At 37.3% G+C, this 72,089-nt stretch overlaps 2 protein-coding genes across 3 annotated transcripts; one reads left to right on the top strand and one right to left on the bottom strand.

Annotated features, from left to right (window-relative positions):
• Nucleotides 1-1,189: 1,189 nt before the first annotated feature.
• Nucleotides 1,190-3,372, bottom strand: LOC113351559. Its single transcript, XM_026595519.1, has 5 exons — nt 3,218-3,372; nt 2,575-3,093; nt 2,092-2,415; nt 1,913-2,012; nt 1,190-1,831 (listed from the first exon to the last, which is right to left on the bottom strand). The coding sequence occupies exons 1-5, from the start codon at nt 3,370-3,372 to the stop codon at nt 1,190-1,192; spliced, it is 1,740 nt and encodes a 579-aa protein (XP_026451304.1).
• Nucleotides 3,373-30,138: 26,766 nt separating this feature from the next.
• Nucleotides 30,139-36,758, top strand: LOC113348303 (non-lysosomal glucosylceramidase-like). 2 transcript variants are annotated; one of them, XM_026592017.1, is made up of 20 exons: nt 30,139-30,294; nt 31,264-31,343; nt 31,587-31,697; nt 31,788-31,844; nt 31,991-32,061; nt 32,280-32,379; nt 32,639-32,709; nt 32,866-32,966; nt 33,080-33,183; nt 33,273-33,326; nt 33,437-33,492; nt 33,621-33,659; nt 33,838-33,982; nt 34,218-34,399; nt 34,502-34,569; nt 34,655-34,727; nt 34,802-34,863; nt 34,949-35,873; nt 35,949-36,239; nt 36,317-36,758. In XM_026592017.1, exons 2-20 carry the CDS (start codon nt 31,287-31,289, stop codon nt 36,603-36,605), a joined length of 2,856 nt encoding a protein of 951 aa, XP_026447802.1. In that variant the 5' UTR covers nt 30,139-30,294; nt 31,264-31,286; the 3' UTR covers nt 36,606-36,758. The 2 variants fall into 2 exon arrangements, with proteins under 2 accessions (XP_026447802.1, XP_026447803.1); XM_026592018.1 differs by lacking the exons at nt 30,139-30,294; nt 31,264-31,343; nt 31,587-31,697; nt 31,788-31,844 and having other exon boundaries at nt 32,057-32,190; nt 32,285-32,379.
• Nucleotides 36,759-72,089: the final 35,331 nt, after the last annotated feature.

Genomic DNA, 72,089 nt, shown 5'->3' with positions numbered 1-72,089 from the left:
CTTATCAATTCACAAAAGCTTGTATATTTTTAGCCAATATATTTAATGAAAAAATTTAGATCTACAACCAATATTTTTTATTTACCTCTTTCCAAAAGAAAAAAACAAAAATATTACATCAAATTGATTTTGGAGCCAGCCACTCCAAAACTACGATTGCAGTAGGAATGCATTTCTTTTGCTCTTTATATAACAAGACAAAACAATCCCATAATCAAATTCTTGATGTTTTAGATGCAGAGTTCGTGTCCTACAATTCGAGTGTCAAACTTATAGAGGCATCTGATGGCATAAAAATGACTTCGTCAAAGCTCAGGGACAATGTAAAGTGTTGAATAGCCACAACGAACCTGCAACAGGAAAATATGGTTCTGAGTTCAAAAAAAACAAGGAAGAAAGAACGAGGGCACAACAATTAATACAAGGTGTCAGCCCAACTCAACATAAATTGTGGTCAAGACTTCTTACAAAGAGGACTTTCACAAGATATGGGAAAAACCCTGTCAAGTATGGTATTCAAAACGGTTGAGGGTTAAATTAGAACAAGGAAAATGAGATTAAAATTCACTATTCTTCACAGGCTACACAATACAAACTCCTCACACAAGCAAGTGAACCGCTCCATGCAATTCACTTAGGAAAAAGCATCAGTCCGCCCCCAAATGCTTTCACCATAAAATTGAGAACCATAAGACCTTTAGCACCATCATTTTAAATGTTTTTTTTGTGGTTAATGAACTGGAGTTTCCATCATATATCTACAGGGTTACGAATCTAATTTGGGTACTTGGAATTTAATTTCACCATATGCTTTGAGTAATGTTATGAAGTGTATAAAAGATTTCTCAAATACAAGTACAACATGTAGTTATAGTGCATGTGCCCATAAATATATTAAAGCAATAGGACAAAAACATACCAACTCTCATTCTCTTGGATATCTATTTAAAAGTGACCAGAGTAGCAAGTTGTAAAGTACAGTAGTAGCAATTTCAATTGAAGTTCCATATGAGACACGGATAAAATGATGTTATTCATTTTACAAAGAATAAAGCACGCAAACATACAGAAAGCATGCTAAGGAACAGGATTAAACATAAGTTCCATCTTTATCGTTCTTTCAATATCATGTCACTAACCGAATAACCACAGATTAAAGGAAATAAAGTGATGTACCTGCGGGAGTGTGTCATTTTGGCTTGCGTATAAGTAAACCTCGGCAGTCAGTTCGGAAGTAATCATTTCGGGATTCTTTACCCAAGTCTTGTGGATCTACAGACGGCAAGATATTATCATTCCCAGAAAAGATTACTGTACTGAATTCCTCATCGTTGCCATCGTCATCTCTATAATTTTTGGGAGGTGTCACAAAAACAATAGAATTTTTCTTATCTAACTGGTCTTTGACATAAAATACCTGCTTAGCTTGTGAGGCTAAAATAAAAGGATCATTTTTGTATCCCAACATAGTAAGGTCAACAATCTTGTAGCCAAGAGCATCTCTTTTGACCCCACGTTTATTATCAACCCAATTGCACTTGAACAGATGAACTTTTCTTTCACAGTAATCTAACTCCCATATCTCTTGCAAGACACCATAATAAGAGGCTTTACCATATGTAACATCATCATCTCTAGATATGTGCATGTCATTTGCTGCAACGCTAACCCCACTATTCTGGTGAATTCTACCATCACGGGATCTTGTGCGGAATAGATATCCATTGATGCGATATACAGTGTATTTCGTTACCTCGTAGTGCGGGCCGTGTGATATCCATCTTAAGTTCTCTGAGATACTTTCTCTGTCGTCTGCCAACTCTTTTTCAACCTGAAATTCATTATTAGGATGAACCTTGAGTTTAAAGGAATATAACACATCAAACAAGACACTTTTTCTATGACCTATTACCTCATTTTTTAACCAAGCGCCAAAAGTGTTAGAGTGCTCTTTCTCTAGCCATGCTCGCTTTTTAGTAGAATAGTTAGTTTCCAAATATAGCTTGTGTCGGCTGGTATGTACAATAACCAAATGTTATTATACTTTGTACAAAAAAAAAAACAGGAAAAAAAAAACAAATTAATACTTACTCTATGTAAGGCTCAATTTCAGGCGTGTTCTGCATTACATAGAAATGTGCTTGTCTCAACTGTTCAGGGGTAACTATACACGGCTCTTCAGCTGATAACGGTTCTCCCTCCTGAGATGTATTATGCCTATCTAGTGGAATACCAATTGTCCTGATGCTTTTATGGTACTCACAATATATCTCAATCGTCTCTTCTGCAACATTCTCTTCGGCAATGCATCCACAAGGTTGATTCTTGTTTCGCACATGCCCCTTTATAACCTTCATACACCTTTCGAAAGGATACATCCATCGAAAGCAAACCGGACCGCATAACTTCACTTCCCTGGTAAGATGTACAGTTAAATGAATCATGATGTCAAAGAAGGATGGAAGAAAATACTTCTCTAGTAAGCATAACGTCACACAGAGATCCTCTTGCAATTTATCTAGCTCTTCCACCATGATTTCTTTGGCAGATATTGATCTGAAAAAGAAACAAAACCTGATAATAGCATATCTCACAGGTGTAGGCATAATTGATCGAATAGCGACGGGCAAAAATTGTTGCATAAGCATATGGTAATCATGTGATTTGAGTCCGATCAGCTTACGCTCTTTTAGGTTCACAAGGGTGGAAAAATCCGAACAATACCCTTCTGGAACTCTTAACTCGGATAGTGTCTCCAAGAATATGTCTTTTTCTTCCGTAGTTAATGTATAACATGCTGCGGGAAGTATCGTTCCTTTGTCATCTGTCTTAGGGTGTAACTCCGATTTTAACCCCAAACGCACCAAATCCTTTCTGGCGTTTAATCCATCTTTTGTATTCCCGTTGTGCAGCAACGTTCCAACAAGACTTTGTCCCACATTCTTTTCGACATGCATGAAATCAATACAATGTTGGACATCATTATAGCGCCAATATCTAAGTAGTCGCTGCCATATGTTGTACTTGCTCCAGTAAGTGGTTTCCCTGCCTTCCTCTTCCTCACCTGACCTATCGACTTCTTTTGATATTTTTCTGATGCGCTCAATTTTCGTTTTTCCGATGCGCTTCATCTTTCCACCTTTTCCAGGTGTAGCCTGCACGTCTTCCCCTTGGATTCGTCCCCTTCTTTCCCCATGAATTCTTGATAACATTTTACCTCCTCATATATTTCTTCCCCATTGCGGTCATTGGTTCTGGAGCAGTCTCCCACTCTTTGTTTTCGCGCACAAATGCCCCCTTCTGCCTTCTGAACGGATGCTCATAGGGTAAAAATCTTCTATAACCAACATAAACACTTCTTGTTTGAGTCATGAACCTAATACTGTGCGTTTTTTTTCGAACAACCACACAACCATGATATCCAGCGAGCGACAACCACATAGGTACCAAGAGCAGGATAATCGTTTATCGTCCACAAAACAACTGCACGTAGAGTAAACATTTCTTGGCATATGCATCCCATAGTTCTCTTTCCCTTCTCAAATAAGATTGAAACTCGTTAACAAGAGGTTCTAAAAGACTCGATGTGTTTCCTGGCGCACCATCTATAAGTAATGACAACATGATGAATTTCTTCATACAAACAGCCCCGGTGGAAGGTGTTAAATCACAACCAAAACTGGCCATACATGTGATGTTTGGTGCCTGTGTTACATCAACTCCATCAGCCGAAACAGCTAACCGCAGATTTCTTGGATCACCTTTAATTTCTGGGAAATTGTTATATATCTCTCTCCAAGCAGTGAGTCTGCCGGATGATGACGTAAAACACCGTCTTTGTTTCTAGTGGTATCGTGCCATATCAAATTTTTGTTGTGTGCTTCGATTGAAACAGCCGCTGAAATCTTGGGATGATGTCGAAGTACCACAATACCTTTGCTGGAACATTCTCGTAAACTTTACCATCCCTGTCAACTTTCCATCTGGGTGCTTTACAAGTAGGACACACTTTTTCGTCCTTGTACTCATTCCAATAAAGAATGCAGTTGTTGATACATGCATGTATTTGTGTACCCTGAACCCATTGATTTCAATATTTTTTTTGCCTGATATGTACTCCTCGCCATTAAATTACCTTCTTTGGGAAGCATGTCCTTTAACAAGGGTAACAATTCATTAAAAACATGTCTGATGCACGTGCTTACACTTCCTTAACAACTGCACAATTGCAGACAACTTTGTGAAGTTGGTACATCCTTCGTATAAGGGCTTTTCAGAATTTTCAAGTAACTTTTTAAACTTTATAGGGTCATCTGCGAACTTCTCTGCAGCCTGCATCATATCTATAGTGTCTGGAGCATCAGTGGGAGTTCCCATTCCAAAATCTTCGTCTGGAGCATCAGTGGGAGTTCCCATTTCAAATTCAGCGTGCATACCATTGTTGACGTTAACTGGCTTACTACTAGTTATTGCCTCATCCTTTTGCCCATGCTTATTCCAAATAGTATACGTTTGATCGATTCCATTTACGAATAAATGATCTTCTACGTCGCAAACGGAGCATTGGTTTAAAAGGAAAGAAGTACCTAAACTAGCCTGCAAGTGCACAGGGAAGTTGAAGCAAGAAAAAGTAAATAAGGGTTTTGTCCACAGGGACTTGGAGGATTTGCTAAAGTTCTCTAAGTTTCAAAAGTTAACTGAATTCAAAGGAGCTAGTGACAAAAGTTGATGAAAAGGATTGAGTTACTAGGGTTATTAAGTCCACCTCTAACTTACACCATGTATTCACTAGATTATGCTATTCTTGCCTTATAAGATGCAAGGATTAAGATTCCATTCTTGGTTCTGTACATCTAAGGAGTTTCTCCTATAGAAAGATCAAATCAACTAAAGTATGACTCCAAAGAACTAATTGTCTTGGTTAAGACACAACTAGTCTAAGGATTAAGAGTGGTCTGGTTGAACATGAGTTGTAGTTTTATCAACATGCTATAAGTCTAACTACAATGTATTCATAACATACCATGTATTCATAACATACAATGTGAAAGTAGAATGATGATTTACTAACTTTGATTCTTTCCTAAACTTTATCAATCAAGAACAACATAATCATAGTGTATACATAACAGTAAGTTAGGGCTTCCTCAAATCCCTAGCAGATGAAACTAGAAATATACATGACCATTATCATCATCTTCACAGATGTAGACATACTCAAAATATCATCATAACAACAAACACAGTCTAGGTGAAATATATCAATTCTCAAATTAATATTGCAAGAAGTAAAATTTATAACTCAAAGCATGTTGTTCACTGGCTAGCCCAGAGATGCCGAATTTTACAACCCCTAACACCCTTTTATTACAAACAAAAAAATTCAAAATCCCCCAAATCAGTAAAATTAGGGTTTCACCAAATACGAAATTCACTCACCTAACTCTCTGATTTCTGCTTCTATTTCGTCGACCCATGCTTCCTCAACGTCTTCTACTCCTTCCCATGCTTCAATTACATCCATCTCATCAACTTATTTCACCAACTCCACAGCTAGGGATTAGAGGTGTGAAAATGGGTGGTGAAATTAGTCGTGAGAGGGATATAGGACGTGATGTAGGGGATGGGTTTAGTTGGTAGGAGCCATGATGGCTTTGGTGGTGGATGTGTGGTGGTGGCAGAAGGTGGTGTGGCAGTGGCAGGGCGTGGTGGTGATGGAGTTGCAGACGGAGGTGAGGGGAAAGAGAATGGATTCGATGGTTTTGGAAGAAGGGTGTGTTTGGCGATGGGTATAGGGTGCTCGATGCTTGGGTGTTAGGCGGGTTCAGCGAGGTTTGATGATCTGCGACAAGGAGCGATGGATGGGAAGATGGTAGGTGGATCCAACGGCGATACGGAGGTAAGCGTGGAGCGACCGTCGGATGAAGGGATGTAGCAAAACGGACGACCTAAGATGGAGATGGGCGTTGCGATATAAAGCGGGGGCTTCGGAGTTTGATGTGCGATGATGGAGCGACCGTAGGATGCTGAAATGCTTCGATCTGACGGCTGAAATCCGAGACGGGCTTGGATAGTGGAAATGTGTTTGAGTAAGGGTTTTGGGCCTTGGGTATGCCAAGCCATATCTTCTTTAAGGACAATTCTTCTTCTTCAAGCCCACTTCTAGCCTTTTGGTCTTGTGCACAACATTCTTCGCGGCTTCCTTGTGTAATTCCTCCCGGCTTTTCACTACTTTTCTGCTCTTTTCCGCTCCGCTATTCATCCAAACTTTATTTATTACCTAAAAATGCAAAATTAATTAATAAAAATATTTATTCTTGAAAACAAAGAAAATACAGAATATGGGATAAAATGTAGAATTAATGCACAAAAGATGAGTTAAATGCCAAGAAAAATATATAGAAATATGCACTTTTTAGGCACTCATCAAATACCCCCAAACCTGAATTTTACTTGTCCTCAAGTAAAACAAAACTAAGGAAATCCTACCTATCACTGTCGCTGGTCTCTCGAATGCATTTAGCGTATGCACTAAGCCTTTTAAACCACTAAGTGTCCCTAGTGGACGAGTGAAGTCTCGTGAAGGTTTGCTTAGAACGTACCTACAAAGTTCTAGGTCAAAATATAAGCTCAGATTCCATCAAATGTGACATGTGCAAAACAGTTTAAGCTCACAGCAAAATGGAGATGTCAATCTAGCTATGTAAGGCACAATCCTAGCACTGATAACAAATAAAGACATGTGATAAGAGTGTAAAGTGTATCTACACATGTGTAAAGAAAGATCTGATGTTATGACTACTAATCACCAAGAGATAGTTTCTCAGGCTAAGAACCGAGGTCGAAATCTAGCTAGCTGTCCGGACTTTACGAGAATTGTGAATGAGTTGGGAGGTATTTCACAATTACTCGCGTTGTACATCAATGGCTTGCACCCTCCTTGCTTTACAATGAAACAAAAGATGATTCTTTACATGACTCTTATTTACATTGACTACTCTTTTATTTTTGGAACAAGAGAGGATGGAATTGATAAATACTTGATTTTTTTTTTTTTTATTATTTTTTTTTCTGAATATATACATCGTTTTTTTTTTTTTTTTTTTTTTTTCACAAGAACTTGAAATTGATTTTTACATAAGGTAGCTCTTTGATACATAACAAAAAGAAACAAAAAATTACATGACACTTTGCAAGAGGTAGCCCTTTTTGATGCACCCAGTTAAATTCGATGGTTGTCTTTCTTAATGTAACCTCCACCTTCTATCCCAACCAACCAAAGAACAAGCTAGTCAAGTTTCGTTCAGTATTCTAAAGTGATTGGCAATCGTAACTTCCTATCAAACACCTTGAAGATCGAGGCCATACATGTATTGGTAGATCGTGCGCGTGCAAATTTCTTATCACTATGTGAATTGTGCTAGAATCAGGGTGCCTAAATATCTAGTCTAAGACTCCTAATAATTACATATTTGCACAAGAGTCAACATTTCAAGGTAAATGAGCTCCATTTTTATGTTTTTTTTTTTTTTTTTTTCAATTTTTAATTTTTTTTTGATTTTTTTTTTTTTCATTTTTTTTTTGGAATTTTTCAATTTTTTCAAAAAAGAAGGAGTTTTGTTTTCAATTATGGCATATTATCATGGTATCTACTTTTCACCCCCAAACCTAAACTAAACATTGTCCTCAATGTTTCAAAATATGGAAAGAATTATAACACAATATATGAAGAGGAACATGCTGAGTAGAGTAAAAGGAGAGAGAATACCCGATTGTACGGCGAAAGCTCCGTTATTTCAAGGCAAAAATCCATCATATTAGGAGTCACAATGGATGAGCACAAAATATATACACAAGAAAATAAAATATTCGACTAACATATTATCTACAAGAAAATTTTGGTTTTTAATGGGATTGGACTTTTTGGGAAAAATTTGGTTTTGTTGGGAGACATTTGGTTTTGATGGGAAAAAGACAAATTTTGGTTTTTAGGGAAAGATTTGGAAAACTTTTTGGTTATTTAGGGAAAAAGTGGACCAGTTTAGTCCACATAGACTGGGTCCTCCAGGTTGGTTGTTTCAATGTCGGGTGGGAATGGCTCAAGGAATGGCTTTAATCTCTGCCCGTTGACTTTGAAAACGTTCTTGTTGGAAACATCCTCCAGCTCTACAGCTCCATGAGGAAAAACTGTGCGTACTAGGTACGGACCCTTCCATCTGGAACGCATTTTTCCTGGAAAAAGATGTAATCGGGAGTCATACAGCAAGACTTTCTGACCAGGAGTGAAGGATTTGCGTAGAATACGCTTGTCATGAAATATCTTCATCTTCTGCTTGTACAACCTGGCACTGTCATAAGCCTCATTTCTCAATTCTTCCAACTCGTTGAGTTGAAGTTTCCGTTGTGCACCCGCCTTGTCGAGAGAAAAGTTAAGTTTCTTGATAGCCCAGTAAGCTCGATGTTCTAATTCCACAGGAAGATGACATGGCTTTCCATACACTAGACGATAAGGGGACATGCCAATTGGTGTCTTATAAGCTGTTCTATAGGCCCACAAAGCATCATTCAATCTCAATGACCAATCTTTCCTTGACGGGTTGACCGTCTTCTCCAGAATGTGCTTAATTTCCCTATTAGAAACTTCTACTTGTCCGCTGTCTGAGGGTGGTACGGAGTTGCAACCTTGTGGGTTATGCCATACTTGCGTACTAAAGACTCAAAGTACTTGTTACAGAAATGTGAACCACCGTCACTGATTATAGCTCTAGGGGTACCAAAACGTGAAAATATGTTCTCCTTCAGAAATGAGAGTACCACCTTGTGGTCATTGTCTTGGTTGCAACAGCTTCAACCCACTTCGAAACGTAATCAACAACAACTAGGATGTATAATTTGCCTTCAGAAATAGGAAATGGACCCATAAAGTCAATCCCCCACACATCAAATAGCTCAACGATCAAAATCGGATTCAACGGCATCATGTTTCTCCTCGAGATACTTCCTAGTTTCTGACAGCGCTCACAAGCAATACAATACTCATGGCAGTCTCTAAACAGCGATGGCCAGTAAAACCCACACTGCAGGATCTTTGCAGCGGTCTTCTTGGCACTGAAATGCCCTCCACATGCTTGGTCATGACAGAAAGATATCACATCTTTCTGTTCCATGTCGGGTACACATCTCCTAATGATTTGGTCTCGGCAGTACTTAAACAAATATGGGTCGTCCCAAAGGAAATGTTTAACTTCAGCCAAGAACTTGGAGCGGTCTTGTCTCGACCAATGTGAGGGCATTCTACCTGTAGCAAGGTAGTTAACAATGTCGGCAAACCAAGGAAGGTTTGACACAGACATCAATTGTTCATCAGGGAATGATTCTCTAATCAGCTCAGATTCATCAATAGACTCACTAGTTAATCGGGACAAGTGATCAGCAACCACATTCTCACAACCTTTCTTATCACGGATTTCGATGTCGAATTCCTGTAATAAGAGTATCCATCGAATAAGGCGAGCTTTAGCATCCTTCTTAGAAAGAAGATACTTCAAAGCCGCATGGTCAGTGTATATGATGATCTTAGATCCTATCAAATAAGATCTAAACTTGTCTAATGCAAATACCACGGCAAGTAACTCCTTCTCGGTAGTCGAATAGTTGAGTTGAGCATCATTAAGAGTTTTACTAGCATAGTATATCACATATGGTAGTCTATCAACACGCTGTCCTAAAACAGCGCCAACGGCATAATCAGAGGCATCACACATGAGTTCGAACGGTAGTTCCCAGTTGGGTGGTTGGACAATAGGAGCTGAGGTGAGGAGAGTCTTGAGTTCTTCCCATGCCTTCACACAAGCAGCATCGAAGTTAAAGACAACATCTTTGACAAGTAGATTACACAAAGGTCTTGAGATTTGGCTAAAGTTTTTGATGAATCGCCGGTAGAACCGCGTGACCTAAAAATGATCGAATCCCTTCACAGAGTGGGGTTGGTAAATGTTGAATGAGGTCGACTTTAGCTTTATCTACTTCAATTCCTTTTTCCGAACGATGTGTCCTAGAACTATGCCGGAGTTTACCATGAAGTGGCATTTTTCCCAGTTTAAAATCAGATTCTTTTGCTTACATCTAGATAGCACAAGGACTAGATGGTCCAAACATTCTCAAAAGAAGAACCAAACACAGAGAAATCATCCATAAAGATCTCGAGAAAACTATCTATCATGTCTGAAAAAATGCTCATCATGCAACGCTGGAAAGTAGCAGGTGCATTACACAGCCCGAAGGGCATACGTCTAAAAGCAAATGTCCCAAATGGACACGTGAATGTAGTTTTTTCCTGATCTTCCGGTGCAATGTGAATTTGGTTATAACCGGAAAAGCCATCTAGAAAACAGTAGTGACTGTGTCCAGACACACGTTCTAGCATTTGGTCTATGAAGGGAAGGGGGAAGTGATCTTTTCTTGTTACTGTGTTCAACTTCCTGTAGTCGATACATACTCGCCATCCTGTGGTTGTACGTGAAGGGACTAACTCATTCTTTTCGTTCCGAACTACAGTAATGCCTGACTTCTTAGGCACAACTTGAATGGGACTAACCCATTTACTATCTGAAATCGGATATATGATACCCGCATCAAGTAGCTTCAAGATCTCACTCTTAACAACGTCTCTCATGTTAGGATTAAGTCTCCTTTGCATTTCCCTAGATGGTTTGGCATTCTCTTCAAGATTAATGTGATGCATGCAAATGGTGGGACTTATCCCTTTGAGATCTGAGATGGTCCATCCTAAGGCTTCTTTCTGCTCCTCAAGTACTCCTAAAAGCTTGTTTTCCTGTTCTATGTTTAATCGTGAAGAAATGATAACAGGTAAAGTATCAGAAGGACCTAGAAATGCATACTTCAAAGTATCAGGTAATGGTTTCAATTCCTGTTTGGCCTTAGGAGACTCATCCGAAGATATAACAGACTTCTCAGAAAGTGGGAGTTGTTCCACTGTAGTCTGCCATTTAGTGATGTCCATTTGAGGTACAGATTCGAGCAAAGATTGGACTTCACCAATGTATTCATCATCATACAACTCCAAGTTAACATCTTCCAAACATGCTTGCAAGGGATCTTTTGACATAATGCCAGTCAATGAATCTTGTATCAAACTCTCAATCATATTGACCTCATGTACATCCTCATCATCAAGATTCACATGTGTTGACTAACATTAAACACATTCAGCTCTACAGTCATGTTTCCAAAAGACAGCTTCAACACTCCATTACGACAATTGATGATCGCATTAGACGTCGCCAAGAAAGGACGTCCTAAAATGACAGGAATGTGACTATCCGGGTTTTGTACAGGTTGAGTGTCTAAGACAATAAAGTCTACAGGAAAATAGAATTTTTCAACCTTAATCAAAACGTCTTCTCCACTCCACGAGGAACTTTGACGGATCGGTCCGCCAATTGGAGAGTTAGGGTGTAGGCTTCAACTCTCCAAGACCTAACTGCACATAAACAGAATATGGCAGGAGGTTCACACTTGCACCTAGATCTAATAAAGCTCTATTGACCGTGTTTTTCCGATAGTGCAAGAGATTGTTGGACAACCTGGGTCCTTAAACTTGGGTGAGTTTTGTTTAGAATGATGGAACCCTGTTTCAGCTAAAGAAAGCACGTTTTGCACATTAAGCTTGCGCTTTTGAGTACACAAGTCTTTGAGGGAATTTGGCATATGCAGCAGGGATTTGCTTGATTGCCTCAGAAAAGGAATGTTGATGTTGACTCTTTTGAACAGTTCTAACATTTCATTGTAATGGGTGCTTTTCTGTTGATGAACTAACCTCTGAGGATATGGAGCAACATGAGCATTTAGAGGGATATTCACAACAGTGGGATTGTCGGCTTCGCTAATGTGCTCAGGCTCCTTTTCTAAGTTGGAGGTGTTCTTTGGTGGTGCAGGCAATGATATGTTTGGCTCAGATTCATTTGATTGTGGTATGACTACATTGTTCTCAACAATCTTACCACTTCGGAGAGTGGTGATGGAATGGACTTGATCGGGTGAGGTTTCATTGCAAGATGATGTGCCTGCTTGAAATATCCTCTTTGGATTTTGTTGGGGCTGGCTAGGAAGTTTACCCTTTTCTCTTGTATTCAGTGCATCGCAAATTTGACCCATCTGTAGTTCTAGAGCGGAGACTCGTTGATCAGTTGCTTTCTCATTCTTCATCAGATGTTGGGTCAACTGATTGATACTCTCTTCAATGCTAGACAATTTCTTGTCAGCAGTGTATTGAGGGTACGACTGCTGTTGAGGATTTTTAGGGTATTGATAGCCTTGATTTTTTTGATAGATTTGAGTGGGTTGAGATGGTCCTCCTTGAATGGGTCCTTTAGACCATGAAAAATTGGGGTGGTTCCTCCATCCTGGGTTGTAGGTCTGTGAATAAGGGTTATGCTCTTGTTTTTGAAACATAGCATGTGCCTGTTCTAGCCTAGATTCTTGGAATGCATGCATTTCCGGACAATCACTGACCTGATGGTCAGAACCGTTACATATATCACAGATAGCCATTTCGACATGTTCACAGAAAGCAGTGGTAGAAGGTTTTACGTTTTTCTGAAGTTCTAATGCTTCTATTCTTCTTGCTAGTGCTGCCATTTTTGCATTTCCCTCAAAATTAGACTCAATTCTATGGACCTTATCTACAGGTGTAGTCTTTCTAGGTTCACGAATGGACTCCCATTGTTGAGTTTTTTCAGCAACTTCAATTAGGAAAGCCCAAGAGTCATCAGCACTTTTATCTGTGAAGAGTCCATTGCACATAGACTCTACAATTGTTCGGGTGGAGACATCTAAACCTTCATACAAAATTTGCACAAGTCTCCATTTCTCAAAACCATGATGGGGACACTTAAGCAACAATTCATTGAATCTCTCAAGATATCTAGCTAAGGTTTCACCTTCTAATTGTACAAAGCTGTTCAGATTTTGACGAATTGTCGCAGTCTTGTGATTAGGAAAAAACTTTTTGAAAAACTCTTTTGTGAGGTTGTCCCATGTCCTAATTGACTGTGGATGTAAAGCATACAGCCATGACTTGGCCTTTTCCTTCAAATAGAAAGGAAATAGTCTCAATTTTAGGGTTTCGTCAGACATCTGAGTGAAACGTATAGTTCCACAAATCTCCTCGAATTCTCTCACGTGATGGTAAGGGTTTTCATTTTCAATTCCTCTAAACACGGGAAGCATTTGTATTGTGCTCGATTTTAGCTCATAATGACCAGCAGCTTCTGGTAAAACAATGCACGAGGGTTGACTTGTCCTTGTGGGATACATGTAATCCTTGAGACTACGGGGTTCTTCCATTATCTCAGGTTGGTCCGGTGTGTTTTCCTCAGAAGATGTGGGTATGTCAATTGGGTCTATTGGATTGACTCTAATTAGTCGGTTTGATTGGTCTCTAAAGGTCACAACCATATCCTAACAAGATCATTGATCGATGAAATAACATCTAACAAGCCCATAGTCAATGAAAAAAAAACATGACCTAGAATTTTGGTTTTGTTGGGTTTTGGTTTCACAATGGGTTTTGGAAAATTTTTGGATTAATTGGGACAAAGCCCAACCAACTAAAAAGGCTTTTGGTTCTTGGGTTCTTTGGAGAATTTTGGTGAGAAAAATCTTAACTCACGGCCCAACAGAATTTCGTTGCCTCTAAGCTCAACAGAATTGTTTTTGTAAGGTTAGGAGCCCAATGGATGGGATATAAACCTAAAGTCCAAATTAAAGTGCAAGCCCACAAAAGAAAAGAAAAAAAATAACAAACAAATAATTACAAGCCCATAAAAGAAAGAGAAAAAAGAAAGAGAAAAATAAAAATTATTACAAGCCCAAATAGAAAATAAAGAAAAAGAAAAACTAAAATTATTACAAGCCCAAATATAAATACTTAAATACAAGCCCAAAGAAATTTAATGAGGCCCAGTTGGGTTAGCTCATGGGTTAGGCTTACTTGATTTTTGGAGGGAAGCCCAAATTTGGGCTTTTTATCCCTTTTTGTTGCACTAGCCCAGTAGGGCTTGGATCTTCCTTAGCAACTTTAGCAGAATTGCAACAGCAACAGCAACAGCAGCTTCACAGCAGCAACAACAGCAGCTTCACAGCAGCAGCAACAGCAGCTTCACAGCAGCAGCAACAGCAGCTTCACAGCAGCAACAGCAACAGCAGCTTCTCAGCAGTCAGTGCAAGGTAGTGCAAGGCAATGCACTTAGTGAAGCAAGAACAAGATCAATGCAAGAGCAGGAGCAAACAAGGAAGTTGCAGGTCAGGACAAGTAAGATTAACAAGAAAGAAAACAGAAAGAAAACAAGAAAGAAAACAAGCAAACCGCTACCGAGTCCCCGGCAGCGGCGCCAAAAACTTGGTGTAAAAGGAAAGAAGTACCTAAACTAGCCTGCAAGTGCACAGGGAAGTTGAAGCAAGAAAAAGTAAATAAGGGTTTTGTCCACAGGGACTTGGAGGATTTGCTAAAGTTCTCTAAGTTTCAAAAGTTAACTGAATTCAAAGGAGCTAGTGACAAAAGTTGATGAAAAGGATTGAGTTACTAGGGTTATTAAGTCCACCTCTAACTTACACCATGTATTCACTAGATTATGCTATTCTTGCCTTATAAGATGCAAGGATTAAGATTCCATTCTTGGTTCTGTACATCTAAGGAGTTTCTCCTATAGAAAGATCAAATCAACTAAAGTATGACTCCAAAGAACTAATTGTCTTGGTTAAGACACAACTAGTCTAAGGATTAAGAGTGGTCTGGTTGAACATGAGTTGTAGTTTTATCAACATGCTATAAGTCTAACTACAATGTATTCATAACATACCATGTATTCATAACATACAATGTGAAAGTAGAATGATGATTTACTAACTTTGATTCTTTCCTAAACTTGTTTATCAATCAAGAACAACATAATCATAGTGTAATACATAACAGTAAGTTAGGGTTTCCTCAAATCCCTAGCAGATGAAACTAGAACATATACATGACCATTATCATCATCTTCACAGATGTAGACATACTCAAAAATATCATCATAACAACAAACACAGTCTAGGTGAAAATATATCAATTCTCAAATTAATATTGCAAGAAGTAAAATTTATAACTCAAAGCATGTTGTTCACTGGCTAGCCCAGAGATGCCGAATTTTACAACCCCTAACACCCTTTTATAGTTACAACAAAAAAATTCAAAATCCCCCAAATCAGTAAAATTAGGGTTTCACCAAATACGAAATTCACTCACCTAACTCTCTGATTTCTGCTTCTATTTCGTCGACCCATGCTTCCTCAACGTCTTCTACTCCTTCCCATGCTTCAATTACATCCATCTCATCAACTTATTTCACCAACTCCACAGCTAGGGATTAGAGGTGTGAAAATGGGTGAAATTAGTCGCTGAGAGGGATATAGGACGTGATGTAGGGGATGGGTTTAGTTGGTAGGAGCCATGATGGCTTTGGTGGTGGATGTGGTGGTGGCAGAAGGTGGTTGTGGCAGTGGCAGGGCGTGGTGGTGATGGAGTTGCAGACGGAGGTGAGGGGAAAGAGAATGGATTCGATGGTTTTGGAAGAAGGGTGTGTTTGGCGATGGGTATAGGGTGCTCGATGCTTGGGTGTTAGGCGGGTTCAGCGAGGTTTGATGATCTGCGACAAGGAGCGATGGATGGGAAGATGGTAGGTGGATCCAACGGCGATACGGAGGTAAGCGTGGAGCGACCGTCGGATGAAGGGATGTAGCAAAACGGACGACCTAAGATGGAGATGGGCGTTGCGATGTAAAGCGGGGGCTTCGGAGTTTGATATGCGATGATGGAGCGACCGTAGGATGCTGAAATGCTTCGATCTGACGGCTGAAATCCGAGACGGGCTTGGATAGTGGAAATGTGTTTGAGTAAGGGTTTTGGGCCTTGGGTATGCCAAGCCATATCTTCTTTAAGGACAATTCTTCTTCTTCAAGCCCACTTCTAGCCTTTTGGTCTTGTGCACAACATTCTTCGCGGCTTCCTTGTGTAATTCCTCCCGGCTTTTCACTACTTTTCTGCTCTTTTCCGCTCCGCTATTCATCCAAACTTTATTTATTACCTAAAAATGCAAAATTAATTAATAAAAATATTTATTCTTGAAAACAAAGAAAATACAGAATATGGGATAAAATGTAGAATTAATGCACAAAAGATGAGTTAAATGCCAAGAAAAATATATAGAAATATGCACTTTTTAGCACTCATCAAGCATGCACAGAGATTTAAACAATTTGTACACGGACACAACATAAGAAATTCATCATATGTCTCACCCTCCTCCTTGAGATGGTTGACAGCATACCGCAGAAACGCCGCAACTCCTTCTCTATAACGTTTCTTCGTTCTATCAGTACTCATCCAGGATTTATCCATTCTGAAACGCAAAGAGACCAGTAGATCCATCAGTTGCACTCCAATGAAAGCAAAAACTGATAAATCAATTCAGAAATACAAGCTTAGCATTAACTAATAAATATGTTTCATTTCAAAATAATAGTTATCCCCTAACTTGACAATTTAGACATACAAGTCTTGAAATTACCAATAAATTCAGCACCATTTGAAACATAAAAAATTTATATGGACAAACATGGTAATAACAAATGAAACAGGCAATATGCAATTTCCCTCATACAAACCGATAATCATGCCACACAAACCCATAATCAGACATCCAGTATTAACTCAGGAAAATTGGTCTAGTACTTTCAGTATATGGAGTCATTTCAAGTTTTGGAATAACACATACTGAAGGGTCTGTATGTCAGCCGCAGTTGGGAGATTTCGCGAGAATGAATTGCAGCAGCTCTAGGGTCAGTGTGTTTGTTAAATTAGAGTAAACACTGATCTGTGCTCTAATTGATTAACTTAGAAATCAAAATGTCATTTCAAATAAGTACTCTAATTGATTAACTTAGAAATATCAGATCATAAGTAGTATGTCCCTAGTTCTATAATTGACATAGTTGGCAACTTTTATATCTCTGGGAGCTCAAATCTTCTTCTTTAGACAGATGTGAAGTCACATCTATCGAGAAAGAGCTCTAATGTTCATGAAGAATGATTGCACAATGACAATGAGAAAAAAAATACGAAGTACTTAACACTGGTGCATAGTACATCAAGGCTTGAAAAACATACCTATAAGTAACTTTGAGTCAGTTTTAGTGATTCTTTAAAAAAATGCCTTCCTTTTATGGCTTTTCTCTCCTCGTCTCAAAGTGCTGATTTAGTAGAAATTAGATCCAGAAACAACAAATCCCAGGCAACTGTTGCAAAAAGTTAAGAATTTTATCATTGCAAATTTTCAAATTCTTCCAAAGGTCTTAACTGAAAATGCTCGAAACTGCACGATAGTATTATACATAAAGCAAATCACTAAATCTGTCTCTCCTGGAACTGGAAACTCAATGCTTTCACTGAAGAATAATGACACCCCTGAAACAGATTGAAAACAAATACATGTACCTACAATACATCACCCATTTAGCTACAGATTAAAAAACAAATAGGATAACATCAACCATTTAGTTTTATGAAACATCACCAGATTGAATGAAACATCACCCATTCAGCTACAATACATCACCCATTTAGCTACCCATTTTACTAGTCCCTCAAATAGGATAACATCACCAGATAAGTTCTATGAAACATGCTCACAGATTCAACATGATGTACTGAACAACAAAGCAGTAGTGAGCACAGATTCTATATGTTGCAGAAAAAAGAATAGACACAAACTTTAGTGCAGCGAAAAAGAATTTTAGTGCACAAACTTCAGACACAAACTTTACTCAACAGATTCTATATGTTGCAGGAGTTAACAACATTTCAGGCAAACATGGGGTATATCATTCAAGACAGAGCATGAAAAGTTCAGAGGTTTAACTAAATTACAATGAGGTTACAGCTCAACAAGCTATCATGATAATTATCAGAGATAATAACTTTAAGGTTTGAGAATGATACCTCCAGTATAAACTGGGTTTAGGCACTACCACAGATTGTGATGCTCCTTCTTACCCCCTCCTTGGTTTGTATTTCAGCCTCACAAGTACCTGGTTGCTCAAAAGAGATTGTCAGGACTAACAAATTCAGAGAGCATCAATGTTGACTAACATCAAGGGAACCAGATGAAGCTAACACAGAGTGCAATGGGTTACAGCAAAATTCAAAAAGCTAACATAGTAACACTTATTACTACGCAAAAATCATCTAGTATAATGAGAATTTCAGCAATCTAAGAATGAATGCTACAACATACCTAAGATGGGAGTAAATCAGACTGATTTTAGGGTTGAATCTATAGATATTCTAAAACATCAAGGGGCAATAATCCCGCCCAAAAGTTATTTCTTTTGATTTCAACCCCAAAATAAAAAGGTTAGGGTTCAAATCAAAAAATAATTGACTGGGATTATTACCGCTAGATGTTCTCAATATTCTTGATTTCATCAGATTTTCATCCTATGGAGGTGCAGAAATATTTCCAAAATTGAAGACTAAATCTAATCCCCTTATTTTCTGCAAGAATATCAATTGGAGAATTTTTTTTCCTTAAGATAGAGAGATATGGATGAAGTGATTTAGAGATTTTAGGGATGAACTGATAGGCGTACATGCCTGTTTGAGAAGATACCCATTTTACATTGTTAACATCAAAACCGAGCATGTGTTTGTCTTTTTTTTTTAATAGGGTTTACCGACACAAGTAAAGAAAATGCAAAAAAAATTTGTTAAATTAGTTTGTGAATATAGTTAATTTATCAAAAAAAAAAAGTAAAGTTAAATTATTTCCCCACACAAATTTAATTAAAATTAAATTATAGTTAATTATAAATTATTCGATTAAAATTAAATTATAAATTATTCGATTAAAATTAAATTAGTACTCGAACTCGTTCCGAATCGATCAATATTTCAGGTGAAGTGTCGAGTCTTGATTATGTAATAACTAAATTATGATTATGTAATAACTAAATTTTTCCGTGTCTCGATTCCAAAGGAAGAAGTTCCGTTTTCATCAGTTTTACTCGAACTCGTTTCGAATCGATCAATATTTCAGGTGAAGTGTCGAGTCTTGATTATGTAACTAAATTTTGATCATGTAATAACTAAATTTTGATTATGTAATAACTAAATTATGATTATGTAATAACTAAATTTTTCCGTGTCTCGATTCCAAAGGACGAAGTTCCATTTTCATCAGTTTTACTCGAACTCGTTCCGAATCGATCAATATTTCAGGTGAAGTGTCGAGTCTTGATTATGTAACTAAATTTTGATCATGTAATAACTAAATTTTGATCATGTAATAACTAATAACTAAATTATGATTATGTAATAACTAAATCTTTCCGTGTCTCGATTCCAAAGGACGAAGTTCCATTTTCATCAATTTTACTCGAACTCGTTCCGAATCGATCAATATTTCAGGTGAAGTGTCGAGTCTTGATTATGTAACTAAATTTTGATCATGTTATAACTAAATTTTGATTATGTAATAACTAAATTATGATTATGTAATAACTAAATTTTGTCGTGTCTCGATTCCAAAGGACGAAGTTCCGTTTTCATCAGTTTTACTCGAACTCGTTCCGAATCGATCAATATTTCAGGTGAAGTGTCGAGTCTTGATTATGTAACTAAATTTTGATCATGTAATAACTAAATTTTGATTATGTAATAACTAAATTATGATTATGTAATAACTAAATTTTGTCGTGTCTCGATTCCAAAGGACGAAGTTCCGTTTTCATCAGTTTTACTCGAACTCGTTCCGAATCGATCAATATTTCAGGTGAAGTGTCGAGTCTTGATTATGTAACTAAATTTTGATCATGTTATAACTAAATTTTGATTATGTAATAACTAAATTATGATTATGTAATAACTAAATTTTTCCGTGTCTCGATTCCAAAGGACGAAGTTCCGTTTTCATCAGTTTTACTCGAACTCGTTTCGAATCGATCAATATTTCAGGTGAAGTGTCGAGTCTTGATTATGTAACTAAATTTTGATCATGTAATAACTAAATTTTGATTATGTAATAACTAAATTATGATTATGTAATAACTAAATTTTTCCGTGTCTCGATTCCAAAGGACGAAGTTCCATTTTCATCAGTTTTACTCGAACTCGTTCCGAATCGATCAATATTTCAGGTGAAGTGTCGAGTCTTGATTATGTAACTAAATTTTGATCATGTAATAACTAAATTTTGATTATGTAATATAACTAAATTATGATTATGTAATAACTAAATTTTCGTGTCTCGATTCCAAAGGACGAAGTTCCGTTTTCATCAGTTTTACTCGAACTCGTTCCGAATCGATCAATATTTTAGGTGAAGTGTCGAGTCTTGATTATGTAACTAAATTTTGATCATGTTATAACTAAATTTTGATTATGTAATAACTAAATTATGATTATGTAATAACTAAATTTTGTCGTGTCTCGATTCCAAAGGACGAAGTTCCGTTTTCATCAATTTTACTCGAACTCGTTTCGAATCGATCAATATTTCAGGTGAAGTGTCGAGTCTTGATTATGTAACTAAATTTTGATCATGTAATAACTAAATTTTGATTATGTAATAAATAAATTATGATTATGATTATGTAATAACTAAATTTTTCCGTGTCTCGATTCCAAAGGACGAAGTTCCATTTTCATCAGTTTTACTCGAACTCGTTCCGAATCGATCAATATTTCAGGTGAAGTGTCGAGTCTTGATTATGTAACTAAATTTTGATCATGTTATAACTAAATTTTGATTATGTAATAACTAAATTATGATTATGTAATAACTAAATTTTGTCGTGTCTCGATTCCAAAGGACGAAGTTCCGTTTTCATCAGTTTTACTCGAACTCGTTCCGAATCGATCAATATTTCAGGTGAAGTGTCGAGTCTTGATTATGTAACTAAATTTTGATCATGTTATAACTAAATTTTGATTATGTAATAACTAAATTATGATTATGTAATAACTAAATTTTGTCGTGTCTCGATTCCAAAGGACGAAGTTCCGTTTTCATCAGTTTTACTCGAACTCATTTCGAATCGATCAATATTTCAGGTGAAGTGTCGAGTCTTGATTATGTAACTAAATTTTGATCATGTAATAACTAAATTTTGATTATGTAATAACTAAATTATGATTATGTAATAACTAAATTTTGTCGTGTCTCGATTCCAAAGGACGAAGTTCCGTTTTCATCAGTTTTACTCGAACTCGTTCCAAATCGATCAATATTTCAGGTGAAGTGTCGAGTCTTGATTATGTAACTAAATTTTGATCATGTTATAACTAAATTTTGATTATGTAATAACTAAATTATGATTATGTAATAACTAAATTTTTCCGTGTCTCGATTCCAAAGGAAGAAGTTCCGTTTTCATCAGTTTTACTCGAACTCGTTTCGAATCGATCAATATTTCAGGTGAAGTGTCGAGTCTTGATTATGTAACTAAATTTTGATCATGTAATAACTAAATTTTGATTATGTAATAACTAAATTATGATTATGTAATAACTAAATTTTTCCGTGTCTCGATTCCAAAGGACGAAGTTCCATTTTCATCAGTTTTACTCGAACTCGTTCCGAATCGATCAATATTTCAGGTGAAGTGTCGAATCTTGATTATGTAACTAAATTTTGATCATGTAATAACTAAATTTTGATTATGTAATAACTAAATTATGATTATGTAATAACTAAATTTTTTTGTGTCTCGATTCCAAAGGACGAAGTTCCATTTTCATCAATTTTACTCGAACTCGTTCCGAATCGATCAATATTTCAGGTGAAGTGTCGATCCTTGATTATGTAACTAAATTTTGATCATGTAATAACTAAATTTTGATTATGTAATAACTAAATTTTGTCGTGTCTCGATTCCAAAGGACGAAGTTCCATTTTCATCAATTTTACTCGAATTCGTTCCGAATCGATCAATATTTCAGGTGAAGTGTCGATCCTTGATTATGTAACTAAATTTTGATCATGTAATAACTAAATTTTGATTATGTAATAACTAAATTATGATTATGTAATAACTAAATTTTGTCGTGTCTCGTTTCCAAAGGACGAAGTTCCGTTTTCATCAGTTTTACTCGAACTCGTTTCGAATCGATCAATATTTCAGGTGAAGTGTCGAGTCTTGATTATGTAACTAAATTTTGATCATGTAATAACTAAATTTTGATTATGTAATAACTAAATTATGATTATGTAATAACTAAATTTTTCCGTGTCTCGATTCCAAAGGACGAAGTTCCATTTTCATCAGTTTTACTCGAACTCGTTCCGAATCGATCAATATTTCAGGTGAAGTGTCGATCCTTGATTATGTAACTAAATTTTTATCATGTAATAACTAAATTTTGATTATGTAATAACTAAATTATGATTATGTAATAACTAAATTTTGTCGTGTCTCGATTCTAAAGGACGAAGTTCCGTTTTCATCAGTTTTACTCGAACTCGTTCCGAATCGATCAATATTTCAGGTGAAGTGTCGAGTCTTGATTATGTAACTAAATTTTGATCATGTTATAACTAAATTTTGATCATGTTATAACTAAATTTTGATTATGTAATAACTAAATTATGATTATGTAATAACTAAATTTTTCCGTGTCTCGATTCCAAAGGACGAAGTTCCATTTTCATCAGTTTTACTCGAACTCGTTCCGAATCGATCAATATTTCAGGTGAAGTGTCGATCCTTGATTATGTAACTAAATTTTGATCATGTAATAACTAAATTTTGATTATGTAATAACTAAATTATGATTATGTAATAACTAAATTTTTTTGTGTCTCGATTCCAAAGGACGAAGTTCCATTTTCATCACTTTTACTCGAACTCGTTCCGAATCGATCAATATTTCAAGTGAAGTGTCGATCCTTGATTATGTAACTAAATTTTTATCATGTAATAACTAAATTTTGATTATGTAGTAACTAAATTATGATTATGTAATAACTAAATTTTTTCGTGTCTCGATTCCAAAGGACGAAGTTCCATTTTCATCAATTTTACTCGAACTCGTTCCGAATCGATCAATATTTCAGGTGAAGTGTCGATCCTTGATTATGTAACTAAATTTTGATCATGTAATAACTAAATTTTGATTATGTAATAACTAAATTATGATTATGTAATAACTAAATTTTGTCGTGTCTCGATTCCAAAGGACGAAGTTCCGTTTTCATGGCTAAATCTTTTCGGCGGGATTGTTCAATCTGTGCGACTTTATAAAGGGACGTATGATGTTGAGGAATTGCATGGCTAAATCTTATAAAGGTATATCCTGTTCTCAATCTTTCTTTCGTCTAAAAAGCTTAGTTATTCAAACCCTAATTGATTCAAACATTAATTTTTGAATCAGACCCAATTGATTCAAAGGTTAAGTTTTGACTCAAACCCTAATTCTTAATTTTTGATTCATTGAAAGCATGGTTTATGCACTTGTTTATTTCTTATTAAGAAGAAAAATGGTGTGCATGCATGTTTAAGCTTTTCCTCTGTTATGCTTAGGATCTTTATGCAGATTGTATTCTAAGTTGCATAGTGGCTGGATAACAACTCAGTCTTCTATGGTTATGGAAATGCTATTCTTTTATGTTTTTTTCTTTCTTTTCCGATGAATCTGATTAATGTTTTTCACACTGCAAACAATAGTTTAAGCTTCTGTGGTTCTCCCTGAAACCACTCGACATCACATTCTTATCTCATTTAGCTGGCCACATTCTCTGTCGTGTATACTCCCGTGTCATTGACGTTTTGTATAATGGGATTATAATTATGTCAGAGCTAGGTCAATTGAATGTTATTCCTTGGTTTTTTTATCTGTCTATTCTGATGAATGTTTTTCACACTGCAAACCAATAGTTTAAACTTCTGTGGTTCTCCCTGAAACCACTAGAAATCACATTTTTATCTCATTTTCATCAACTTTAGCTGGTCAGTAAGCTTCCATCTGTCGTGTATACTCCCGAGTCATTGACATTTTGTATAATGGGATTATAATTATGTCGGAGATCGGCATCCGTCGTTTGTTTTTAGGGAACTTGGTAGGTTTACATAATTGTGTATGTTTGAACTGGAGTCTTGCTTGAGTTCTTTCAATGCTCTAGTAAAAACCTCAACGATTAATAATTTTTTAATTGTTATATCTTTTAACAATTCTGAGACGGCATCCTGCTCTTGCATCTAATCATACTAATCAAGACCATGTTAGTACTGACATAATCAAGACCATGTTAATTGACTGTTATTTAATTTTTGCTTGTGTCTAGCTTAATAACTTTTGACTTTTGATTGAAAAGAATTCAGACCTTATTTGATTGAATCATATACATGTATATGCAGTTTCCTATATGACTACACAAGAGAATTCGAGTTGGGAGCCAGAGTATGATGATGATGAGTATGCTGAAAATGAGACTGCAGCCCTGGAGGCTCAAGACTTGCAGAATTTAGAAGAGTCAGAGGATGAAGACGAAGATTCCGATGGTAGTCGCACCGGTTCCGATGGTGATAGCTCCAGTTCTGATGATGAATCGACTGAAAGTCCTGAACAGCCTGGTAATGCTATACTAGCTTGTCTGTTTTTGTTTGCTTTGGACTTAAAAAATATGAGTACACTCTTACACCATGTTTACTCTTATTTTGGGTTTTTGAACTATAAAAAGACACAGGAGCTCCAAACAATACAGTAGAGTCTAAGGAGAATAATGTTCGAGGTTTAACAAGATTGAAGAAGCTAAAGAAAAATTTTGACGGCGAGAAGCATGTGATAGAATTTGATAATTTTGGTCGATTTAAGGGGAAATATAAAGCTGAAATTGCTAGTTACATGGGTGTATTGGTACGTCGAGACGTTGGTCTAAGGCACTTGAAGTGGAAGGAAGTGAATTCAGTGATGAGGGATAAGTTATGGCACGAACTATTGGTATGTATATGCTGATCTATATTTATTTTTAATACTATATTTGTTATTAATTTGTTACCTGCCGTTAACATCTCCATATTTTGGCAGCGGTTTTATGAAATTGAGGAGACTATGAGAAGACAAATTATGAAATATTTTGGGGAACATTTGCGCAACTTCAGAAGAAAGTTGTATGTAAAGTTCATAGTGCCCAATTTGGGTAAACCTGCTAAACTAAATACTGTTCCTAAACAATATCGTGTCATTGTGAACCAAGAACAATGGGACAAGTTCGTAAAGTGGAGGTTGTCTGATAAATGCAAGGTTGTATATTGCACGTTTTAGTTTGGAAATATTGATATTAATTTCATTAATTAGTCTAACTTTTTTATGAATGAAATTCTTTAAATCTGTATGCTCAGGAGTTGTCCATTAGGGGAGCTAAGGCGCGTAAGAACCACAAATATAACCACAGGACGGGAAGAGCAGGGTATGCAGGGCTGTTGGAGAAATTAGTAAGTCCAGTTTGTTATAAAAAATTATTATTATTTCCAGTTTAAATTATAGTATTATCTATCTAATTTTTCTTCTTGTGTATTTTATAATTACTAGATTAATGAGAAAGAGATCCTTGAAGATGAAAATCCTTCACGGTCTTTACTATGGAGGAAGGCACATCAAAACAAAAATGGAGAATACGATGACGATGATGTTAGGGAAAAAGCAGATCAGCTTGTAAGACGACAGAAACTATCTAGCTATTTGTTTTGTGCTTGAGTAAATGTGAAAATAATTTTGCTTTAATTGATTATCACTTCTAATCCCTTAATTCTTTTTTTGTGCAGGAGGATTTTGATAAGCAGCTGGAAGATGGAACTTTGAGAAAAAAACCAGGCAATGATTCTATCACCCTTGTGTTTGGGGAAGAACATGCTGGGCGTGTAAGATGTATAGGCAAGGGAGTGACTCCAACAACGTACTGGCACCTGCCACGGAAAGGAGCATCCAAGGAGCACATTGAACTGAAGAAACAACTGGAAGATGAAAGACGCGCGAACCAAATGGAGAGAGATAGGAAGGATGCAGAAATGAAGGAAATGAAGGCAGCAATGAAGGCACAAGAAGAAATGATGAGCAGCTTAATGTCTCTGCTAAAATCTCAAGGCATATTGAAAAAGAAAATCAAAAGCAAAAAGGCACGGGTATGTTTAACATCATCCAAGTAATTTTGATTAAGTATGTATTTCCTAATAATTCTGCAGTATCTAATATGTCAACTGCACTATATAGAAATCTCCTATTAGAGAGAAGTCTCTTATGCTTGAATCCCCTGTTACAAGCATTTCTCCGACTGAAAGGAATGAATCTAATACAAATAGAAATGACCCTGAATCTGAACATGTATCTCAGTCTACGGGATCGAAAGATAGTTCTGAACTCCAAATGGTATGTTTCTTTTGCAAGTATTTAAAATATATAGTGCTTTGAGAGTTCCATTTTTTGTTGATGTTAATATAGCGTATATTTTTGTAGTCTGGAAAATACAAACAAAAGTCTCCTGCATCTGAGCATCTACCCCTTAGTTCACCAGACAATTCTCAATCGAAAGAGAAAACTGAACTTTCAACGGTATGTCCTTTTCACAGGCATTTAAGCATTTTGAGATTTGAATCTGTTGATGTCAATATAACATTTATGTTTTGCAGATTGGTAAATGAAAACTGGCTCATGCTTCACTAAGAAATATCATTGCATGGGGTTCGGTTCTTCCATCAGTGCCAGGTCAGAAGGTTCATGGAGATCCACTCCGGGATGATTGTGTCAGAGTGACGGTTGAAAAGTCGATATTAAAGAATCATTGTTTGCCAGTCCCATCTACTCATCTCAAAACAGTAGAGGATGCTGAAACATCTATAGTAGCTTGGCCTAAAGAGTTTGTGATCTCTTGCTCTAGTGTAAGTTGCTTTATTATACATGTTTATTACCTTCTGCATCCTGACCATATAACTGTTAACATGGTTTTTTCCCTTAATTATACATCCACTGGCTTGCTGCAGGGCCATCCACTTTCAGACCCCGGTGAACATGATTCTGACCCAAACGATGAATATGATTCTGACCCAAACACTAAGAAGACAAAGAAGAAGAAACCTTCATATATGAAGAGCGGGGAACTAAAGTCTCGGAGATCCAGCAAGAGACTCAAGACTGCAGCCTAATTATTAATAGAAATAGTCGTGGACTATAGGATTTGGATGTTTAAACTTTTAAGTCTCTCTTTGAAAGTTTGTTTTCTCAAGGTTACTGCACAATTATCATATTGAGATGTTTATTATATTGTGAAATGAAATTATTTTGGTACAATTCTAATTGTAGTCTTCATTAATTTTTTATGGATGGTTATTTAGGTGATTTTTGAATAGCTACATTGAAAACACTTGATGTGTCCAAAAGGTGAACAATAGCTACATTCAAAACACTTGATGTGTCCAAAAGGTGAACAATAGCTACATTCAAAAAACTTGATGTGTCCAAAAGGTGAACAATAGCTACATTGAAAACACTTGATGTGTTTAAAAGTTGAACAATAGCTACATTCAAAAAACTTGATGTGTCCAAAAGGTGAACAATAGCAACATTGAAAACACTTGATGTGTCCAAAAGGTGAACAATAGCTACATTCAACACACTTGATGTGTCTTTCGAAAAAATTTAGCCACGGTGCTACAAATTTTTAGTAGCCATAACTTATTAATTGGCCATGTAAAATGTTTATCATGTGTCCAAAAATATGGATGGCCATGGTACCATAGATTAAACGTGACTACAAATCATGTATTAGCCATGTTAAATTATTTTCCGTGTGTCCAAATGATAGAGATGACCATGGTTGAGAAAAATTAGTGTGACCGCAACTCATGAATTGGCCATGATAAAATGAATTTTGCGTGTCCAATTGATGACAAAGGCCACGACTATAATAAAATTTACGTGACTTTAAGGTAAACTTTAGCCACATATAATTAAATTGTGTGTCTATAAGGATCCTATGGCCACGGTGATAGTGAAAATGCTTAACTACCAAAAAAATATTGAGTACCATATAGACACGGTTTTTAGAGTTATGGCCATGGTTAATCATATTTTATAGCCACTCAAAGTTTATGCAGCCATAGGGATACCTTTTTGTCTCGGCACCTGATGCCACATTTTTGGAGTGAAAAAAATCCATGACCAAAAACCTATGGACACGGTGATTAAGTGTGGCCAATGTGAAGATTTGTACTAGTGCCCATATTGCACCAAAACTTTCAATTCAGTGACAAAGCCAAGAAACCGAACCGAGATGGGCTAAAAACAAAAAAAGAAAGAAAAAACATATTGGATTAAGATCACACTAAAGATAATTAAAAATAATAGTAGTACATCGTACTCCACTAGTTAGTTTCTTTTCTCAGATGAATTCAAAGAAATGAATAAGAAAAAGAAGAATGGTGCACGTACCAAGGAGGATACAACAATGACTATATATTGAGCTTACAACATCCTATGTACCAGTAATTCTACTAGTTCCATAGAATCCCAAACCCTTTTATTGTTTTAGCTTAAACGAGAGAGAAGTACTTATACGTTGTTGGTGGTTTTTTAGTCTTCAGTTGAGGATATGGGAGAAATTTAATGGGTTCTCGGATCTCAAAAACAAAAACTCTTCTACATTCTTCTGCATTAATTCCATTTCATTGACCCCATTTTTCTATTTTTTTTTAATTGAAAGAGAAGATATTATTAGAAAGAAGAATATACAGAAAAACTACCAATAGTAGTAGCTGAAAAAAGAAAAAGAATTGACCCCATTTTTCTATCCTTCTCTGACTAAACACTTCCTCCGAGTAACCATTTCGTATTCCAATCTGGTAGAGTAACTACGAATTGGATGCCTTTAGACTTTCAACTTTTACACCCAGCCACAAGTAGAAATGTCCATGCTAGTAGTACATTGTCCGGAAAACAAGTATTCACAGGATAACAGTCAACGCCAATAGTGAGGTCAAATACCACCTTTATTTTTCATTTTTCTTTCGGTTTAAGTAGACAAAACACCACCCATACTGACCATGGTAAACATCATCGGCTTGCTGGTATTATTTGAAGACATGGTGGGTGTCGATTGATATTGATCAGATATATATCTCTATAGAACTGACTATATTAGATATTGGTACCGGATATTCAATGCTGCCAACAATAAGACACACACCTAACCCCGGTTGTAAATTATTACAGGTGATTGATGAACAGCTAGCATAATATGTCTTGCAGTTACATTCTCAAATTGACACCAAATTATCGGTATCGAATTGTATTCTTGTGTTTACTGTTCGGAATGGTGTGATGTGAACCATGGGGTATCTCTCATAGTGCCTTACCTCACCGTTTATCTATGTTGCATTTTACTCCTTCTTTAGAGCAAGGCTTATGGTGGAATCCCAATTATTCCAAGTATGAAAAATTATGGAATGTCAGGTCTAGTGGCTTCCAAGTTGGGGTATTCTACATAAAATCCAAGCAAGGTTTCACGGTTTCGTGGAATCCATCTGAACGTGAATAAGAATAGCGTCTAACGCAATTAAGAATTGAGTTAGAAAAACACAATTAAAAATTGCGTTTTTATTTTATCCGTAAATTTAAAATGAGTTGTTGAAATCTAACGGCTGAAAAAAAAGCTTGTTCTTGACAACAAATGGGAAGTGTACATCATCCAAATAATAAGCACTAGAACATTAGATCTTTTTTAAAATGGTCATGGCCCAATGCCGAAATTATTGATATAATGCTCATGCATATTTTAATGAATAAGTTAATATAAAAGGCAAGGATACAAAATGTCATCCATGACCAAATATGCATCATCAAAATGGCAAACAGTATTGTGAATTTCATTTTATTTTTTCTATTTTGGAGTATTTGACACTTGCTCTTTTGTATTACATGGCCAAAGAAGGAAAAAAAAACTTGCGAAGATAAAGAACAAAAATATATATATATATAATATAATATTTTTTTTGCTGCCAAATTAATTAAATAAGTAATAATTGTACTGCTTCGAAATAAATGATGAAAGAGGCACATGACTCCAACAGTTCAACCTTTCAGGCTTCCAGGTCTATTTAAAAACAAATCCATGGAGGGGGAGGAGGAAGGATAGAACTCAATAATTTGAACTTCTTTTTGCATATCGGGAGAGTGTATTTGTGCTACAGGTCAGGGTTCTGCAAATCTTTCTTCCTTTTTTCGTTGATTCTTGTATTGATTTTGTGCATCCTGCTATCGTATCAAAGTTACACAACTTGTCATCTGGCAAAGTTTTTGCATTTATATGTAGTTATGCTCTAATTCTTGTTAGTTATTATGGATTGGGAAGTTAGTTGTGCTGAGATTACATGTTTTAATTTCCTTCAGAAAATAACAATGTTTTGAATCACACATGTATTTTTCTAGGTATAATGAGATAAGATATTTTGAGTTCAGGATTCAGGTCATATCTGGAAGTCAATTATTGAATTTCTGTTTTTAGAAAGATTAATAATTGATAGTATTTTAGATCAAATAAGGTCAAATATAGTCAAAGACATCAGTCAACTCAATAGTCAATTCCCTCACATGAGTCACATTCTTCAGCTCAGACTCAATCAAGTGGAATTTTAACTCAGAAAATGAATATCTACAAGTTGGAAACATGGAATATGCTGTGTTCCAAGAGAATAGTAAATTTCAGAAGATATATAAAGAATTTGAATATAACTGTTGGTGGATACACTATATAGTAATAGTAAATACAGTAACACATTCGATGCTTCATCTCGTGGAAGGGAGAATCTGAAAAGATTTGTTCAGGAATAGTAGAAAAATGGGGAAACTACAATGTCTTTAAACAATCTGCAGTCCTTGTTATCCCGATCAATTTGGCATGCTCTTGTTCTATTCAGAGGAAATAGTCTCGTGGGTATGGGAATCTAATAGTAGTAGTTATTATGCGTGAAAGGTGGGTATAAATAACAATGAGACCAACTTACAAATGCGCATTCAAGTTCCAATTAAACTAAGAGAAGGTAGACTGTTTTAAAAATTATAGATGGTTTGCTATTACTCAAAGATACTTGTATGCTAACCGTATGTTTGCTAACCATGAATTAGTTACTTACGTAACATTATATTTTCTAAAATTTCAGCTAACAAGGTTGTTAGAAGAGAGATGAATGGTGTTTATGAAGCAGAAGCAGATCATTCATCTGGCTTTCATGTTGACGAGGTAAATTTCAAATGGCCAGTTCATTCCTTTCCTAAGCATACTGAGATTAAGTAGCTTCATGAAAGCTCGTATTTCAATTCATCGTGTTACTCTTCATAAGAAGCAGCTTTATAAGAAATTACTTAAAAGCTACTAACATATTTTACTTGTCATGCTTTGTGGAATACACTTGCATTAACTTCTTTGCGTTTAGTCTTCATACTTTAAAGTAAATTAACTTCGATGCACTTTTACTCTTTCCAGGTTAAAGTTGATCCTGCACAACCTGCCTCTACGACTTGGCAGCGAAAATTGGACAGTGAGGGAAATGTTTTAACCTCATTTGCGCTAACAATTGATGAGATTATTCAGAAGGTCTGCTCTCAATCTTGAATGATAATTTGTGTTCTTTTCGGAAATGAGTTTTTATCTCTATCTCTAAATTTGGTATATGGTTTTCATAAGGGTCCAGCCATGTTCCGGTTCATACACTATGCCAAACAAGAATCTGCTAAAGGACGGGTGATTCTTTTCTTGTATCCCTCAGATGTTTTTGTTTTGCTTGACTCTAATCATTTCACTCAGATGTTTCATCTGATTGTAACTTAATCGCCCTAACAAATTACTAGTATTGAATACAATTTCTTGTTTTTGTGCCAACTGTTTAGTCAGCCATAATGGATTTTGGCCATAAGCGCCTTGTTACATCTTGTCACGGTGTTCCGCTAGGTGGTATTGGGTAGGTATCAATCTCCATGTCAACAATTTTTCAGTTTCTTCTACTACCATCATCATTGAGGAGGCATGTTTTCTGGGTCCTCCAAATCTTTTGACAATCGACCACTTTTTGGTGACAAAATGTGAAGTGGTCTGTATCAACTACAACATTTTTAAATACTGTATATTGTTTTCAGCTTGATCATTCTTTTCGGTATGGCTGAATCAACATTCCTTCAGTGCAGGAAGCATTGGAAGAAGTTACAAGGGGGAGTTTCAACGCTTCCAAATGTTCCCTATGAAATGTGTAGATAAACCTGTTTTGGCAAACCAATTCTCTGTAAGTATGAACAAATTCCCTATACTGCATACAAATGAACTCCGCTACAACTTATTAAGAAAATGTGTAGTTTTTTTGTTTTTTTTGTTTTTTTTTTTCATTTTGACAAGGAAGAAAATGTGTAGTTCTTGAGTGGTTGAACTTAGAAATGGTATATATGCTGTTACAGCTGAATAGATGATACTTAATCAGTACCTGTCACTTGTTCTCTTCCAAGTTGTGTGGTAGTTCCTTAGTTGTCTGCCATTTTCCCATGCAGGTTTTCGTATCTCGTACAAACAGTAAAAAATATTCTACTGTATTATCCCCAAGGAGCCCAGAATTGCTTAAGTAAGCCCTCTTTCTATTTCATCATTTTCCTTGGATCCTGAACAAAATTAAAAGATATAATTTGTATCGTTAGAAATGAATGTGAGCATTCAATTACATTGGTATTTTAATGCAATAGAAACAAGCTTTATCTTAGTGAAATAACATGGATTGTAGAGATGGTACCAATTCTGGCATCGGATCTTGGGATTGGAACTTAAGTGGAAAGAATTCTACATATCATGCTTTGTTTCCAAGGGCATGGACTGTATATAATGGTATTCTCCATATTTCAGCAGATACTTACAGAATCTTATCAATTTACCGTAGATATGCATTTTTTTTCCTCTTCAGTTCACGAAACATTTTATCATTTCCTTTCTCCATATAGGCGAACCTGATTCAGAGCTTAAGATAGTTTCTCGCCAAATTTCACCATTTATTCCTCACAATTACAAAGAGAGTAGCTTACCTGTTGCAGCATTCACATTCACGGTATGAGAGTATGAGACTCGATTTTCTCTTTCTGATACCTAATTTTTTAACTCAAAATAACTGGAGCAATTTCTCAACATTTTGTCTAGGTATTTAATTCTGGAGACACAGCTGCAGATACTAGTTTGCTGTTTACATGGGCTGTAAGTGTCCATTCCAGAAAACCTATTTTCCTAAAGCCAGCTATACAGGCCTGAATGTTTACCATTGGAAGAGTTGCAATTTACTCTTAACTGTTTTTGTACACATGCAGAACTCTGTGGGTGGAGACTCTGGGTTTTCTGGTGGTCATTCCAATTCAAAGATGCCGTACGACCATGCTTCTCGACTATTTTACTATTCAACATCTATTGTTTTTAATTTTCGGTTTCAGTTTTTGACATGGGATCACTGGATTTCGTAAGATTATAACATAATAAGCTAATTACTTTTAACAGGACGAGAAATGGAGTGCGTGGAGTACTTCTACATCACAAGTAAGCTCCTTATTTTTTACTCCCATAGTCCCATTTGTTGTAACTTTCATTTATTTGGGCCTACAAGGAGATTTTTCTGATTATTGTGAAGACAACCTTTTCACCACTTACATAATCATATCAACAATCAGAATGTCCTGTACCTATTAAACAGTCTAATGGTATGTGTACATTTCAGGACTGAAAATGGTCATCCTCCTGTTACATTCGCCATAGCAGCACAAGAAACAGCTGATATCAAGGTTTCAGAGTGTCCTTGCTTCGTGATATCTGGGAATTCTAAGGGACTCACAGCGAAGGATATGTGGAGTGCAGTTAAAAAGGTTGGCTGCAAATTATTATGTCGTTATTATACATGATAGACACTTAAATCTAGCAGGTAATTCATCAACATCATATTGTAAATGCCAATTTCAGATGCATAGATGTTTCTGACAGTTCTGTACCTAGCAAACTAAAAACATCACCTTAAAATGTGGTCCAAGTAATTTCATTTTTTTTTCCAATTCCTTTCTACACACTTTAAAGTTTGACATCCATATTTTTGTACTTTACCAGCATGGATCGTTTGACCATCTCGCTCTGGATGAGACATCAATGCATTCAGAACTAGGATCTTCTATTGGAGCTGCATTAACAGTTTCTTTGACCGTTCCGTCTAAGAGTACCCGTACAGTCACATTTTCACTAGCATGGGCATGCCCTGAAGTAAAATTTCCAAGTGGGAGTACGTACCACAGGTGTGTCCAACCCCCCCCCCCCCCCCCCCCCCCCCTCTTGAGGAAGTAAAAGTAACACTACAATGCTAAGTTTTGCTTTCTAACAAAAGTTTTTATGAACAGGCGATACACGAAGTACTATGGAACTCATGGGAACGCAGCATCAAATATTGCACATGATGCTATTCTCGGTAATGATTCCACCTCATTCTTGTTTTTAGTCAAAGGAATCAGTTTTCAACTCCCTAATTTCTTTCATAATCTTTTGCGAAATAGAACATGGCCATTGGGAATCACAGATAGAAAAATGGCAGAGACCCATTCTTGAAGATAAGCGGCTTCCTGAATGGTGAGTTCCTCACCTCCCCTCACATACCAGCTTCCTTGTCTACGAAAAGATTACACATTTCAAGGAATATACAGGTACCCAGTGACTCTTTTCAATGAGCTTTACTACCTTAACGCCGGTGGAACAATTTGGACAGGTATGCAGGGATCCTGTAATCTATTTGTTGACATTTTGTTGAGCAAAGTGAATATTTTAAGTTGCTATCTGATTTCCTATTACAGATGGATCACTCCCCACACGGAATTTAGCAACTAATGGAGAAAGAAAGCTTTCCTCTGATGGCTCTAGATCAGATGCTAATAGCCCAATCATCAATTCTCAAGACAATATTGCAGTTGATATCCTTGAAAGGATGAAATCCATATTTGGGGAACTGCAATCACCAGTTGCATCAAATTCTGCTTTCGGCCCGTCTTTGCTTCAAGAAGGAGAAGAAAATATTGGCCAATTCCTTTATCTTGAAGGGATTGAATATCACATGTGGAACACTTACGATGTCCATTTCTACTCGTCATTTGCATTACTCACTCTCTTTCCCAAACTTGAACTCAGCATACAAAGAGACTTTGCTGCAGCTGTTATGATGCATGATCCTGGTAGAATGAAAATCATGGATCACGGACAGTGGGTACAAAGAAAGGTTGTTGGTGCTGTTCCACATGATATTGGGCTGAATGATCCATGGTTTGAAGTAAATGGCTACAACATTTACAATACAGATAGATGGAAAGATTTGAATCCTAAATTTGTTCTCCAAGTCTACAGGGATGTGATTGCAACAGGAGATAAGTCGTTTGCACGAGCTGTTTGGCCTGCAGTGTACATGGCAATGGCGTATATGGACCAGTTTGATAAGGATAGAGATGGAATGATAGAGAATGAGGGCTTTCCTGATCAGACTTATGACTTATGGTCGGTTAAAGGTGTGAGTGCTTACACTGGAGGGCTGTGGGTTGCCGCATTGCAAGCTGCTTCAGCCATGGCACATGAAGTTGGTGACAAGGCTTCAGAGGAACATTTCTGGCTCAAATTTCAGAAGGCAAAAGACGTGTATGACCAATTGTGGAACGGTTCTTACTTCAATTATGACAACAGTGGAGGTCGCTCAAGTTCTTCCATTCAAGCCGAGCAGTTGGCTGGACAATGGTAAGATTTTACTATGTCCATTACATTTTCTGTATGGGATCTTGATTCCAGATAATGACCATATTTGCGATACAGGTATGTTCGATCTTGCCAACTGTTGCCAATTGTTGACGAGGACAAAGCGAAAAGCGCACTTAAGAAGGTTTATGATTTCAATGTTTTAAAGGTCAGGGATGGGGAGCGCGGAGCCGTGAATGGTATGCGACCAGATGGGACGGTTGACATGACAGCGATCCAGTCAAAAGAAATATGGATTGGAGTAACATACGCTGTAGCTGCATCTATGATTCACGAAGGCCTTGATGAAATGGCATTTAAGACTGCAAGTGGAGTTTATGAAGCTTCTTGGTCACAAGAAGGGCTTGGGTAAGATATAAAACTCTTCCTTTCACATATGCTCCTAATCTACTGGCTTGCTAATTTGTTTGCTGTCTTACCAATAGGTGCTCATTTCAAACTCCGGAAGCATGGACAACTGATGACAAGTACAGATCACTGACTTACATGCGCCCTTTAGCAATATGGGCAATGCAGGAGGCATTATCCCGGCCAAAACTAATCAAAAAGGCGAAGAACGCTGAAGACCCAGCAAAAAGAGATCATCGACTCCTTTCCAATAGCAGCCACGATGACGGATTTGAAAGAGTTGCTAAGCTACTTAAGTTGCCGAATGAGAAAGATTCAAGAAGCTATTTCCAGATCATTTTTGATAGCATTTGCAAGAGGAAATAACCACACAACGATTTCACTTAGCATACAAGTAGTGACATAAAAAAGTACATGCATCGGGATCAACATTGAAATTCGTAATCATTGTAATGGATGAACTGAAAATAAAATGTAAGCTTCTAAATCATTGCTATTGATTTCAAAAGATTCTCTTCAGTTGTTCAATTTGTTTGTTAAAGAAAGTCGTTTCTTTTGGCGCCTGCCGGACCGAAGAGGAAGAGTTTCGCACCACTGATTCCATATGGATTAGGAGGATAAAGACATTCTCACGCTCGAATGTTGATAGCCCCGTAGTTGCATCTTTATGTTCTTTCCACTCTCTCAGAACGAAGTCGTGAGACTCGTCTTGCGTCACACTCGCTTGTTTTATTAGAAGCTCTTCCATGAGCTTCTCATCCTCCGTATCATAAGGGTGTCGACAATCACCAAGTTCAATTCCAAGCTCTTCCATAAACTTCATTCAATTCCAAGCTCTTCCATAAACTTCATTTTAGAGGTACAGAGGCCAGGAAGGCGTGAAAAACTTGACTTCGTCTAGGGGATGATCGGAAAAAATTGGCCGAGGCTGAGAGAAGAAAAAAGGACACTTTTGAAGTGGGTTTTGTAGTGTCCGTCTCATTGGGCTGTGTCAAGTTTAAGATTTGTGAAAACTACAGGGAGACTCATTTTTCAGTTTTTCTCCACTGTGAAACCCATGCCCAAAAAAACTCAGGCGTGCATCCATTTTTTGTGAGAAAATTTCTCACAAACCCAGAATTTATAAAATTATGTTCCCGTCTTTTTCTTCTTCTACTACTCCCGACAAACTATTTTTCCTCTTCTTCGATTCTTTTCTTCTTCCTCCCAACAGTAATCCCGATGAACAATACAGATAGACGGTATAGGAAAATAGATAGATTGTGTAAGAATTTGTTTTTCGTTTGATACTGTGATTATGATTCTGGGAACTAGGGTTTTGTGAAACGGTGGAAAGCTGAAACAAGAAACAAGCTTGATCAATTGTCCAGTATGCAAGGAAACAAGCTTGATCGATTGTCCAGTATGTAAGAGTGCAGGTATAACTTTTCAGTTGATCTTGTGAATTACAATTTTTTGGTGTCTTTTTTCTACTCTAAGATTGATAGGGAACCACTCTCATATGCTTTGTTTGGTCTTTCTTTGATACTTGGAAGCAACTGTAATCTTCGAAGTCTTAGAATCAGAATGTGCGATCAGTTGGAAGGTTTCCGAGAAAATGATGATGGCACAGAGGATGAGGCGGCGATGTTTAGCACTTAACTTCACATGGACTCTTTTCTAGTAATGTATTTGCTCGTGTGCCCAGTTCTAAAGTTTCTGCCACATTTACGAGGACGGACAAGGTTTTTGGGTTTAGTTAGAACCCGAAAATACACAGAAGAGAACCAGTATGCTTCCATTGATATGAAATGGATGATAAACCGAGAGTTAGAAGAGATTCGAGTCTGTTACTGGGTTAGCATGAATGGGTTTTACTAAATTCGAACTCTCAATCGAATCAGGAGTTGGTGTTGTACAGGTTCATTCCGTGAAATCAGTTGGACAATAGCTTGTTAGTTTTGTGATGAATGTCTCAGAGTTTGTGAACCTGTATCTGCCATGGTTCAGGGGTTATGTTTGAATTGCAGGGAAGGAGATAATTGGCAGGAGACCACATACAATCAACAACTAACCATCATCAGATTTCCAGACACACACCAGTTGTTCGATAAAATGACTTCTTCAGAAATTAGTCAATGGTGGTGTTGATGTTGGTTTCAATGGGTTATGCATTTAAAAGAAAATGGAGCTAAAAGGATGCTGCAATGGCAAGGCAAAGGAGATGGAAGTGCAAATGGGTTTGGTGTGCGGGTGACGTGCATTTAAAAGAAAATGGAGGTGTGAATAGTGATGCATAACAGGTTATGCACCTACAAAATTTGTTGCATAACTTGTTATGCATTCTCGAAATTGGTTGCATAACACGTTCTGCAGCTTTTTTTTTTTTTTGCATAACTTGTTATGCAGTCCAGAAAATGGTTGCATAACACGTTATACAGCTACTTTTTTCTTAGTATTGAAACCAACAAAAAATAAGGCTGCATAACTTGTCATGCGCCTACAATAATGTCTACATAACATGTTATGAAGTCGTGAAAATTGATGCATAACCTGTTATGCATCCGAAAATATGACTGCATAATGCATTATGCATCGAGAAAATTGTTGCACAATCTTTTATGCATCGAGAAAATAGATGCATAATCTGAGATGCATCCGTAAATATGGATGCATATTGCATTATGCATCAATTTTTCTATGTACGCACTAAAATCAACCAAAACAATGGTGACATAACTTGTTATAGATGCATAACTTTGTTATCCAAATGCATAATTTGTTATGCAGTGGAGAAAATGGTTGCATAATTCGTTATGCGTCTGCAGAATGTGTTATGCATATTTTTTGGTGGCTGCATGATGGTTATGTATCAAGTTTTCGAAAACAAAATTCCAAAATGATGATCACCTCCGATTTTTTCGTGAAAAACAAAAATTTGATATTCTTGTTTGTACTCGTTGCTTAGCTCTCTTAAAAAGATCTCTAACAATATAAAATTTGTAAAATTCCAAGGCGCGGATTTTTAGATATGTTATATCCAAGTTGTGTTGCCAAATTATACCCCTGATGCATAACCCTTCATGCGGATGCATAATACGTCATGCAGACATTTGTAATAATTTCATATAATTATGGGTGTCACAGAACTAAAAATTAATTGTTGGCCTGAAAATGAGAATATTATTTTTTTTGGGCCTGTGCCTAATTTTGGTTCGGGAAATTTTCCTCCACGGAGACAGATATTAGCACAGTTAGTTATGGTGGGTTTGTTTGAAGAATTCACCGTTTCCGGGAATTTATAATTCCATGGGATTATAAATTCTGGGATTCATGTAAATTCCTTTTGTGTTTGTTAACTCAATTGAAATTCCTGGATTTATAGAGGATGAGATTACTTACTCACCTTCACATCCGATTGCAATGATGATAACACCACTCTCACAGCATCCAATAGAAACGTCTTCCGCTCCTCGTTTTTATCTTTTTGGTCTTCGTCTTTGGTTTCAACTATTGATGATAAATTCTCGAACTTCGTAGATCCTTGACAATTTGTAACCTTTTTCCTTAAAATCCTTATTGCTTGAAACTTCTTTATAAATTTTTCTTCCCCACAGCTTATTAAATAAATAAGAACCAAAAATTTCTCTTGTCATCATTTTTTTTTCATTTTTTTCATTTTTTTTTATATATATTTTTTTTATTTTACTTTTTTTTAGAGACAAGAGAGATAAAATACAAAACAAAGTGAAAATAAAAACAAACCATGGTCGTGGGAAAAGTACTTTACCGCTTGATTCTTCACAACTTGTATCGTCTCGAAATCATAAACTTCAATAATCCTCACCTTTTGCTTTTCTTTGCTCTTGTAAATAAGTCTTCACTTGGATATAAAATTACGCTCCTTATATGTAAGTCTTTAACATATATATATAAAAATCCGCTCATTATATGTTGCTTTACTTGGATATGAAATTTATTCTTTTCTTGTTCCATTGCTTGTAAACCTTGAACATTTTTAACTTTCCTTGTAGATTTTTATGTCGCTCCCTTGTTGATGATGATGGTGTTTTATGGATCCGTTGTTGTCGAGAGAGAGAATGGTGCTAACTGCATATCGAACTACAAGAAGGAGGCTTTCATCTATAGACGTCACCCTCATAATTGAAAAAATTAGCACTCAAGAGATCAAAGAGTAGTTCTTCTATTGGTGGGAGGTTGGGTAGCTCACCATTCTACCCTGAATTAACGTACGGTGACACACACTCAAAAGAAAGCTCTTTAGTTATTTATAAAGAAATCTGTTCGGTGCCTCGCACGATATAAATAGGGTAGTCTCCACTAATGATTGATCAACAACTCTATAATGCATTTCTACCTGCTCCTAATCTGCATCACCGGCATGATTAAATCCATTATTTAACACTCTAACAAGCAAGAAATCTGAACGTAGTTCCCTAACACTTCCAAGTTCAGTTATGTCGGTCAGAATTCTCTATGTAAACATACCTAGAAGTATGCTAGTGACTCTAAAATCTCTACAAGTTGGAGGTTTTATGCAATTTTTTTTTTTAAATAAATGCTTAACCACTCCCCCACACTTAAACCTTACATTGTCCTCAATGTAATTGAATCCTCCTAGTAAAGTCAAGGTGGGAAATCCTAACATGATATGGAACAAGAAAAAATAAATAAACAAAACAAAAAAAAACAAAAGGATAAGAAATACAAAACCTATGGGTTGCCTCCCATTAAGCGCTTGTTTTAAAGTCGACGGCCCGACTTGGATTCTTGTAAGATTCACTCCCCATATACTAACAATCTGAAAATTTGGGGATCCACCCACAGTACCTGTTTTGCAAACAATAACTCCATACAAATGTTAGCACAAGAAAACAATAGTGAAATTATCGCTCGATAGAAACTTCCCCCACACTTATTCTTGTCCACACTCGGAAGTGTATAAAGAACATAGAATTTGGGAACTTCCTTGTATTTCTCCTGGCAAACCTGCATAGTGTTAGCATCAAGTGTTTCCAATGGTGGATATCTAGAAACAAAATCATCCAAAAATACTTTCGAAGCACATACATTCAAACCAATAAGAGGTAGAGGAGAAGAATCAGTATGCAAAGGGTTTGACAAACCTTGCACAATTTCTTGTATTACGGAATCCTCTTCATCCTTAAAAAATTCGAGTGAATTACTTACCTCTTGTATATCGTGGTCCTCTATCAAACCTTGCAACCAGTATTCGTCGTTTCTACCTTAACCAAAGTCTCGGCATTATTAAAATTATTGGGAAGTTCAATTGGGTCTTCCACAAAATCAATGAATTTGGTTTCATCCTCTAGCATCATCTCTTCAACATTCTCATCATCGGAATCGGGCCATTCACTAAAATGATTTTCATCGGTATAAATTGTAAGATCTTGTGAGGGTGTTACACCGTTTATAACAATAGGTAAGTCACACCCAATATCCTCTTTTTGAATAAGTGAAGGATCGTTATTATGATCCGGAGTTGGAATAACTTCCTCATTGTTGCAACGCTCATACACTACCGCGGACTCATTTCTTTCCCTAAGGAATTTTTGAAAAGCACTAATTGCATCTTCCTCAAGATCTACCTTTTGAATAGGTGATTGATCATTACTAAGATCAAGGCTCGAGTAGGATGCACTAGCGTCATCAAAAGTCTCCAAAGGTTGGTCTTGTTCAAGACAATCATCTTCACTTTTAGACTCACCATAATAAGAATATTCATCGGTTTCATAACCTTTATCCAGACGTCGTTTAAGTTCCATATGAATGGTCCTGCTAATTTCTGCGACAAGCTCTTCCGAGGTTCCATCATCTTCCAACTTGTATAATTTCTGTGCAAGTTTCTTGACGTTCACACGCTTACCACCGTTGGCTACAATAGGTTCTCTTTCCCAGGACTCTTCCCTTTGAATGGGTGAATGATCATAACTACGGTCCAGAGTCGGATAAGAAAAAGTGTTGCAGAAATTGGTTTGTGCGACGTTCTTTTTATCACGGTCAAGTTGGTCTAGTATTTTTCGCATATCTTGCAATTCTTTCATAATCTGCATACAACTCGAATGAAGCCATTTAGAAGTAGACTTATCCCACCTTGGTGCTTGACTTACATACCTACTACAAGGTTGTTGATATGTATGAGAATATCCATAAGGTTTTGTAGGAAATTGATCATAGCCAAAAGATTGGTTTTGATTGTATCCTAAAGATGGTTGGAAGTTGCCATAATGTTGAGGTTGAAAACCGTATTGATTGTTGTAATATGCTTGCTCTTTCCCACCGTACATGGAAAACTGGTACCTGAAATAAAAAATCTAGAAAACAAAGTTAAAAAAAAAAAAACGAAAATAAAAACAACTAAAGCTGCTCCGCTGCTCCCCGGCAGCGACGCCAAAATTTGATGCGTGTCGTAACCACAACAAATTAATTAATATTTTTCTCACTAATGAACAAGTAATATAACAATAGTAAGGATCGTTCCCACGAGGAGCAAGAGGTTTTAGTTGTCTTATAATGTCACAAAAAATAGGGGTTTTAGATTTTATAAAGTAAAAGAATAAACAAAGCAATTAAAAAGATAAAGTTGAAATCAATAAGAGAGATTAGATTAGGGAATACTTCTTCGTTCCAAAACAATGATTCAAGTTATGTTCTTTTCCACTTTTTATTAGTCACGGATTATCACCAATCCTCTTAGGAATAGAATCCTCATTCCATAATAACACCACTTTCCCTTTGTATCTCAACTTCCAAATCCAAGTCTTTCTCAAATCTTCCATCTTCTCTTTCCAAATCCAAGCCCAATTATTCAAACCCATGTGTCTAGATGAGTCTAGAAAATTCTTCATTAAATGAATCGCCTATGAAATGACAATATTTCCCATTTCGCACAAATTGGGTGATTTCTTCTTTCTTTTCCTCCGTGCGACTCCAAAATACCTAATAACTCAAAAACATGCGTAAAATACTAAAATACATAATTTACAAGAAAAATAGCAGAGAAAGCATAAACAATAGATAATAAATAGGATGTATTCTACACCCTATCAAAATACTAAAAACTCACATCATAAGATACCATATATACAAACAGATGAAAATCAGCTAAACACTTGAACATCTCTCAAACATCATCGTTGTATCTCTCAAGTTAGATACAAGAATGGAACTTTCTGCTATTAGGTAAAGAGGAAGACAAAGTCTCACCATAGGTTTTGAGAGAGTAGTTGTGATTTCCAACAGGATATCTGAACTCAACATTTCTTGTCTTTTCTTGACAGTTTCCAAATTTAGAGAAATTTCTCACAACCTTTCCTGAAAGCTCAAGAGAGGAAGCTTTCTGATTACTGAGTCTAGGACCTCTAAAGATAGGGTCTAGAGGATTCTTCGAAATGGTTCTCCAAACTCTAGAGTTAGATTTACCAGAGTTGTTCTTATAAGCACAGGATATGCTTTCATTAGCAATACAAGAATTTGTACCACTAGAATGCACAAAGGTCCTGTAATGATTTCTAGGGAAGAGATCATTCTTATAAGTTTTCTGGTTTCCCGTGGACATAAGGTTCACTGCTGTAGTCGACTAACTATTTGTTTCATTGACAGTGAAACGAAGCAAATTGTGAAGTTTAGTGGTAGCTCAAGGAATGAGACCTAAAAACTACAACCTATGTTTTACCTACAAGTATACAGGGTCTTGATGAAGATAGAATGTAAATAGAGGTTTGTCCACAGGGACTTGGAGGATTTGCTAAAGTTTTCTAAATTTCTAAGGTTATCTGAGTTCAAAGGAAGGTACTAAGGCTTTTGATTCCACTACTTGACCCTAGGCTAAGGAAATTATGATGCAATGTATGTCTTGTTCTTTCCTGAAAGATTACAATGAGGATTCTACTAACTATCCTAGCCAAATTACCCCTAGCATCAGTTGTCTTTAGTCAGCACAACTAATCACAGGCATTTAGCTTCTCTAGATAGTTTAGCTTAATGCAGTCTCTCTAGTGGATTGAATTCTTGGCCAAAGACCTAGCTGCACTCCTAGTATCAGCTGTCTTCTAACAGCACAGGTGATCACAAGCAGGTAGCCCAAATGGCTAAGCATTCATCCTAAGGCAATTCAGCTCAATAAAAGAACATACAAATACATTAACATTCCTAGCATATGATCAAGAGCTTCCTATAAACCCTAGCAAGTGAATTAGAACATGGACATGCTTGTAATCACGATACTAACAGGTATAAACATGCTCCACATTACACAGCATACAATTCACATTCAACCTTTATGCATAAGAGAGATTCAACATGAATTGAAAATGAATTTCGAAATTAATATTGAACTGCAAATATTGCTCACTGGATAGCCCAGAGATGCCGAATTTTACAACCCCTAACACCCTTTTATAGTTACAACAAAAAAAATTCCAAAATCCCCAAATCAGTGAAATTAGGGTTTTACAAAAAATCCTTACCTAATCTCTGAAAACGATTGATAGCTCTCACCCATGCTTCCCTGTCTTCTGCTGATGCTACCCATGCCTTCGATTTATCCTCTAACCTCACCTATTTCATCAACTCCTAACCTAGGGTTCCTGTGAGATGAAACGATTAGGAGGTGATGTAATAAGTGGCTAGAAAAGTAGGTCTTGGTTGATAGAAGTGATGATGGCTCGAGTGGTGGTGGTTGAGTGATTTGGGGGGAGAAGATGGTGGTGATTGAGTGATTTGGGGGAGAAGATGGTTGCAGAGAAGAAGAAAGGGATGGAAGAGAAACTCGATGGATTTAGGAGAAGGGTGCGTTTGGTGCGGGTAATAGGGTTAGGTTGCTTAGGTGTTAAACGAGATCATCAAATTTGATGTTTTGTGAAGGGAATCCGTGGGATGATAACTTCTGAAACGGATCTAACGGCGAGATGGAGATAGATTATGAGCGACCGTTGGATGCAAAAATACAACGAAACTAACGGCTCAAGATGGAGTTAGGTGCTGTAGTGTTGGTCAGGTGCATCGAAATCTGATGCATGATGACGCAGCGACCGTTGGATGATGGAATGGATCCAATCTTACGGTTAAGAAGGAAAACGGGTTTGGGTATTGAATTTTGGGTTTAGGATATGGATTTGGGTTTAGGAATTGGATTTAGGCTTAGGTAATCTTGAGCCCACTTCTTCTTTAAGAACAATTTCTTCCTTTTTAAGCCCATTTTTATCCTTGAGTCTTCCATAACACATTCTTCACTTCTTTTCCGCTAGAGTTTCCACCGGCTTTCTCCCGTGTCTTTGCTCTTTTGGCTCCGCAACTCATCCAGTCTTTATTTGGTACCTAAAAATACAAAATTAAACAATATTAAGTAATTATCCTTGAGGAGAGTAAAATACAAAATTCATTACAAATGGGGGAATTATGGTATGCAAAATGGGATAAGTGCCAATAAAACGATGATAAATAATGCAATATTTGGCGCCTATCAAATACCCCTAAACCTGAATTTTACTTGTCCTCAAGTAAAACAGAAACTAAGGAAATCCTACCTATACCACTGTCGCTGGTCTCTCGAATGCATTTAGCGTATGCACTAAGCCTTTTGAACCACTAAGTGTCCCTAGTGGACGAGTGAAGTCTCGTGAAGGTTTGCTTAGAACGTACCTACAAAGTTCTAGGCCAAAATATAAGCTCATATTCCATCAAATGTGACATGTGCAAGACACTTTAAGCTCACAGCAAAATGGAGATGTCAATCTAGCTATCAAAGGCACAATCCTAGCACTGATAACAAATAAAGACATGTGATAAGAGTGTAAAGTGTATCTACACATGTGTAAAGAAAGATCGGATGTTATGACTACTAATCACCAAGAGATAGTTTCTCAGGCTAAGAACCAAGGTCGAAATCTAGCTAGCTGTCCGGACTTTACGAGAATTGTGAATGAGTTGGAGGTATTTCACAATTACTCGCGTTGTACATCAATGGCATACACCCTCCTTGCTTATTACAATGAAACAACAAAATGACTATTTACATGACTCTTATTTACATTGACTATTCTCTTTTTATTTTTGGAACAAGAGATGATGGAATTGATAAATACTTGATTTTTTGTATTTTTCTGATATTTTTTTCTGAATATATCATCGTTTTTTTTTTTTTTTTTTTTTTTTTTTTTTTGATAAAGAAACACTTTTGATACATATACAAAAGAAACAAAAATTACATGACACTTTGCAAGAGGTAGCCCTTTTTGATGCACCCAGTTAAATTCGATGGTTGTTTTCTTAATGTAACCTCCACCTTCTATCCCAACCAACCAAAGAACAAGCTAGTCAAGTTTCGTTCAGTATTCTAAAGTGATTGGCAACTGACTTCCTATAAACACCTGAAGATCGAGGCTATACATGTATTGGTAGATCGTGCGCGTGCAAATTTCTTATCACTATGTGAATTGTGCTAGAATCAGGGTGCCTAAATATCTAGACTAAGACTCCTAATAATTACATATTTGCACAAGAGTCAACATTTCAAGGTAAATGAGCTCCATTTTTATGATTTTTTTTTTTTTTAATTTTTTATTTTGATTTTTCATTTTTTCAAAAAGAGGGAGGAGTTTTGTTTTCAATTATAGCATGTTATAAGGGTATATACTGATTATCACCCCTAAACCTAAATTAAACAGTGTCCTCAATGTTTAAAAAGTGCAAAAGAAAGAACTGTACAGAAAAGGAAAAACATAAAATAAAATGGAACGTTCAACCTGGTTTATGTACAAGGGTGGACCAATCAGGCCGCATAGACGGGATCCTCCAGATCGGTTGCCTCAATGTCAGGCGGAAGTGGTTCAAGGAACGGTTTCAATCGCTGCCCATTCACTTTGAAAATGTTCTTGTTGGAGACATCTTCAAGTTCCACAGCTCCATGAGGGAATACCGTGCGTACTAGGAATGGGCCGGTCCATCGGGACCGCAATTTTCCTGGAAAAAGATGCAGCCGAGAGTCGTATAACAAAACTTTCTGACCCGGTGTGAACGACTTGCGCAAAATACGCTTATCATGAAACAACTTCATCTTTTGCTTATACAGCTTGGCACTGTCATAAGCCTCATTCCTTAATTCTTCTAACTCATTGAGTTGAAGTTTCCGTTGTGCACCCGCCTTGTCGAGAGAAAAGTTAAGTTTCTTGATAGCCCAGTAAGCTCGATGTTCTAATTCCACAGGAAGATGACATGGCTTTCCATACACCAGACGATAAGGGGACATGCCAATTGGTGTCTTATAAGCTGTTCTATAGGCCCACAAAGCATCATTCAATCTCAATGACCAATCTTTCCTTGACGGGTTGACCGTCTTCTCCAGAATGTTCTTAATTTCCCTATTAGAAACTTCTACTTGTCCGCTTGTCTGAGGGTGGTACGGAGTTGCAACCTTGTGGGTTATGCCATACTTGCGTACTAAAGACTCAAAGTACTTGTTACAGAAATGTGAACCACCGTCACTGATTATAGCTCTAGGGGTACCAAAACGTGAAAATATGTTCTCCTTCAGAAATGAGAGTACCACCTTGTGGTCATTTGTCTTGGTTGCAACAGCTTCAACCCACTTCGAAACGTAATCAACAACAACTAGGATGTATAATTTGCCTTCAGAAATAGGAAATGGACCCATAAAGTCAATCCCCCACACATCAAATAGCTCAACGATCAAAATCGGATTCAACGACATCATGTTTCTCCTCGAGATACTTCCTAGTTTCTGACAGCGCTCACAAGCAATACAATACTCATGGCAGTCTCTAAACAGCGATGGCCAGTAAAACCCACACTGCAGGATCTTTGCAGCGGTCTTCTTGGCACTGAAATTCCCTCCACATGCTTGGTCATGACAGAAAGATATCACATCTTTCTGTTCCATGTCGGGTACACATCTCCTAATGATTTGGTCTCTGCAGTACTTAAACAAATATGGGTCGTCCCAAAGGAAATGTTTAACTTCAGCCAAGAACTTGGAGCGGTCTTGTCTCGACCAATGTGAGGGCATTCTACTTGTAGAAAGGTAGTTAACAATGTCGGCAAACCAAGGAAGGTTTGACACAGACATCAATTGTTCATCAGGGAATGATTCTCTAATCAGCTCAGATTCATCAATAGACTCACTAGTTAATCGGGACAAGTGATCAGCAACCACATTCTCACAACCTTTCTTATCACGGATTTCGATGTCGAATTCCTGTGATAAGAGTATCCATCGAATAAGGCGAGCTTTAGCATCCTTCTTAGAAAGAAGATACTTCAAAGCCGCGTGGTCAGTGTATATGATGATCTTAGATCCTATCAAATAAGATCTAAACTTGTCTAATGCAAATACCACGGCAAGTAACTCCTTCTCGGTATTCGAATAGTTGAGTTGAGCATCATTAAGAGTTTTACTAGCATAGTATATCACATATGGTAGTCTATCAACACGCTGTCCTAAAACAGAGGCATCACACATGAGTTCGAACGGTAGTTCCCAGTTGGGTGGTTGGACAATAGGAGCTGAGGTGAGGAGAGTCTTGAGTTCTTCCCATGCCTTCACACAAGCAGCATCGAAGTTAAAGACAACATCTTTGACAAGTAGATTACACAAAGGTCTTGAGATTTGGCTAAAGTTTTTGATGCATGATGACGCAGCGACCGTTGGATGATGGAATGGATCCAATCTTACGGTTAAGAAGGAAAACGGGTTTGGGTATTGAATTTTGGGTTTAGGATATGGATTTGGGTTTAGGAATTGGATTTGGGCTTAGGTAATCTTGAGACCACTTCTTCTTTAAGAACAATTTCTTCCTTTTTAAGCCCATTTTTATCCTTGAGTCTTCCATAACACATTCTTCACTTCTTTTCCGCTAGAGTTTCCACCGGCTTTCTCCCTTGTCTTTGCTCTTTTGGCTCCGCAACTCATCTAGTCTTTATTTGGTACCTAAAAATACAAAATTAAACAATATTAAGTAATTATCCTTTAGGAGAGTAAAATACAAAATTCATTACAAATGGGGGAATTATGGTATGCAAAATGGGATAAGTGCCAATAAAACGATGATAAATAATGCAATATTTGGCGCCTATCATTTAGCAATCGTTTCCTCCTGGAAAAACAACTGATAACATAGTGGTTCCCTTTTCCACAGAAAGTACAGGTTCGTGGAGGAGAAAAAAACGACATCTGTTTTAACTTCACAGCCCTGTGAGAAGATGGTAAGTTATGTATACTTTTCTCGACACAATCTTCTCTTGGAGGATATTTCTTCATATACTGTAAATCGGGAACAATTTGAACAGAAGAATTTTTCCTTAAGACAGAGTTATCTTTTTCCAAGGACTCGCAATGTTCATGGGCTAGTGAAAGAGATGCTTCTAGTTTCTCTTTCTCAACACGAAGTCTGTCAAGATCAGATGAACGCATCTTGATTAAATGTTTTTCTCTAATTGAGCCTTCTTTGAAAATATTTTCAAGATCACAAATCTTTTCACGCTGTAGATTATTTTCTCGAAGAAGTTTCTCAATATGTTTGGAGAAGGACTCAATGATGTTATAAAGTACACGTTCTCGATCGATAGACTTCTCAAATTCATCGATGAGATGATCATGATTCTGAAGATCAACAAACTCAGTAGAATTTTTTGTGATTCTTGTGAGCTCCATTTCAGCTTTTGCCATTATGTCCAATGTCTCATTGGAGAAAGAGTGGTCAACACAAGATGAAACAATCTTATTACCTCGGGATTCAGAAGAATCAACTAAGGAGCAATTCTTTGAGGTATTCCTGAGACAACTGACATAGTTGAAAGTTTTAGGAGGCATCTTGGTATGCGTAAGAGATTTTGTCCTCAGACTCAGATTGCTACAAACACAGACTTGTAAGGTCTTGAATGTGTTTGCCTGATATGATACCAATTGGAAAAGCGGGGGTCTAATAACACCACCCAATATTTCGCTTAGCAATCTGTATGGACCAACTCCGAAATACTTTCTAGAGAATCAACTAGACAGTCAGACTCAATCTAGGTAAAAGTATCTCAAGGAGTTAATATCTCTCTCTTGTTTTGATTTACTCGAGCTAATAGAAATCAGCGAGTCTTTAATCAAACACAAGGAATAACTTGGATGGTACCGAAGACCAATATCCAAGGATCAATCAATATCAATCAACAACCGAAGGTCGGATTTCCAATTGATTGATTTAAACGCACAACCTGTATTATTTTAATTATATAAACAAATATAATGCGGAAATAGAAATAACACAGATACCAGAATTTTGTTAACGAGGAAACCGCAAATGCAGAAAAACCCCGGGACCTAGTCCAGATTGAACACACACTGTATTAAGTAGCTACACACACTATCCTACTCCAATCTAACTTCGGACTGGACTGTAGTTGAACCCCAATCAGTCTCCCAATGATCCAAGGTACATTTGTACTCCCTACGCCTCTGATCCCAGCAGGATACTGTGCACTTGATTACCTTAGATGATCTCACCCACAACTAAGAGTTGTTGCGACCCAAAGTCGAAGACTTAACAATAAACAAATCTGTCTCACACAGACAAGTCTATCAAAGGATCAATCTGTCTCCCACAGATAAACCCTAAAAGGTTTTATTCCGTCTTTTGATAATAATCAAGGTGAATAGGAATCAATTGATAATCCGGTCTTATATTCCCGAAGAACAACCTAGAGTTATCAATCACCTCACAACAAGCTTAATCGTATGGTAGCGAAACAAGTTGTTGCGGAATCACAAACAATGAGACGAAGATGTCTGTGATTACTTTTTATATCTTGCCTATCGGAGATATCAGTCTCAAGCCAATCAATCTGATTGTACTCGTACGATATAAGATGCAAGATTAGATCACACAACTACGATAAAATTAGTATCGGTCCGGCTTCACAATCCCAATGAAGTCTTTAAGTCGTTAACCTGGTTTTAGAAGAAGAAAACCAAAGGTTAAAGGAAAACCGACTCTAGCACGCAAACTAGTATCACATGTAAGGTGTGGGGATTGGTTTTGCACAATACTATATGTCTCCTTTATATTGTCTTTCAAATCAGGGTTTGCAATTAAGTTACCTTGGTAACAAAGCAATCAATATCCATCGTTAGATGAAAACCTGATTTAGATTCAAGCTAATATTTCTCAACCGTTAGATCGAAAACTTAACTTGTTACACACACTTGACAATGCACGCTTCTAGGTTTGTTAACTGATAGACGCATTTATTTGTCTAATTTTTCCTCAATATTTCGTATTGTTAGTACTAGTTTTCGTACTTATTATGGTGTTGTGTGTGTGTGTAGGTATTTTTTGGAAATAAATATTTTTGGAAAAATCAGCTCGAAAAGTTGTCTAAAGCACCCGGAGGACACGTGTTATTCGGACTCTCACTTTTGGATAAGGGGTACCTCAATTTATAAGGGGCATCTTAGTTGGGCTCATGCTGTTTGCACACCCGTTTTGGTTAGGGGGACACCATCCTCATCATTCAAATTCTGGTTTTGGCGGGAAAATGAAGAACATAACTGAGTGATTTTCGATCGAAGTTTGAAGGAGTTCTGGGTAGATTAAAGGGCTGAAATTTGTTGGGTAGTTGTGATATGTCCCAACAAAACTATCATGAGTGATTTGATCGATTAAAATTCGCTGGATTCTCGGCGTGAAGGAAACAGAGAAGCGTGTGCATGGAAAGAGATGTTCACAGGATTACTCCATGCCTGTATTGATTTTGCATGCTGAAGAAGCGTGCACCATCTAAGCAAGGATATTTTTCACGAATCATACAGCTGCAGACGCATGAAGAGGCGAGAATGGAAAGAAAATTGTCCGAGATTATTTTTTATTTACTGCCGACCTATGGAAAGATTTTCCGGAGTAATGAGCGAAGATTTATGTCGTTGTGGAGTATAAAAAGGGTCTTGAGGTAGCAGAGAAAGGGTATGGAGAGTTTGGGAGAGTTACAGAGCATCACAGAGCGAAAAAAATCGAGTTGCAGAGAACACCATTTCTGCTGCTGCAGATTTGAAGAACACGAAGAACAGACTCACGAAGACATTCGTTTATCAATAGTGATAACGACACACAGGCGGGGGTCGTAGAAGCTGAACAGCGACAGTTGGCTATTATCGTTTTATGTAACAGTGTTTTGCAACAATTAAAAACGTTGCAAACACCCATTTTTAATAGTTTTTCTCCAATTCATCATTTGTAAACACTTTGAGAAATGAAATCAACTTTTGAGCGCGTTTTCACAATGATGAGCTAAACCCAATCTTCCGGGGCGATGGAGGAAGCCATTCTTCCAAAAGTTATGTGGTAAAATTTATTTGAATTTATTTATGCAATTCTTTTATGATTATTTGCACCGAATGAAAATTGAGCAATGATTTTTATTAATTAGTTGTGTTTTCTCTTGATGAAGTATGCTTAGTTTAGGGCTTTTGATACTTCATTCTTGCGATTAACAATTGATGTTTTGAAAATCTAATTTAGGCAATGATTAGAATCACAATTTCTTTTGATTGGAGTTATATTGTCTAGAATTGCATGATAAAAATTAACATTAAATTACATGAATTTTGGTGAATGGTGAAATCCTGAACCCCGGTCTCTCTAATATAATCAGTTTTAATTTGCTTTATTTTCTTTAGTTTTAAAATTTAAATCTAAAAGCACAACCTTCACAAGTCTTGAACGAACTCTATTTTTTTTTTACTACAACAACTTGAAACCACATCATTAACCGTACCCAAACGTATGCACTTGTTGGTTCAACAATAGTTAACCAAAAGGTTAGCCATATGAGCATTTCATATCAACCACGTTTTTATTCACCATAACTAGTTCAAATGAACTAGTTAGAGAGTTGTTCAGTTGCAAGGAAATCTCATGTACTACACAAGACACAATTGAATCAAATATGATTTGATTCACTTGAATCGGTTCATGAATTTTTAGCCACGGTTTGCAAACTGCATTCCTTAGTCTTTTTAAGTTTAAGTTCATAAATCATCTTCAGACATAGAACCTTCTCAAGTTCGCAGACTAGGTTCGCGGACTGATAAGCATGTATATGCTACATTTATACCCATATTTATATTATCTATGATACATATATTAGTTACTAAGACTATTTTAGTGCTTTTGTAGAAAGTACAAGTGAATCTGATCATCCAACGAATAAACATCAAAATGTGAGACTTAGTGGTGTTTGCGACGAAAATGGAAAAATGTGGTTGGCCTGGTACTTCCATATATCAACAACCACAATGATGAAATGTGGTATGCCTGGTATTTCCATGTATCAGCAACCACAATGATCAATTATGCTGGCCTGGTATTTCTATATATCAGCAGCACTTATTATGCTGGCCTGGTATTTCCATGTATCAGCAGCCGGGTTGGCCTGGTATTTCCATGTATCAGCAACCACAATTATGAAATGGGGTCGGCCTGGTATTTCCGTATATCAGCAACCACAATGATGAAATTAGGTTGGCCTGGTATTTCCATATATCAGCAACCACAATGAAAAAAATGACAAAATGTAGCTGGCCTGGTATCTCCATATATATCAGCAGCATAAAATTGTTTCATAGGTGAGGCACAAACGCAACAAAGGAATTGAAATCAAAATGGGGTTGGCATATGCAAACTGAATATGAGAAGTATATTATCTTTCTTACTTTATTACAAATACATTCCACCGGGAAAGATAATTTATTTTCCATGTGAAGAATTAATTGAGGAATATTTACATGTGAGATTATTTTGGAAATAAAATAATTCTTTCTTCATTTGGGAGATTTTGGAAATAAGGAGAGTTTATTATTTTATTGGAAGAACGAGGTGGCAATATATTTGGGGAAAGATACTGATAACGACATCAACTTGTGTGCAAGTATTTCATAGAATAATTTATTTTGATACTTTGTTTAATGAAATAAAAGAAAGGGAAGGTGTATAAGAAGGATGTCGAATAAATGAAAATGGGAGGCTTCCGGCCACAGTGCCGCAACAAAGGAAGGGTTTTGAAGTTTTGTTTTCTATTCTTCAATTTTCATTAGCTAGAGTTTAATTTTAATATGTTTATGGCTTTTGAGAAAGCCATTTCTAGCTAGTGTTATGTTAGGGTTTAGGTAGAAACCAATAAATTGTGTAAACTCTATATTTATATGCTCAATAATGATTTGAATGACTAGTAGTTTTTCTTCATATAGCTTGGTATTTTATTGTTCATATGATTTCATTGATTATTTATGCTTTTCAATTGATATGGCGTGCTTTGGTTAAATCCCTTGACGTGATATGCTTTAGGATTGATAGGTAATGCTTTAGAATCGGTATCCATGAAGAGAAGAAAACTATAGCGGAGAAACAATATTTGAAAATGCATGGAATTTATTTTTAACGAATAGTGGAATTTGCATAATTAATTGGTGGAAACCGAAAACCCTAATAACCCACACTCATTTTGTTTATTTTTAAATTATTTATCATTTCATTTTGTTCCGAATTTCTAAAAATCCTTAAAACATTATCTTGTTGATTACTTAATATTTGGTATTAGTTGGTTGAGTATTTCACACTCCTCGTGGGAACGACCTGTACTTGCCATTATCTACTAGTTAGACGATGTGCACTTGCAGTATATTATTGTAGGTTTCCAAACCTACCAAGTTTTTGGCACCGCTGCTGAGGAGTGGTTGCAAAATACTCTTTTGTTGATATCATTGTATATAGTTTATTTTTAGTTTTTGTACATAATTTATTTTTCTTTTAAATTTAATTTAGTCTTTTTATGCAGTTTGCTTGATTTTTTTTCTTAGGTACCTTAGTCTGAAGTGCTGCGGGCGAAAAGAAAGTATGTACTCGGCAAGCTTTTGCAAGAGCTACTTGGAATATCCATTAGAGGTTTGCTTAGCTCATTTTGGGTTTGGTTTTGATGATGATAGTGTTATTTGTGAAGTCAATTCCTTGTTAGAATCCGCACCGTTGCTAGACACTAATAAATGGAACCCCAAATTAGAACCTCTAGTTTTGTCCGAGTCTCGACTAGTTCCATCAGTCGAGAAAGATCCAACCTTGACCCTTAAGCCATTAAGTTCTGAATTTTTTTCGTCTTGATGATATTAATAATGAAACCGTTTTAGATGATAATGGGTCTATGAGTCGCGATATTATTGCTCCATTAAGCTCTTGTTCCGCGGAAATTATTTCAGCTGATTTAGAACCTGATTTAGAGCGTGTTCCGCCAATAAAAACTGTCAAACAATCTGAATTTATTGCGTATGGGAATGATTTACTTATCCCATCTATGCATTATTTGAATATAACTTACAGTTTTCGATTGAGAATGAATTTACATACCGTTTTGGAGGTTTATAGTGTTCACAGGGACATATCTTCAGCTGACCGGATTAGTTGGGATGATCCTCAACTTTTTAGACTCTATCTATATGATCGGACGTCTACTTTGGGGTGCCAACCTCACCTTGTTTGAGACTACATGTTATTGGCAAGTAGGGAAACAAATACATTTCGCTTCATGGGAGTCAACCCATCAGATTTCTTCCCTCTACTCTATCTCTTATTTTTATTGTTTATTTTTGTATTTCCCATCTTAATTTCTACGTTGGATGACTCAATTACATTGAGGACAATGTAATGTTTAAGTGTGGGGGAGTGGGTAATTATCCATATTTCTTGCAGGTTTTCACTTTTCTTAAAATAATTAAAAAAATAAATAAAATCAATTGCATGATATCTCTGTTTTGCTCGAGGACTACCAAAATATAAGTGTGTGGGTGTTGATAAGCATGTATATGCTACATTTTATACCCATATTTATATTAGCTATGATACAATATTTTATTTACTAATACTATTTTAGTGCTTTTGTAGAAAGTACAAGTGAATATGATAATCCAACGAATAAACAGCAAAATGTGAGACTTAATGGTGTTTGCGACGAAAATGGAAAAATGTGGTTGGCCTGGTACTTCCATATATCAGCAACCACAATGATGAAATGTGGTTGGCCTAGTATTTCCATGTATCAGAAACCACAATGATCAATTATGCTGGCCTGGTATTTCTATATATCAGCAGTACTTATTATGCTGGCCTGGTATTTCCATGTATCAGCAGCCGGGTTGGCCTGGTATTTCCATGTATCAACAACCACAGTTATGAAATGGGGTTGGACTGGTATTTCCATATATCAACAACCACAATGATGAAATGAGGTTGGCCTGATATTTCCATATATCAGCAACCACAATGAAAAAAATGACAAAATGTTGCTGGACTGGTATCTCCATATATATCAGCAGCATAAAATTGTTTCATAGGCGAGGCGCAAACGCAACAAAGGAATTGAAATCAAAATGGGGTTGGCACATGCAAATTGAAAATGAGAAGTATTTTATCTTTCTTACTTTATTACAAATATATTCCACCGGGAAAGATAATTTATTTTCCATGTGAAGAATTAATTGAGGAATATTTACACGTGAGATTATTTTGGAAATAAATTCTTTCTTCATTTGGTAGATTTTGGAAATAATAAGAGTTTATTATTTCATTGGAAGAACGAGGTGGCAATACTATTTGGGGAAAAATACTGATGACGACATCAACTTGTGTGCAAGTATTTCATAGAATAATTTATTTTGATACTTTGTTTAATGAAATAAAAGAAAGGGAAGGTGTATAAGAAGAATGTCGAATAAATGAAAATGGGAGGCACCCGGCCACAGTGCCGCAACAAAGGAAGGGTTTTGAAGTTTTGTTTTCGATTCTTCATTTTTCATTAGCTAGAGTTTAATTTTAATATGTATATGGCTTTTGAGAAAGCCATTTCTAGCTAGTGTTATGTTAGGGTTTAGGTAGAAACCAATAAATTGTGCAAAATCTATATTTATATGCTCAATAATGATTTCAATTACTAGTAGTTTTTCTTCATATAGCTTGGTATTTTATTGTTTATGTGATTTATTGATTATTTATGCTTTTTAATTAATATGGCGTGCTTTGGTTAAATCCCTTGATGTGATATGCTTTATGATTGATAGGTAATGTTTTAGACTCGCTATCCATGAAGCGAAGAAAACTATAGCGGAGAAACAATATTTGAAAATGCATGGAATTTATTTTTAACGAATAGTTGAATTTGCATAATTAATTGGTGGAAACCGAAAACCCTAATAACCCACACTCATTTTGTTTATCTTTAAATTATTTATCATTTCATTTTGTTCCTAATTTCTAAAAATCCTTATAACATTATCTTGTGGATTACTTAATATTTGGTATTAGTTGGTAGAGTATTTCACACTCCTCGTGGGAACGACCTGTACTTGCCATTATCTACTAGTTAGACGCTGTGCACTTGCAGTATATTATTGTAGGTTTCCAAACCTACCACGGACTTAAGTTACCGGGCAGAGTTTACAAACTCCAGCAGAAATTCTCGGGTATGAGAACTTCGCCGGTTCGTGGACTGGGTTCGCGGTATTAGTTTCATGCAAGTAGTTTGTCAACTCCAGCAGAAATTCTCGGGTTTGAGAACTTCGGCAGTTCGCGGACTGAGTTCGCGGACTTGGCTCACGCCATTCTTCCGGTTCTCTTGAACAACAAAGTTCGCAAACTTTGGTTCAAGGAATAGGACTTATACATAAATGTGTTTCCACAACAATGCTTATGTCCACCATTGGTTATGTAATCTAAACTCTCATTTCAATCATTGAAATATTCTTAGAGGACGTTACGTAGTTGTTACACCATTTCTCGTCAAAGCAATTTTCAAGATGATTCAAACATATCATGACTTTCGTCACATGGTAAAGATAAACTTGGTTAAAGCGAAAAGCTTACCAACTCATATTTCGAGATATAGATAGGTGAGATATACTCGGCTCCAAATACCAAATGTGTATAATCAAAGTCTATATATATAGCATACGACTTCTTGTCTCAAAGAGTACGAGATAGAGTAGATAGACTTTAGAGTGATTGATAAGTTCAAGTCTTCACATACCTTTTTGTCGAGAAGTTCCACCGGTTCCTTGAGTAGTTATTCTTTTTGTATGATGAATCTCCATGAAGTCCTTGAGTTCAACGTACACTTTCTATCCTAGTATGAGACTTAGCTATAATAGACTAGAAATCAAGAATTATAGTTTTGATCACTAACATTGACAATGCTTGAGATAACAACGCATGCGAGTTCGACCGAGCAATGCTCTAATAGCTACAGACACTAGCCTACTACAAACTAACTTTGGACTAGACTGTAGTTGAACCCTAATCAATATCCCACTGATTCAAGGTACAGTTATGCTCCTTACGTCTCTGATCCCACAACCAAGAGTTTCTACGATCCAAAGTCGAAGACTTGAATAGACAAATCTGTATCACACAAACAAGTCTACAAAATAGATAAATCTGCCACCCACAAATAAACCTACAAGTTTTGTTTCGTCTTTTGATAAATCAAGGTGAACATGAACCAATTGATAATCCGTACTTATATTCCCGAAGAACAGCCTAGAGTTATCAATCACCTCATAACAATCCTCATCGTATGGTAGCGAAAAAAGATGTTGCGGAATCACAAACGATGATATGAATATGTTTGTGATTACTTTTTATATCTTGCTCTATCGGAGATAAATCTCAAGACAATCTTACAATTGAACTCGTACGAAAGAAACTAGCAAGATCAGATCGCACAACTACAAAAGAAGTAGTTTCGTCTGGCTACACAATCCCAATGAAGTCTTTCAGTCGTTAACTGACAAGGTGTCGAGAAGAAACCTACAGTTAAAGGAGAATCGACTCTAGCAAAACCAACTAGTATCACACAGGAGGTGTGGGGATTAGTTTTGCACAGTTGCTAGAGTTCCCCTTATATAGTTTTCAAATCAGGGTTTGCAATCTAGGTTACCTTGGTAACAAAGCATTCAATATTCACCGTTAGATGAAAAACCTGATTTCTCCAAGATAATATCTTTCAACCGTTAGATCGAAACTTAGTTTGTCACACACAAATGAAATGTATTTCATTTAGGTTTGAGTAACCGTACCTAAACGTGTACATTTGGTTGGTTCACAAATGGTTGACCAATGGTTAGCCATATGATCACTTTCATATTAACCGTATTCATCTTCTTCATAACTAGTTCAAATGACTTCAAACGAACTAGTTCAAGAATTGTTCAATTACTTAGATCTTTACATAGACACAATTGAAACAAAATCTGCTTGATTCAATTGAATCAATTCATGAACAATATAGCCACGGTTTACAAAGAACTGCATTCCTTATTGATTTATTGTTTGAGTTCATGAACTTAGGATTTGAGAAATAACCATCTTGGTTACACGTGGTACATGTACCTTAGCTACCAGAATTGAGTTTGAAAACTCAACAGAAATTTTCGGTTCGGTAACTTCTGTGGATACGCGTACGGGTACGCATACCTAAGGTGAATGGTTTTCCAGTTTGTAAACATACAAACTTCAGCAGAAATTTTCGGTCGAAAACTTCCGCAAGTACGTGTACCCAACCTGTCTCCTTCGCCAATTACGTATGCACGAATGTACACACTTGGTTTCCGGCACATGGTTTTATACAGTAATGTGAGAACACACTATATATGCTTATATCCATAGTTGGTTACATCATCTCAACTCTACATTCCAATCACTGAAACATTCTTCTATAATGTTATATTAATCGTTTTTCACGACTATCGTCATCAAAGCTATTTTCAAGATTGAAACGTCATCATGACTTTCGTCACAGATAAAGATGAATAGTGGTTAAAGCGAAAAGCTTACCAACACGTATTTCGAAAAGAATATAGGCGAGTAAACTCGGCTCGAAATATCAAATGTGTATGTATGAAAACTATCATACTTATACGACTTTGTCTCAAGAGTAGGAGATAGTGTGGATAGACTTTTGAGTGATAAATAAGTTCAATTCTCCACATACCTTTTAGTCGGATGAAGTTCCATTGGTTCCTTGAGTAGTTCTTCGTCTTTGCAAGATAATCGCTATGGAGTCTGGATCTCAACTACACTAATCTGTCATAACCGATACTTAGCTATAAATAGTCTAGAAATAAAGAAATATAGTTTTGACAACTAAATTTGAAAAACATGCTTGAGATAGCAACGCATGCGAGTTCGACCGAGCAATGCTCTAACACGTTCGAACAAAGAGATGATTAGAGGACAGCGTATATCGAGGACTTAACTAAATAAACTGATGAAAAACTATTACTAGTTAAGGTGTTAAAACAATTCGTCATGATAAGAGGAGCACTATACTATCGAACATCCGGGGGATCCTTATCCTGATGTATAGGACAGACAGAAGCGCAAGAGATACTAAGCCGTGTCAATGAGGATTCATACGGACATACAGGTGAAATTATATTATACCATCGCCCTCAAAGAATCGGTGTATAGTGGCCAAGTATGGCGGCACAGGCGGTAGAAATACAAGACACATGTAAAGATTGTTAAGCGCCACCACAATAAGCGGAAGTATGAAGGGTATAGACGGGAGATTGGAGACAACCTTACATGGACTTCATCCAAAATGAGCATTTTCCGCAAAATAGAAAAGAAGCTCTTAAGATTCAATGGAAGGCTGCTCGATTCTTTATCAGGGAAGGAATATTATATAGGAGAAGCTATGGAGACACAATATTAAGATGTCTATCTCGAGAGGAAGCGGAAGAAGTAATGAGAATATCCCACAATGTGGAACATCAAGGCATGCAGAAACTTTTCCTACAACTCTACGAGGGAGAATTCTATTGGCCTACAATGAAATTTTACTCCGCTGAACATGTGCGAAAATGCCAACAATGCCAGAGTCACGGTCCGCTAATCCGAGCGCCTCATACACTGATACACAATGTCGTCACTCCGTGGCCATTGCACAGTTGGGCTCTCGACATTATTGGACAAATAAGTCCCATCTCATTTGGGCGACACAAGTATATCATCATCGCGACAGAGTACTCTTCAAATTGGGTAGAAGCTATTCCCTTGCGTGATTACTCAGAAGATACCGTCGCGGCGTTCATTAAGGAGCATATCATATGCCGATTCGGCGCGCCAATGATCAATAAAGACGTCAAGGAATTGTTGGATAAATATATAATTAAATTCCACACTTCGACTGTCTATTACCCGCAAGGGAATGGACAGGCAGAAGCAACCAACAAAACATCGTTGAAAATATTAAGGCGATTGGTACATGATCATCACCGAAGCTGGCATGAGCAGTTATCACTCGCACTCTGGGCCTATCGCATTTCTAAGAGAAGTTCGACAGGAGCGTCACCATATTCCCTAGTGTATGGAGAGGATGCTATCTTACCAGCATAAATTTCGATCCCATCAGCGCGAGTAGAAATGGCTAGCCTAACCACCCCGGACGAAGTCAACCGATTTGCCCACCTCGATACTCTTGAAGAACGACGAGCAAAGTCCGAACGATTTACGGAAAAATACAGAAAAAGGACGGCGAGGTATTATAATCAAAAGGTAAGAGAACAAACCTTTTCAGAAAATGATGTAGTTCTCAAAATCTCCTCACACGTTCAGAGGAATGCGAAAGCTGGAAAGTTCACTGCCAATTGGCAAGGCCCTTACATGATTTACAAAGCTGCAAAGCGCGGATACTATTACCTAAAGCGGATGAATGGATCACAAATCAATACTCCCATTAATGGTAAACGGTTGAAAACTTAGTATGCATGAATGATATTTCAAATGTACGCCGGATGGCTTGAATAATAAATGATTTCCTCATATATATTAAATAGATTCCTTACGTTTAACGACGCACAAAACGTGCTGATAGTCATGATATTGGTTAGGAGTATGACCTAAAGGAATACACTAAGTAAGCCAGGAGCATTATTGGGTTCCGTGCATGACCATAGACGAAGTGCACCAATATCCGCGAAGTCGTCTAGGTTCCGTGTATGATTTAATGAATCACACCAGATAATCCAGGAGCATGGCTGGGTTCCGTGCATGACCATAGATGAAGTGCACCAACAGTCGCGAAGTCGTCTAGGTTTCGTGTATGACTTAATGAAATACACCAGATAATCCAGGAGCATGGCTGGGTTCTGTGCACGACCATAGATGAAGTGCACCAATAGCCGCGAAGTCAGCTAGGTTCCGTGTATGACTTAATGAAATACACCAGATAAGCCAGGAGCATGGCTGGGTTCCGTGCATGGCCATAGATGAAGTGCACCAATGCCGCAAAGTAGGCTAGCTTTCGCGTATGACTTAATGACATTGTAGATGGTGGATTTTCGAAAAAAGGCTAAAATGGGAAAACCATAATTGTAGTACTCTTGATCCAGCAATCAGATGAGTGTTGAGACTCATGTCTCTCGTCGAAAGAAAGAAAGCTCATGCCACAAAATCTCTGACTGGGATGCTGTCTCTCAGAGTATATGTAGATGTGTAGTCTCTCAGTTGAGGCAACGACACATCTCATGATTACTGAGCAATTTCGGTAATTAATTATATATATAATGGAAAGATTGGACAGCTCCTAGACAGCTTGCCTGCTAGAATAGAGCATTAACGTCTTCAGGATGCAACAAGATTTTCCCTGACTATATAAAGGAAATATGACGCTTCAACAAGCTCATGTTACTCCACTCTCAGATAATTAATGCTCCTAGATAACATGCCTGCTAGTATAGATCTCTCAATTAATTATCTTTAATCGTTAATTGAATATTCAGCAATATTCCACGATTCTTCGTAATATTTCGTCACTTCACTCCGTGGTTCTTCCCCAACAGAATTCCACAGGTTAGTGATAAATGTTCACCGTACGGGCATCTGAGCAGCTATCGAGTAAGCCCCGACCAAAATGGTGCGAGTGTACTCATCAATAATGCACAAACGAGCACCTGAATGCGCAAACGAGCATTCCAAAACACGAAGGAATCATGAACCTATGCAAAATAGGAAGAAAAATAATAATAAAAAAATATTAGCAAAGGCGCTAGGGGACTGGTCCCATCAACCGGCCAGTCACGCCGTGGCCAGTCCCAGTCTCATGCCCAATTCTATATTTTATCATACTTTGTTATTTTTCCCTGATCTCATGAAAATCTCTTCATTCGAGAAAATCTCCTTCGTTTCAAGGAAACTCCCCAGTCTCATGGCATTTCCTCGCATCAAAGAAATAAAATAATTGGGAAAGGTGTCGTGGGACCAGGCTCACTAGTCGGCCGGCCATAACCTAGCTGTGCCCGGTCCCACACCTCATGGTTCCTTATTATTTTATTATTTCTCTCATCCCATGAAAATTCCCCGATTTCATGATATTTCCCTAAACTCATGAAAATTATGTAAAATTAGGGAGAAAACGCACGGGACCGGGCTCATTGCCCGGCCGGCCATGCCTTGGCCATAGACGGTCCCACACACTCTTGTCTCATTATTTTAATATAATTTGTTTCCCTCATCCCATGGAAACTCCTTCATTTCAAGGAAACTCCCTAGTTTCAGCAAACTCCTTGAATTCATGAAATTTCCCTCAAGTCATGAAAATAATATAAAATTAGGGAAACTCGTGGGACCGGGTCCTAGCCGGCCGGTCATGCCCTAGCTGGTCCCACACGTCCCTTATTTTATTATTATTATTTTTTATGTTTTCCTCATCTCATGGAAACTCCTTGATTTCAACAAATTCCTTGGTTTCAACAAACTCCTTGATTTTATGATATTTCCCTAAAATCATGAAAAATGCCTTGGGACCGGGATCTTTGGCCGAACGTCCATGCCTCAGACATAGTCGGTCCCACACTTCATGATTCATTCATTATTTTATTATTTATTCCTTTATCTCATGAAGTTTTCCTGGTTTCAGCAAAAATCCATGATTTCTTCATATTTTCTCAAGATGTTGCTTAAAGGCGCATCAGAAAATATTGAAACTCTCAGGACTGAGACACAGATATTATGGTGACATGGGCATGTCCCCTTGATCGACCAAGGACGGCTCTGAGGCTTGCAAAAAGCCGGTCTCACGTGTTTCAACAATTTTGACCTAATTTGCTCAATCGCTCATATTGGGTCCAAACTCTTCTCAAACAACTTGGATTTGCTCAAACGACCATCAGCTGGTCCATGATCACCAAGGGACGGTCTCATGCCCCTTGGTTGGTACCTCATCTTTCCATAATCAGGTTTTACTACCTAACGCTCACATGAGCATTATTTTAATAAATGATGAAGCCAACATTTAATCATCCTTTCACAAGGTCTTCAAGAGACTTTGGTATTTTGCTCACTTGAGCATCTGGACGCTACATGGTCGATTCATCATCCCATGTAGCCGGTCCCTCCTTCATTTCATTAATGATTTTCAATAAATCATCAATTCAGCAGTTGATCAAAATTGGGGTTTCGAATCCAAGGTTCATAATTCTAATAATTTTATGTTGATCCCATGATCAACACCCTAATTAATTAAATTCGGTTCAGATGCCAATATTTTAAATTTATCTTGGTCCTGTTACCAATGATTCCTCAAACGAGCAACATTTGTTCAAATGAGCAACATATGCTCACACCAAAGAATATTGGTTCACCTATTAATATTCAACAATTCATCAAATGGGAAACATATGCTCAGATGAGCAATATTTTCTCAGATCAAGGGATATTGGTTCAACTATCAATATTCAACAACTCAGAATAATATTTATTCATTTTATCTATCAATATTTATCGAAAATATATTTTTGTCTCAGAAGACATGTTCAATTCATGAGTCTCAGAACATTTGCAAATCCCGTTTGACTCAGCAATACATGGACTCATCGTCCCATAAAGTCAGCAACTGACTCCACGAGATGTCAATCATATCACATGGGGGGACATTAACTAGGGTTTTGGTCTGGCGGTCTAAGGCACTTGTGTTCATGCACACGATGAGAATGTGAGCAAGTCGTGCAATCAGTTGAAGGAGTTAGCAAAGTAGTGGATGGAAAATCAACCAAGTCTCCGCATGATGAGTAACTGGTTTTGACACGATTTTCCACTTCCCCACTCTTTGACTTCAAAAAGTGTCACACTTCATGGGATCAAGGTGTTTACAATTCCAGCAATATAAATAAGTCTCTGAATCCTGATTGAAACAGATAAGAATTTCTCGACAAGTTCATACAAACAATCTTTCGTCTAAGCAATCACTCTCAACTGAGTAAATTCAATCATTCATAACTTTCTTACGCAGAATACATAACACACCTACAATCTCGATCACCATTGATCTCACACATTTCTCAGCTTTCCTCCTACAAACCGACCCATCCTCTCTTGTGACCGAATTGACTGTGGAACGGTCGTTGTTTTGGTTTAGGCCGGAGTCCTACAAATTGATCTCTCGAACTTAAAGCACTCCCTTCTTGCAGTGCATCTGTGTGAGGTTTGGCATTTTCTCGTTTCAAGGAGTCCTCCTCCGCACGGTCATCTCCTCGATTCCAAAAAAATCAGCAAATCTTTTTTCCTCATCTACAGATTGGATACCACAGTGGGAGATCATTCTCTCGGTTGCAATCTCAGTATTCACAAAGATGGTTGGTCTTAGGTCTGGGTTAGTTACAGGTTCCAACACAAACTATGCTAGCACTAGCAACAATAACAATGAGGATATCCCGGAAACCATTCCGGCCTCTAACACTAACGGTGGTAATGTTATTCCTCCTCATGCTAACATGGAAGGTCACCCCCTGTTCGGCCGATACCCTGAGGAAGTCAGGGGGAATCCACCACCTACCATGGATGATCTCATCAAGGTGCAAGAGACTCTTGCAAAGAATCAAACTGACATGGATGCAGCACAGAAGGATCTATTCAATTATCTCAATACTCTCACTGACAAGATGTCAGAGAAGACTCAAGGAAAAGGAAAAGAAAAGGAAACATCCTCAGATGCTTATCTTGAAGTAGTTCTAATTCATACAGTGGATGACAGCGAAGTCCGCAAAGCTGCAGACGATCCATCAACGAAGGAATCATCAAATTTTATTACTCGGGAAGATTTGGAAGGCCTCTTGGAGAACCATGGAAAAGACAAGACGTCAGATATCCATCGTCACCAACCTCCATACCCTGCTGCTACGCAAAGGATTCCTCTTCCAATAGGTTATACCTCTCCAACCTTCACTTTATATGACGGAACAGGCAATGCTTGAGAGCATGTTTCTCGGTTCTTGGAAGCCTTGGGCGAACATGAGCATAACCATGTTGTTCACCTCAAAGAATTTTAAAAATCCTTGAAAGGTAGGGCATACACCTGGTACAACAACATCTCACCAAGAACTATCAACAATTGGGGAGAAATGATTAACCCCTTCTACAGATTGTACTTCTTTGTTTCAGAGCAGGTTACTTTCTATGATCTTGGAAGAATGTTTCAGAGGAACAATGAACATACCAATGACTACGTGAAAAGATTCAGAGTCCAGGCCATGGACTGTCATGATCCAAACGTTACGGAGCAACAACTTGTAGACTTGTGTATCAACGGCATGATCCCGGTCTACAAAGCTTTGCTGGAAAATCTTCGTTTCCATACTTTCTCAGAGCTTCATGAAGAGGCGAAGAGATCGACAACTACAACACCCGCTTTACTGGAAAGAACAAAAGCTACAAAGGCTGAAGAACCGCGAGACGTTCGAGGTAGCATACATCTGATCAACAAGAAGTACAACCTTCAGCCTTCAACAAACTCTGTCGCGGAATGGAGCCAACGGAAAGTCGAATCACCGCGCAAACATACCTCAGCTCCTTCAAAAGCACAAAGGAAGGATAAGCAAGATGCACAAGCCCCTGACCAGCGCACAATGGCTCCTGATCAAGACGCACCTGAATTTCCCCTTTCCATTGAAGAGGTGATAAAAGTCCTGGATGCTTGGATCCAAGATGGTGCTATCAAATTTCCATATGTTAAGAAAGAACCGACTGAAGAATACATGGAAATTCCTCGTTACTGTCGCTTCCACAGGTTCGTCAATCATCCGACAAGTGACTGCAGAGTCTTAAAGCGCATATTCATGGAAAAGGTTGAATCGGGAGAGCTTAACTTGGGGACTGAAGGAGTACACAGAGATCCTATCCCAGTCAGGACTTTCTCCATCTATGAACAACCAGTCAAAGAAACAGTTCAGTCGTTGATCGAATATGTCTGTGAATTGCTCTATCTGTCGAATGCGCATAGGGGAGACATGTTCATGGATCTGAACCACATAGTGTATGGGAAACATCTACCGATTCAAGAAGTACCTCCTGAACCTCCAACCACTGACAAGGAAATGTATGACTGGGGACTGCTCACCACAGTGCATGTTAAAGGAAACGAATTCAAGAGAGCATTTGTTGATGTTGGCACTGCCATCAACATCATTCCTTTGAAAACTCTCAGAACCGCTGGCATTACTCGACAAGAAGTTACACATGCTCTCATGTCAATCAGAGATCACGAAGGGACACTCAGAGATGCATACAGCCACATAACACTCAGAGATCAATCAGAGGTCATGGAGAATTCGGTCTTCACTGAGGTCAAGTTTTATATAATCCGGGAACATCCATGATATGACATGATTCTTGGACGACCTTGGATTCATACCGGAAAAGTGACCCTAATGCCTTCGATTGAAGAAAGCTCCGACTCAGAAGAAATAGAAGATACTCCATCATTCGGGGATATGGAGGAAGTTAAAGCCTTGGTGGAATTATCACAGAAATCTGGAGAAAGTGCACATTCTTTCATCAAAAGGTTCCGTACTCAGGCAAGTCTGATTCCTCTTCATGCGCCTATACTACCAATGTTTAATTATGTTGCTTTGGTTCGAGGACTTCTTCCCACTAACAACTTAGACGTCGCAAAGAGCTACGAGTGGATAGCTTCACCACGGCAATATTACACCAAATGGTTGAATACGGAGTTTCTGAAAACTGAGCATTCTTTCAAAAGATTTATTGTTGAAGACATGGCTAAGCATGACATACAGTATGCTGGATACTCCCCTCTGCACGAATGTCCATTTGTTCCACAACCATGGAATCCCATCGCACGAGGAATTCCGAATCAGCAGAAAATATTCAAGGCGCGGACGACCAAGCATAAAAATTCAAGGAAGGAGATTTAGTTCTTAAAGAAACTAAGCGTGATCTCTATTCTGCAAGAAGCTCCAATTGGGAAGGACCTTTCACGGTTGCAAGATACATAACTGGAGACTACTACAAACTTATCAACACAGATGGAAGGACCATTCCCGTGATCCATGAGAATTGGCTTAAGGCATTTGACTCCTGAAATTGTTAAGCATTTGAGGTATTTGGCGTTCGAGCATTCATGACGTCTGGGATTTGGCATTTAGGATTTTCTTTCATTGTATTTCAATTTCTCCAAAACGTTTGCAATACTTGCATTCAGTTTTTGAATTCAACAATTTATCAAAGTTCAGTTCACTTTGCTTAAAGAAAATCTCTATCAAACCCAAAAGAAAATCCTCAATCACCTACCAATCCAAAACCAATCAATATCAAAACCAAAATAAAACCTCACATAGAAGTTCAGAAGTTCAAGAGATTATGAAAAGAAATCAAAGAAAGTCAGCAAAGAAATACTTTTCCTCCTCTGCATCCTTCAATATTTGCAAAGCCGCCTTCTCCAGGTTCAGTGCCTCAGTCCTCTTAGCAAAATTTTCCTCCTTCTTCATCACAGCATTATTGGGAAAGGGTATGTTATTCTCACGTGAGTCCTTAATAGCATTTATTTTCTTACGAAGCCACTTCACGTTGAAGCCAAGTCTTTCAAAATTCTCCAAGTTGAACTCCCAATCAAAGAGTACATCTGGAGTCACAGTATTTATGGCCCTGGTGCATATATCACTTACAACACGTAAGATGACACTTACTTGCATTGTTAAAGAATAAGCACGTCCAGGATCTCTAGTAACGATGATGTGACCAAACTTCCTTCATATCTTCTTGTACAAGTCTGCATAGCCAATAGGAACGCTGAATCCACCAACTAGTTCATGATATGGGAGTGATGCATCAAATGAAGGATCAAAAGAAACTCATTCACTTGGATATTCATGTACCACTATGTGATTCTCAGTTACTGGAGCAACTTCTACGGTCATGGCAACAGTTTTTCAGTCTCCTCTGCTTGTGGCTCAGTTTCTTTTATTACTGGAGTGGCAACAATTGAAGTTTACATAACTTCAATGACAACTCTCTCATGTCCTTGAAGTGCAGGGATGGTTGTCTCTTCATCAATAACTTCAGGGCTGCTTGAATTATCCTTATTGGTTTCAGTATCCTCAACTTCGGTATTTGGCACCTAATACGAAGATTACATGAGGTTAGAGCAATCTAAACATGGAAACTAAACGGGATCATAAACTACAACATACAAGCAGACAAAAATCATAAAAAATCATCATTATGTACTCAATACACGAACAAATAGCGTGAAAGTCATGAAACACGTTTTTACAGCAACCTCATCTGAAGAGATTTTACTTTGCCCTGTACAATACGACGCACTGGGATCAATCTACAAGGAATCTGAGGATGAGTTATATACTATTCTCTTCGTATTAATTTTCTCTACAATATATCAAAATTGCATAACAATCCGATGAATGAGCAAAGAGATGTGGTCAAAACATTGGACAACATGCAGTCTGAAAAACTTCTGAAAATCTTCTGGAAGTTTACTGTTTCGCATTTTTCAGGTCCTAACATGCTCAAAACTTAAAAATATTCTTTTCAAAAGCTAGGAAATTTTCCGGGCTTGAAGATACATATGCAGACCTTGAAAATCCAACTTCAGACGAAAATTTTATGACGTTTTGCTAAAAGACTGAGTTCTGAATTTTCTGGCGACGTATTTCGGCAAAGTTTTTTGTATATGCACATGGATTCTCGTTCATTTATTCATAAATCAACAATTTTATGCTTCCATGAATAAAATGCAATGGAAATACTTACTTGAATGGTTTCTGAAACGTTCAAAGAATCAGAATTGCTCGTGTCAACATCAAGAGTCTTATTACTTCCATTCGGTTTTGAATCCTGCGAGTTTTCTTTATCTCCACCCTCAGAAGATGAAAGATCATCAGCACTCTCCACTTCCATGGCGATATCGTCATGTACATATTCTCAAACAATTAGCATTTTATCTACGAAGCATCATATTTGGTTATGTGGAGGAGTACTCACGTCATTCTCTTCTTCAACACTCAAGTCAGAAACTGTCTGCCCAGCAGCGGGGAATTGAAGACCATCAATACTTGATGGAGAAAAGTTATGTAACCAAATAACGGATGTTGGTTACGATCCTAGTAATACGGATAAGAAAAAGTCACGGCAGAAAATATTGACAACTCACCAAGGAAACAACTGGGGACTTTATGGTGTTAGGTAACAGCTTACAATTATTGTTCCTTCCTTCTCCACCGTGAATTACTGTTTCTGCTTTTGAGAAGTTTACTTCGATTCGAGGTCTCACAGTACGACCGTCCTGCAAAAGAAAATTGATGCGATAATCAAAAGCGGTTATTTTAATCTTATGAAGAATATGTAAAAGATACATACTGGTGAACATCCTGGAGATGCCTTTCGCTTATCGCCGCCAGAGATGGGTTTCAATCTTGGTCGAGAAGCAATCATATCAGAATAAGGAGGCTCTTTCACTAAAGGTTGGCCAACCATTACAAAATCGTGTAAACGCTCAAGCTGCTGATCCCAGAAGTCTATGTAACCTGGAGTTACATATGTGATTCATTCAGAACAAGGAAACCAGTAAGAACCTCCTTCCACACGTGTGCGATCTAAACAGGTTTTAAGCTGTTCCATTGATGGTTTCCTTCTTCGAAAAGTTGGAATGCATTGATCCATACCCATCTGACGAGCTGCTCTATCGATATTGTATTCCTCTACTGAAAAGTCTCCATATATTGCTGATATCAAGTGACCTGGAGTACAACTCAATATGAAGGATCTTTCGCCGTCGTTCAAGTCCACGCCAGATTTCAAAGTCGTACTTTCTTCAGTATTGAAAGTTTTCAACTGAGAAACATAAGAAGGAATTAGAACCCAGGGGCGGAAATTAAACTCAGATTCATTGTTTAACACATCGATGATCCGTGTCTTGGATTGAGGTTGCTTTGTAGACCAACGGATAATCCTGGCATTATCATTCTCAGGAAAAATACGACGAGAATCAGCAGCGTTCAGTCCTTGCAAGATATTACGAGGAATAGGTGCATAATTCTTGAAGCGCTCCCAAATCAAGGCCTGGAGAAACATCGTATTGCGTAGCATTCAATCTTCATAAAGCCATTCGAAATGCTGGAGTCTATAACCAAGGAGTCCAGGTTAGAGTACAAAGAACCCAAGAATATGCTACCCATGGGAAGTTGTTCACCTTGAGCCATCTTAATGGCGAAAGGGATTACAAATGGCTTCAGCAAAGTTTCGATGTCTTCAAACACGTCCCTGGACAACAATAAACACAAGAAAGCAGCGATAGATAACATACCGTCAGGTTCGTCAAGGGGGGTGTCTCGTGGCCACCAGTGTGTTAACCAGTGGGCGTAACAATCTCTGCCCGATGCCTTATTAATTCTCTCCATCTCAACTGTCAAGATGTTGGAAACTGTTGTCTCTAGAGGCATCATTTTCCTGGGAGCCAGACATCTTTGCGAAGTAG

Source organism: Papaver somniferum, chromosome 2 (assembly GCF_003573695.1).
Source record: "Papaver somniferum cultivar HN1 chromosome 2, ASM357369v1, whole genome shotgun sequence".
NCBI lineage: Eukaryota > Viridiplantae > Streptophyta > Magnoliopsida > Ranunculales > Papaveraceae > Papaver > Papaver somniferum.
This window is presented reverse-complemented; position numbering and strand designations above follow the sequence as displayed.

Coding starts and splice junctions, on each gene's coding strand:
- LOC113351559 (XM_026595519.1), bottom strand. CDS start 3,372: ATGACTCAAACAAGAAGTGTTTATGTTGGTTATAGAAGATTTTTACCC. Junction 3,094..3,217: donor GGGAAGAAATATATGAGGAG/GTAAAATGTTAT, acceptor TGAGCGCATCAG/AAAAATATCAAAAGAAGTCG. Junction 2,416..2,574: donor GTGAGATATGCTATTATCAG/GTTTTGTTTCTT, acceptor ACATCTTACCAG/GGAAGTGAAGTTATGCGGTC.
- LOC113348303 (XM_026592017.1), top strand. CDS start 31,287: ATGAATGGTGTTTATGAAGCAGAAGCAGATCATTCATCTGGCTTTCAT. Junction 33,983..34,217: donor TGTGGAGTGCAGTTAAAAAG/GTTGGCTGCAAA, acceptor GTACTTTACCAG/CATGGATCGTTTGACCATCT. Junction 34,864..34,948: donor CGGTGGAACAATTTGGACAG/GTATGCAGGGAT, acceptor TTCCTATTACAG/ATGGATCACTCCCCACACGG.